Here is a 72,089-nt window from a genome sequence, read left to right on the forward strand (position 1 = left end):
AGTATTTTTCAAAATGGGCAGCTATGTTTTCAATATTCCCCTATGCTACAAAGAGTTCAGGTGAATCACCACTTACTTGGCTTGCCAAGATACACAGGCTTTGCCACAGATTATACACCTCCATCATCAAATGTCCTCAAAAGTACTTGTTTATATAACATTGATGACCCCTAAATTCTGCCTGATCAAATGTCTTAATGAAGATCCTAAGTAAAACACTTTGAAAGCGAGTATTTCATCATTTGAGTAACCAGGATTTTCATTTCCTCCTTCTCCAAGTCCTTAATAAATAAAAAGTGGTGCCTCACATAAAATGTAAGATTATGACATCAACTCTATATTTCCTCTTTGCTGGCTGAGACTCACATTGTATTTCTGTTCCACTGTTCAGCCATCATTTTTCTTATCTCAATCATTATGCAATATCCAATGACTAAAACAGTAAGCCTGACTTTGAAGAACATGTCCAAGTCATGAACTTTATCAATACAAAGAGAACTCTGTTTAGAAAAAGTTGTGAATCTTTATTTAGTCAAGGACAAAGGAAAAAATTGGCTTTTTTTTTTTTTTAGAGACAGGGTTTCTCTATAACTTTGGAGTCTATCATGGAACTCACTCTGTAGACCAGACTGACCTTGAACTCACAGAGATCTTCCTGTAGAGACCTGCACTGCCACCACCCAGCCAAGAATTCTTATTCCTTCTATATATACCTCTTTCTCCCTCTCTAGCCTATGAATTTGAAAGAGAGCAAAGAGGGATATATTGGAGGGTTTGGAGGGAGGGGTGGAAAGGAAAGGAGAAAAATGATATAATTATATTTTAATTCCATGAAATAAAATCATGTCCTTTTGGTTGTTTTTGTTTCATCGTTATCATCACACACGCACACACACACACACACACAAAACCAGGTGTATAAACACAACGTGCTCCATCTGCTTAGTGATGCTTGTACATTTATGATTTCAGGGCTGAGCATTTGATATTAAATAACCAGTTAGGGTGACTCATCCCTAAGGAAAACTATTCATCCTATTTTGAGCATTTCTAGTCCTCTGTTCTTTTGCCAGCCCTCCCGTCTTAGTTAGGGTGATATAAAGAGACACCATGACCATGCCAACTCTCACAAAAACCAATATTTAACTGAGAGGGTGAATTACAGTTTCAGAGGCCGAGTCTACTGTAAGCCTTATGGGAAATATGTCAGTGTGCAGGCAGATGTGGTTCTAGCTACATCTTGACCAGAAGGCCGCAGGAAGTCAACTGACTGTCACATTGAGTTAAACTTGAGACTACTTGAAAGCCCATACCCACAGAGACACACTTCCTCCAATAAGACTACACCTCCTAATAGTGCTCTTCTGAGATAATTCCCTGAGTCTCAAGTGCAAGAATCATCTTGAGGCTGTATACGCCAAGATCTCTCATTCTCTGTACTTTTACCAGTTATGATTTCTGGAATTGTCTTGTCTGTTGCAAAAAGAACTTTCTTTGATGAGAGGTGAGAATATACTTACTCATACATATAAGGATAAGAATTTAGAGTACAGTTAGGAATTATGCCTGCTTAGTAAAGTGCCTGTTCTCCCAATGAGAAAATTGTAAGAGCAGACACAAGAAGAAAAAGTTGACACACTTCACTAAAAGGAGCAACAATTCAGTCCTGAGAGTTGACTTCCAAACAAAACAACAAAATAGTTCTAAAAGAAAACATATAAAGTCATGGAAATGGAATTATAAATTGTCTTCAGACAGATAAAGCCCAAGAGGATTTATTAATAGGGGGTGATTCTGTGGAATTTTATTATTGAAATGCATTTTTCAGGGAGCATGTTGCTGGGGCACGGGACTGCAGCTAGAAATACACCAATTAGGAGAAAGTTGCAAAATTCTCGGTGCAAGATGGGAAAAATCCTCAGCAAGGGTGTAGAGTTTGTTTTGAGTTCTTTATACAGTATAATTTAAAAGCATACAACTCCTCCCCGTGATACATAAGCACTGGAAGATGACAGCAGAGCCCCAGAACAAAGCATTAGCCCAGAGGAGTTAAAATTCCCTCAATACTCACCACAAGGTGTTCAGTCATGCCTTCAGTAAAAACTCATTTAATACAGGTGTTGCTCTACAGAGACATTCAGAACTTGAAGTTCACAGAAATACTAATGATTACCCTGGCTCAAATGCTACTTTCTGTATGCATATTTCTATACTTTATGCATATTTTCTCAATTCTATAGCAACAAGAGCTTCTACATCAAGCTCACTGGTGAGCCCCATTCCACTTTGTCAAACCCTAAAGAAGCTGCTGGCTGGCCACTCACAATAATAATGTGATCCAGAAACAAGATGCAGAGCCAAAAGAAACTATTTGGGAAATAATCCAAAATTGGTGCCACCATCTGCCTCTCTATTAATGCCTCATTACCTACCCATTCTGTTTTTTAAAAGTTGGGAAACTATCACAAGACTGTTGAAAGACAACCTACGGTGCTGTCTTTCTATCCCTCTTGTCCAGGTGATACCATTATCTACTGTTCCTTGGTTTCTGACAACCCATAATAGAAAACCATTAACTTGGACTCCATAACAGAAAGCAAGGCAGTTTCTCAAGTCACAACACCTGCTTCCAAATGGACTTAAGCCTTGAGTCACCTGGGACTTCAGTCTCTTCCTCCTTCTCCTCCAGTTTGAACAGCTTTCGCCTGTCTTTATCAATGAACCTTGCTTTCCTGAACTCCTTCTGACAACTCTCCTCGGTACATTTACAAAATGATGTTCAACACAGCAGAGGCCAGAGAGAACCCATCCTGCTCCTGCTTAGTTTGGCAATCATGAACAGGAAAGTTACTATTTTTAGTTTGGATTTCTGTGATGAACTCTATCTCAAAACAAATAGAAAGAAAGAAAACAAAACAAATAGAAAAACTCCTGCCATTTCAGAGATAAATCACAGGAATCTGTAAAACAAAACTGATATGATTTGTTTGTTTGTTTTCACTCAGGGAAGATAGAAGCTAAAATATGGCTTTTGGCTGAATGTTTCCAGTCTTTTGGAGTGAGTTGATGATGTTTGTCTGGAAGAATGGAGACTATTATAGAAAGCAGCAGAGGAGAAAAGTGAATTGAAGTTTTAAATAGACAGTGACTTCAATTTCTAACAGTAAAGTACGTGAGAATTTATGAATGATCACGAGCAAAGCATCAGGGCAGAGCACTTGGATCAACAATGACATCTACTCCAGTTGCTGGGTCACTGTGACAACGAACACTGATGACTTCAGTAGAGGATAATATCTAGTCACCACAAAAAGAAAAAAGTTCCTGTCATGAATAAAACACCCGAATAATGTTTCAGACTTTAGCCAGATCACATAAACTGTTAAGATAAAATGTTGTAAGGCTTTTTTATTTTTTATTTTTTGAAGGAACTTTAGAAAGACAAAATGTGAGATTTGGCACAAGCCTGTGGTTAAATGAGTTTCACCTTTGAATAGGACTGCTGAAAATGACTCCATGACTTTGAGGATTTGAATAAAGAAAAACTAGAGCAAAGGTCAAACTAAGTCTGCAGGTGTAGCAGGTGTAGTGGGTCTTAAAGAAGATGGGAGAAGATTAACATAAGCTCCACTGTCTGGGAGATGGCATAAAAGATTATGCGGGGGGGGGGGGGGACCTCATATCAATAATGTCTGCACTGTCAGTCAATGATTTAACATGGCTATAAATGGGAACACCTTGAGTTTAAGTATAAATATAAATATGTCAAACATTAAATTTCTCCATAAATATAAAAATGACCGTGCAAACATGCATCATGTCCAAAGGCATTTCCCCGGGGATCGCTTTGTTAGGTGAAACTAACAAGGTAATAGCACAAGGAGGCGATCCTTTGCCAACACTTACTTTTGAGCATCATGCATAGGGCTTTTGCACAGGGATTCTTTCACTGATGCTTGAAACTTCTGAGGTCAGCATTCATCAACGAGTGAGCAAGGCCCTAAGAGGTTCCATTAGACATAGAGCAGAGAATGGAAAATAAGGCAAATGCTCCAAACCCTGCGCTGCTGAGCGTTCTACCATCTTCCCTACAGCGTGTAGATTATCAGTTTCCTGTGACATGAACAGCAGTGGTGACAAAGGCAAGACTATTGCAAACACACAAGGAAGAGTGTTAATTGTGTTTATATTTGATTCAAATAATAGGGAACGCAAAATGTTATTTTTTTAAAAAAGAAATTAACTCCAAGTTGGTTTTATCTAACATGAAGGAAATTCTTGGCAGTTCTGGGCTGGAGTTCCAACCTCACACTAGTTGTCAAGCACTCTCCTGTCTTGTTGGTCCACCAGCTTCACTGTGTGTCCCGTGTTTGGGCTCTAGCCCGGAACTACTAGTAGAAGAGAAAAAGGTCAAATGGCAGATGGCATCCGGACTGATTTCTAAGAAGCTTCCCAGAAATTACTGTCCAGTGACTGCACTTCATCTTTTGGTGGGAAAAGCGACAGGAACATCTAGTCATGCAGTGATGCAGGGAGATGTCATTACCTGAACAACTGTGTTTGTTTCTTAGGAAACAGGAGAAAATAGAGTTGGCTTTGGTTTGAGGCTTTAAAAGTGGTGGTAAGGGGAGTACAGAAGAGGCTTTTAATATTCGGATTCTTGTTGAATGACAGGAGAGTATTTAATATCCTTAGAGTAATGGGATAGAATGCAAGAGGAGAAACACACTAAGGGTAGAGCATGGAGGGAAATGGATGAATGTGACTCACAACCCAACTGTTGAACAATGAATTAAACAAACCATTACAATAATGAGATTTTAAAGTCATTGCTACTATAGAAATATGGGAATAGCTCTAAATCCCTTTGAATCATACAAATATGAGACATGTGAAATAGTCAAATGAATTTAGGAGTATACTCTAAAAATGCAAGTTATCCAAAGCAACAATAAACACTCCAACCATTATTCTTTGGGCTTTAATGGTGACTGCACATAAAATAATATTTTACTTCTTTCCAGATATTTAGAAAAATGCTAGGAAAAGACATAGATGATGGTGAGTATCTAGAGAAGTCAGGCCCTAGAATCTAGAGAAGTCAGGCCCTAGAATCTAGAGAAGTCAGGCCCTAGAATAAGCCACAGGAGTAAGTAAAACAGCCTGAAAGCCAGTTGTAGACTCAAGGTGAAGATTTTTTCCAAAGAACAAGAGGGGTCACACGGGCACAGGGTGAGTCACCTGACCGAATGATTTGTTCCCAAGAGCCCATGTGTCTTTCTCCCCAACTCACCTGGAAGGATCAAGCAGACTAAGACAGTCTGACCTTTGCCAGACATACAAATCTCATCATCTGTTGAAAGAAACCAGAAAGATGCTGAGTCACCTTCATTAAGATTTTCAGAGGAGAGGACAGAGGTGTTCTCAGCTCCCTTTCCTGACTGTGTGCCTTAGCAGCTGTCACAAAGCAGTTTCTCTCTCTCCGGAGTGCTCTGTTCCTACCAGTTTACACCTACTTAAGAAACCAGAGAGTCTGCCATCATAGAACCCTGATGTAGTAACTGATGGAAACAGAAGCAAACACCCACAGCTAAACACTGAGCCGAACTCCTGGAATCCAGAAAATGGGGACAAGACCAGGCTACAGAAACCCACAGAGACAGCTGACCTGAACAAGGGAGGAGCTAATGGACCCCCAGACTGATAGCTGGGAAACCAACACCGGACCAACTCAGACCCATTGAATGTGGGTTTCAGTTAGAAGGCCTGGGCAATTTAACAACCTCTGACAGTGGAACAAGGATGTATCCCTGGTGCATGGAAGGACTTTGAGAGTACATTCCCCATGGTGGGATACTCCCTTAACCTAGAAACATGGGGAGGGCCTAGTCCCTACTCGAAATGACTTGACAGATTTTGTTGATCCCTCTCGGAAGGCATCACCCTCCCTGTGGAGTAGGGGGGGAGGAATTGGCTGGGAGGGGGCTCAGGGGTGTATGGAAGGGAGGGAAAGAGAGGGAACTGGGATTGATATATAAAATAAGAAAAAATAATAAAAAGAAGAAGAAGAAAAAGAAGAAGAAAGAAAGGAAGGAAGAAACCAGGGAGTATTGTACCAGCATTTGTATTTCCAGCCTGAAATGGAAGAGGATGGAAATTTCCCCAGATACTGCCCACTCAGACACATCCACCATCTCCACACGGAAGTCCTGCAGACTATGTTGTCTTCAAATACCTGAAGTTTCAGGCAACTTTAAGCCATGCAAGGTGTTCTCTGATTAAGTAATTCAGTTATAGGTCACGCCATTTATTCACCCAATGTATGCAAGCGATTTTCCATACAAAAAATATACCTTGTACATATTACTCTTATATTTTGTCAACAAACATATAGAAGAATACACACATAGATTTCACTGTGTATGTTTTATGTAATTGAAATAATTCTCTCTTGATAAACATTTCTGTTGTTCCCTCTTGCAATGACTTATAAATCACTCTGAAATTAACCAGTTACATACAAACACATCTTTGTATGGAATGCAATGCTGAGCAACAAATAAGCCACTTTTTTATTTTTTAATTTATTTATTTATTATTTGTTTGTTTGTTTTAGTTTTTGGGACAATGTTTCTCTGTGTAACAGTCCTGGCTGTCCTGGAATTCTCTTTGTAGACAAAGCTGGCCTCAAACTCACTGAGATCCACCTGCCTCTGCCTCCCAAGTGCTGGTATTAAAGGTGTGCATCAACACTGCCCATTTTAAATTCCATGCCAAATGCCTGATGCACATCTCTGTTCCATTCATAAGTATGTCCTACACATTTTGTTATATACTTAAACTCTAGGTAGAAACTGCTACTTCAATATTCTTTCCATCCACATCAATAGCTCAGCTATTGAGTGCACTGATCTGTTTGGTCTCCAGAGCAATTTACCGTAGGCTGAGTAGCAGAAACTGATTTCTTGGACTTGAAAATGTCAGATGCTCAGGGATGCAGTGGGATCAGTCTGGAGGGGGCTCATTCTCTGCTCCATAGGTGTCATGAAGTGAAATTATGACTTAACTGAAGTAATACTAACACTGCTGAGATATCCTTTTTATCTGTGGGTTCTGTGCTTTTAAATGATGAGAGGCTGCTGGTTTACCAAAATTGAAGTCTCCTAGTGTCATAGTTTTCAGTTTCACAGAGTTTCTAGAATCTCCCCAGTTGCTAACCTGTGATTTTTCCATGATCTTGCATGTTGCTCAGTGGACCAGTTCATGTACTCTGCGTCTCCAACAGTCAAGGGTCTTGAGTGTTTGAAGTTAGCACTGCCATCATGGATATTTTATTATGGATCAGATTTTTTACTACACTTTCTAACAAGTTGATTCTGGATAAGGAAATTTTTAAAAAATGACTCTTAGATGAATACAGAATTCTTTAAAAGAAATGATTACTAAGTTAGTAATGGTCACAGTAATGATGTGATCAAGCCGTAATGTATCCATGAGAAAACCAGAAAGATATCCATGACCATGCTTTATTATTTGATTTTATTTATTAGAAATAAGGTCATTTCATACAATACATTCTGATTACTATTTGCCTTCCCTATTTTCCTCCCAGATTCTCCTTACCTCCTTACCCTTCCAGCTCCACAATTTTTTCTCTCACTTAAGAAGACAAATAGGAAAGAAGAGACAGGCAAGGATAAAATAAAATGAACAAACAAAAAATAAAAAGGAGCATGAGATATACATACACACAGACACACGAAACACATAAAGACCCAGAATTTGAAAGGATAATGTACAATTATCCTTTATAATATATATATTATATATAACATATATATAATATATATTATAATATGTATTATACATTTATATATACAAACATACCTCTGAGTTTATTTTGCATTGCCCATATACCACTGGGCATGGGCCTGCTCTTAAGTATGGTTTATATGAGGAGTGATAGCCCCAGTTGTGGAACTCTGTATTCATTCCCATCTACTGCAGGAAGAAACTTCTCTGATGATGGCCGAGCAAGACACTGATCTGTGGGTCAAGCAGAATGTCCTTATGAGTCAATTTATTGCTACATTCCTTTAGTTTTCCCCTAGGTCCATGGTCTATGTGGTCTCAGATTCTTGGCCATCCAGGTGGTGTACAGCATGGCTTCCATCTCATGGAGAGGTCCTTAACTCCAATCAGACAGTGGTTGATTACTTGGTCCCTAACTCCAATCAGGCAGTGGTTGGTCACTCCTATAATATGTGTGCCACTACCGCACCATTGTATCATGAAGGCACATCACCATTGCAGATTGCAGGGTTTGTAAGTAGGTTGGTGTTTACTTTTCTCCTCTGGTAATCTACACAATATCTTCCAGTGTCATGGACACTAATCATTGTGAAGGCATTGGGCAGGCACTAGCTCAACTTCTCTATGTTCAATTAGATACATAAGTGTTTTCATGACCATGCTTTGAACAGTATGCTATCCAGGGAAACAATTACTCATACAGCAGTAAACTCTCGGGAGTATTACTCATCAATGCATGTGCTATTGATTTCCTCACAAAAATGTTTCTGTAGTGTTGTCCTGTTTTTCTTTATTTCTTTTTCTGTTCTTTTTTAAATGAATCTATTTATTTTATTTTTGCCACAGCTTTCTCCCATTCTCCTCTCCCAGTTCTTCCTCCTATCCCCCTCCAACCCCCCCATCCTCTCTTCTTTTATCTCCACTCAGGAAATGGCAGGTCTCCTGTGACTTTCAATAAAACATGGCTTATTAAGTTGCAGTAAGAATAAGAACTTCCCCATGTATTAAAGCTGGACAAAGAGACCCAGTATGAGAAGTAGGGTTCCAGAAGCTAGTAAATGAGTCACGGACAGCCCCCATTCTTTCTGTTAGGAGTCCCACAAGAAGACCACACTAGACAACTGTCACATATGTGCCGATTGCCTAGGTCAGTCCCATGCAGGCTCCCTGGTTGTCAGTTCAGTCTCTGTGAGTCCTTATGAACCCATAGGGTAAGTTGATTGTGTGAGTCTTCCCATGATGTTCTTGACCCCTCTGACTCTTTCTCCTCCTCCACAGGACTCTCAAACTAGACCTAATCTTGTTTTATTTCAATTGCATGATAAACACCATGACCAAAACTTGGGGAAAGAATTTATTTGGTAATTGTGTCCTGTTGACCACTGAGTGAAGACAAGGCAAGAACTCCATGGGAGCAGAGTCAGGAGCTGTGGAGGAAAGATGCTTACTATCTTGCTTCCCACAACTGTCTCAGCTAGCTTTCTTATAGATCCCAGGACTGCCTGCCCAAGGATGGTACCACACATAGTAGGCTAGGCATTTCACATAAATCATTTATCCAAAAATACCCCAACCACATGCTGTTAGAACAATATGGTGAAGGCAAGTCTTCAATTAAAGTTCCCCTTTTCAAAGTAACTGTTATTTGTGTAGACCTGCCAAAAAAAAAAAAAAAAAAATCATCACAAGTGTTTTCAGTTCCCCTCCCTTAATTTTTGCAATTATCATAATGCTTAAGCTAACACCATCCACAAGGTAATTAATTTCCAAGTTTCTTAGAGTTGGTTGCAGTATGGACTCACTGAGAAAATAAAGAAAATGTTTATGTGGTTCAATACCTTTCCTGGTATTTTATTTGGGAACTGTCATGCTTTGTTGAGATTTAAAACTTGAAAGATTCTTGGAAAATCTCAGCATAGATCCCTTAACTCTCAACCTTAACTGTGCATTTTATCATTTTCCCTCATTTTATAGCTGTCATTATTAAGTTTCATGGAATAATATTATTCTTGGTATCTTAGTATTTATTAGTAACAAGTTTAATCCATATTAGTAAAGAATTTATTAATATACTAATATATATATATATATATATATATATATATATATATATATCAAAAACCCAGGGACAGATATTGGGGTTCAAGCTGAAGATCAAAAAGAAAAACAGCCAAGCCACCAGAGGGCTTTTACCTCTACCAAGGCTGGGGCAATCTCCTAAATGGGGCTGGAGACTAATTGCCAGAATACAGTATGAGACACTGAGGTCATGTCTTATATACCTCCCTAGTGCTGGGATTAAAGGAATAATGTCTGCTTCTCTTTTAAACAGATTCACTCTCATGTACCCCTGGGTGGCCTTGAACTCACAGAGATCCATCTGTCTCTGTCTCCTAAGTCCTGGGATTAAAGGTGTGTGCCACCACTGCTGAGCTTCTATGGCTTTGGCTAGCCTTGCATTCTAATCTCCAAGCAAGTTTTATTAAATCATAAACAGTACATCATTATAATATATATTTCGTATATAATAAAATTATAATCTCATTAACGTTTTTCCTATCTAGACTTAATTCTGTTGTGGTAGGGATTTTAAAAATCCTCATATGTGTGTCAAATAATTGGTCCCCAGCTGGTAGCATGGTTTGGAGATGGTTTGGAGATGATTAAAACATAATTTTATCTCATCAACAAATAGTTGCATGAGTTGCATGAGCTGTTGGTAGGTGTATAAATTAATCCCTTGGCAGGTATAATTAATTAATGTAATAAGTTAATTAGATGTATGAATTAATTGTTGCTGTGGTAAAATATTCTGACAAGAGCAACTTAAGGAAGTTTGGTTTATGGCTCCAGAGGGGTAAAATCCATCATTGCAGGGAAGGCACAGCCAAGAAAAAGCATGAACATGAGAGAAGAAAGCTGCCTGATCACATTTCACCCACATACAAGAAGCAGAAAGAAGGAACATAAATTGGGGTGAAGCAATAACTCCTCAAGACCATCCCCAATGACTTAACTTCCTCAAGGAGGCTCCACCTCTGAAAAATTCCATCACCTCCCCATCAGCATCACCAACAGTAGACCAAAGTTCAAATGCAAAAATCTGTGGAGGACATTCCTCATTGAAACCACAACAGGAAGTGTGGTCCCTGGGGACATGATTTTGAAGGGTGTATTTTATCCCTGGCCTCATTCCTCTTACTCTGCATCATGAAGAAACATGCTGTCACATACGCAATACTTTCTTTGCTATCATGATGATCTGAGCTTCCTCAAGCCCAAAGCAACAGATCTAGACTGATAAAGATTGAAACATCTGAATCATGAGTCAAAATAAATGTATTCCTGGAAGCTAACATTCCCAAAAAGAAAAAGAAAAGTCACCTCCAAGTTATACATTCAAGGATGTGTAATTAGAATTACTTGACTGTGGAAAGTTAGAATGTTGTAGATGCAGAGCCAAAGCTGTTCTTAGTCTTGCTTGTTAGTTATTCATTGCTCTGTATGTGATTAAACATCCTTTTGACTGTTGAGAACAGCATTCAGAATCTATTCTTCTTAGGATAGCTCTAACTTTAACAAATCTGAAAGTCAATATAGTCCCCAGATAACACCTAACTCTTTTCCTTTCTTTACTGTAACCTACCTGTCTATACTCCTCTTTTGGTAATACACCGATTTATGGCTTTTGTTGTCATGTTACAAAAAGTATCTGCTTACACACTGAAACGCATTATTAGCTGTAATCTGAGTCCATGTTTCTAGGTCATGGCCACTGATATTTGGCTCAATATGAACTTTCTCTTACTCCCGTTGAGATGAGAACTGTGTTTGCGTTGACAACTCCTTTAGGTTAATCTCCCCAGGTATTTTGTCACAGCCAACAGCAAGCTACCTAACACAAGTTCTTTCCTGGGTACTTCCGAGATGCTGTGCCATGGGAAAGACAGTTAAAGGAAAACCCACAGAAAGGGGGAAAATGTAACAGGAAGGAAGGGTAAAAGGCTTAGGGAAAACTTAATTTTTAAATGAATGAAAGATATTTCCCTGCCCATTTCTTAGTCATGTGGGTGCTTTTCTCTTTTTTCCTAGAGAGAAAAAAAAGTGTTATTACCATGTGTGCAGTCCCTTAATTGCCCTCCTACAATATTGACGGTGACAGAGTGCAATTACTCACACATTTCTCAGAAGCCCTGAAGGCTTAACTTCTGTGGAGGAAGGTTCCTTTCCAACACACCTTGCACCATCTTTCCTGAGTATAGTCCTGTTATTGACATCCCTTGCCAGCACACGAAAGGGCATTTTTGGTGATTTGACTAATGTATATTTGGACTCTGAGTTCTCCTGCCAAAAGTGCATTTGATAAAGTAACCCTCTCGGTTCATTGCAGCCTGTCACTGGGAATGGATTGCCTCACTGCTGTGAAATGCATGCCCAATGCATCAGCCCCAGAGTAACATCAGCAATGCTATAGAGCCATCACAGAAGTATGAGAAAACATGACAAGGAATGGCTGGCTGAGGAATGACCTGCAAGGAAGACACCTGTCATGAGGAACATGATTCTGGAAAGCCTGATTAGAGGTGGTTTCAGAGCCTTCGGAAGCAGTAGTGAATCTTTCTCTGACTCCACACTCTCATTCAAATCATGTACATAACCACCACTACCTACCATGCCCCACATCCTGGTACCCAACATAAAGAGGGTCAGTGCCTTGCCATCTTCAATACCAGTTTTCTTTCTCCTTCTGATTATTAGGATGTTGATTCTTTAATGTCCTGGAAAATGGCGGTCTCTTAAAAATTCTCTATGTAGGGTTGAGATATTGTGGGTTCCCCGCCCCATGTTAGCATGTTTATTGGTGTTATCCTTGTTCAGCTCATGTCTAGGTAGTCATGTCATTATTTGGTGAGTAGTCATGTCATGACTTGGTGAGTGTACCTTCTGACATGACTGAGAAACCCAGTCTCGGCAGACTGCCTGCTCCTCTGACTGTTATTATCCACTCCTGTTCTCCTGAGCCTTCAATGTGGGAATGTTTTGTAGATGCATACACTAGCACTAGGCTCTACAACTCTGTACTTTTATTAGTTGTATTTTCCTGTAATAGTGCCCATCTGTTGCAAAGAGAGTGTGGTGTGAGGTTGGGTTGTAAAAACAAAATATTAAGTAAACAAAAACAAAAATGAGTTGACATACTCATGCTTGTGTAGCATGTACCAGATTCACTGAGCGGTTTATCCAACCCACTATACAGTATATTTTTAAAAGAACAGATTTTAGGATTGAAAATATAACAAATATTTATTGTGAAAATATAAAAAAATGGAAACACAGATCAAAAATCTATTAATCTATCCATCCATCCATCCATGTATCACCTATTATCTACCTGTCTGTCTGTCTATCTGTCTATCTATCTATCTAATAATGATTTTTCATAGATGGATAAATGGGTAGACAGATAGATACTCAGACATCAGTGAGTTCTCAATTTAATTTGTAACATCGGTCTATTCTCCCTTTCTTCCACTTTGGAGATAACTAGTGTTTTTATTATTATAATTATCCCAATTTTATAAGGAGAAGGATGAATCTTAAAAGGCTTTCTGCCCAGTGCACATACCTAGCTAGCACACAGGCTCAGATCAGAGATAATATAGATGAACTTGGAATCACCGATCAAGGCTGTTCACCTTAGGATGGAGAGCTAGCTCCATAGTTAAAGCATGAACAGACAGAGTTCAGTTTCCAGTACCCATGTAAATTGCTGGTAACTCCAGCTCCAGGGAATCAGATGCCTGTGGCATCTGAGGACCCCCTCAGTTATATGACCACACACATACACATAATTTAAAGTAAATCTTTTTAAAGGATTACTTACCAGGCACCTGTTCAGATTGTTGTAAGCACACATAGCACTTAAATAAAGCCCCCAGTGCTACAAGGACTCCGTAGTTCTACAAACTCAGTACTTGGATAAAAGAAGCAAATTGCTTTTATCCTAATCCTTCCTAGAAAATTCTAAGGTCCCCATACTAATTGAATCCTAAATTGTGCTGAGAAACCAGAAATATTCATATTAGTTGTGGAAGCTAAGCTCTAAATGTGATCTAAACTTGTTTGACATAAGAAAGCTGAAATTTGCATAGATAGAAAAATAGCTAGAGAAATTATACATCACAAGAGGCCTTGAGGAAAGACGAGGATATGGCTCCTGCTCTGGTATCATGAACTAATGCATTTTAAATTATTTTTATTTTTCAACTGTAGATTATCCCTGGGGATGCACCTGATCATTTAAATTGACCCTCCATCTTCAAGTAGCCCAAGTCATAACACAGACATGAAAAAGCCATTCCTGTGCAGTGATAGCTGATGAATTCCTTAGTGTTAACTGTTACTGTAGCACTGCATCTGATTATATTGAAGTCATTCCCAGGAACAACAGGTTAGATAAGTATTCAATCAATCCAGCCTATGTAGGAAGCAGGTTGCTAAGACAACCAATATAAAACATCCTAAAATTATGCATTTTACTATGAAAGTTTAAAAAATTGCATATATTGCCTCAACATTAGTCTTCATAACTACATTGTTTTATGTAGTACAAATTAGCCTAATCATATATTCAATATTGAATTTACAGAGGTCTTAATATATGTTGAAACTGGCAAGAAAAATGATTTTGGTGATATCCCAGGGAGTAGTTTAGGACTTATTTGTTCCTATAATTGAATAAATTATTCAAAGTTGTTCTGAATATTTCATTTGATGATACTTGTGAAGGTAAACACAATTCAGACACATTAATGTTTGAGCACAAATAATTCTCAGCAAGTGGCTGTCTCTTCTTGATCCAAACAAAGCCCCTCAATATATTGGAGGATTTAAGTTGATTTTGCTGCCATTCAATGAATGATTTCCAGGAAGTCTTTCAACATCTTCTCATCTAAAACTTATACAGAAAAGTCAATTAATCAAGGGTGTGTGATACAGTTAGTGTTACCTGCCAATTTGAAAGAACCTAGAATCCCCTGGGAGGAAGGTGACATGCCTATGGAGGATTCCCTTGATCCTTTTAACTGACATGAAAACACCCATCTTAATTATGGTTGGAATATTTCCTGGGCAGGGAATTCTGACTATAGGAAATACAGAACTCATATTGACTACCAGAAAGGACACATTTATCCCCCTCTGTGACCAACTGCTTCAAGCTCCAACTCTTTGCCTTCGTGATGTACCTTAAACTGAGCAGAATCAACTCTTCCTCCCTTAATTTGCCTTTGCCAGTATTTTATTATAGCAACAGGGGAAGTCCTTGTGAAAAGATTTTCTGGTACAAGAACATCTCTTCGATTACAGGGGTGTAATAGTTTTCTAAAGGTGATTCCCAAAGAAGTTACTATAAAACATTCTGATAATGGCCCTAACCCAGTCTTACTCCCAAAAGGAAAAATGTTCCTCTATAAAAGCTAATTGTGGGGGGAAAAAAAATGTGGTCAGTACATACAACACTAAAGACTGAAAACTGGCAATCTGTTGTTCTTTCAAACTTCTTCATTACATCTCATTGTAACTCAAAGATGGTTTTAATGTCTCAAGGGTCTGATCCCTGATGTTCTAGTGGGATTGTCTGTCAGGCAGCACAGAGACATCATCACTCAAGGACTTTAATCTTCAAGTCCCATCAGGTTTCAAGAGCAAATGTCACAATAGGCAGGCAGCTTAAGAGCTCACGTTCTAAGAAGTCAAGTAAATTCTGTGAATGCTTAATCAGACCCCAGATGATTTCAATGCTCTAGTCTAGAAACCAAAGCATATAGAAGTATAGAAGAAAAAATAAAGGTCATCCATGGAGATAGCTCAGCCAGGTTAGTGTTTACTGTGCAAGACAGAACCTGGAGTTGATCCCCAGAACCCTTGTGGTTTGTTTTGTTTTGTTTTAACACTGAATCCCAGTACTGAGCAGGCAAAAACAAGGGCACCTCTGTGGATCACTGGCCAACTAGCCGGGCTTGACTAATCAACCAATTCCAAGACAAGTGGGAAACTCTCACAACAAATAACCAACAAAATCCAAACCAAAGGACACCTGGCCACAGGCCTGGCCTGCCACCAGGAGCCTCTACAGTGAGCAAGCACGTGGTGGGGACATGGAGGGAAAGAGAAGTGGGCCAGTTGTGACATGAAGAGAGGTGGGCTTGGGGACTCGGTGGCAGTAAGAAAATGAGGCTGATGTAAGTGCCCTGTGCTGTGATGATGAACTGTTGCAAGCAAAGGGCACACAAATGCCCATAGTCTGGACTGCAACCTGAGACTATGTTGATGTCAGAGGGCCATGCTGCCTCTGGGTCATATTGATTTGAGTGGCCTGTGGTGCCACCTGAGGCCATGGTGATATCCATGTCCTACTACAGCCAGTGTCTGTGTTGTTGTTGTACCTGTCCTGTGTTACCACCAAGGGCCAAGTAGATTTCTGTGGTTTGGACTGCCACCTGAAGCCAAGTAGATGTCTGAGGGCAAGGTTGAGCTGAGCCTATCTCACTGGCCCTGGGAGAACTGCCTGCGTCACTGATGCTGCCACAGTGAGAGAGCTGATCCCAGTGTTGGGGGTACAGGAAAGCTGGCACTACCCCTCTTAGGGGGAGTCCCAGTGGAGGCCTGAACTTACAAACCTAGCTGCCACCCAGGCCCACATCCAGGGCTTTGAGTTATCCCACCCCAACATCTACCCATCTATGATCTGCTAGAGTGTGTGACGGGACTGGTCCTGCAGAACCATAGCCACCAGATCTCCATGACTCAGGACAACAGCAGGGTGTCTGAGAGGAGTTTTGGTGAAGGTACAGTAATGATGGTATAGTATAGTATAGTATAGTATAGTACAGTATTAGTTTAAGGCATGTTACATTTGTTTATGCTGTGGAATGGAATATATGTTTAAGGATGCAAACATGTACTACATTCTTTTATGTTGTATTTGTTTAAATCTGTGATATTGTGTTGCCTGTTTAAAACACATGACTGGTCTAAATAAGAGCTGAATGGCCAATAGCAAGACAGGAAAAAAGATACGTAGGGCTGGCAGGAAGAAAGAATAAATAGGAAGAGAAATCTGGGAAGTGGTCAAGGGGCAAGGAAAAAAGGGTCCAGTCCAGTCACACAGCCAGACAAGGAGTAAGATGGAAAGAAAAGATATATGGAAATAGAGAAAGGTAAAAGCCCAGAAGCAAAAGGTAGACAGACAATTTAAGTAAAGAAAGAAAAAGAGAAAGGAAGGAAGGAAGGAGAAAAGCAAGCTGGCAAGAAACAAGCCAAGTTAAGGCCAGTCATTTATAAGTAATAAGTCTCAGTGTGTTAGTGGGCCCTCCCAATACTATATAGAAAAAAAAAAAAACAACTACAGTGTATCAAGAGCCAGAGACCTTGAATCATTGCAATTAGCATTTACAATTAAAGTTCTTTGGGCACAAGAATGTACTGTGTGACACACTGAAGTTCCCAGTACCACAACAATGAACAAATAAGTAATGAAGAGGTGGGAAAGATGGAGAAGTGAGGTGTTTTCTTCTATGGTTTTAAAGTTTCTTTTGGTAGGGAGGCTACAGGGTGGAGGACAGATACACAGGAAGTAGGAAATGGGTAAGATTGTGTGGCATGATGCCAATTCCCAAAGAATCAATATTTTTAGTAAAAAACATAAAAAGATGTATTGTATTGAAAAATAAAACCTGAAATTGACCACTAATATCCACAATGCTCCCCAACATGTATACACACACACAAAAAGAAACAAGGACATTATCTTTTATCTAATTCTATCACACCTACATGAGGCTAGCTCATTGAAGGCCTTGTTCTTATTCCAGGCCAAGGTTGCTCTTAGCCATTCCACAGTTTCCTTGCTGTCTTGGTCACTGTTCTATTGCTGTAAATAGAACTCTGACCATAGAAATGCTTAAAAATATAACACATTTAATTGGGGCTGGCTTACAGTTCAGAGGCTTACTTCATAGCATCATGTCAGGGGACATCGTGCTGGAGAAGTAGCTGAGAGTTCTATGTCCATATCTACAGGCAGCAGGAAGAGAAAGTGACACTAGTCTGGATCAGGCTTTGGAAACCATAAAGCCCAGCCCCAACACACTTCCTCCAACAAGGCCACATCTATTCCAAAAGGCATGCTTTCTAATGCTTCTCAAGTAGTGCTACTTCCTGAGAATAAATATAGGAGCCTATGAGAATCATTCTTATTCAAACCATGACATTTTACTATGTGCCCCCAAAAGACTAGTAATTATATCATAAGCAAAAAAATGAACTCAGTCTAACTTCAAAAGTTTCTATAGGCTATCACAATCTAAATACTGTTAAAAGTTCAAAGTCTGTAATGAGATACATGGCAATCTCTTAACTATAATACCCCGGAAAATCTAAATTAAAAGGCACTCACATACCTCCAACATACAATAGCTCAGAATATACATTACCATTCCAAATGGGAGGAAATAGAGAATAGGGAAGAAATTATGTACCAAATGAGACCTAAAACCAGCAGGACAAACTCCAAACTCAGCATCTCCATGTCTTATGTCAAAGCACTCCAACTACATTCAGCTTTTCTGACTGTGACACACTTCTCTCTCTTTGGCTAGTTACATATCTGGTCTAAAGTTCTCCTTGGCAGTTAGGTATCCCACAACTCTGGCTTTACCCACAGTTTCACACAATCACCTCTCTGAGCGTCCATGCAAGGACACCCCTGACCTACAGCTGGCCTCAGCAGCTTCCCTTAGCCATGGAAGTAGTTTCCACAACCTCTTCCTTGTATCATTGACTCTGAAGCCAGAACCATGTGACTGAAACAGTCAAGTTCTTCTTGACTGGGGCTGGGGCAATGGTTTCTTAAGCTCCTCTGTAATTCCTTTATTAAGCTGGAAGCTTAGCTGGGAGGTTAGTTTTTTGTTGTTGTTTTGTTTTGTTTTGTTCCTGAGATTGCCACTCCCTTTATTCCATTTAGCATCAGGATTTTCTTTAAACATTTATCTCTCTGAACACAGAACTTAGTGTCATTAAAAATTCCCAGTGCTCCTTTTCTCCTCAAACTGTGTGTTTTGTATTTTTCCTTCCTCAGCTTGCTCCTTTTCATTGTAGATCTGCATAAGCATGGTCAGTAATAACCACGTGACACAGTCCATACAAGGGGATCCTGGAGTCTCCTCTGTCAACAGTTAGTCCACATTTCTTCAATTTAGCCTCGGGCAGATTTTTCAGACAAGTAAAAGACCAGCCACACTCTTTGCCAAAATACCACTAGAATGGTCTCTAGACCACTTACTAATATTCTTCCCCTCTGAAAATTCTTGAGCTAGGCCCCTACAGTACCATTATCCTACTAGGATAACCCATTAAGCACCACTTAAAACATCCAACCACTCTGTCCTTCCTATTGTTCCTCTAGAGGGGCAGAAAACTTTTCCAATCTCCCTCTTCTCTTCTGTCCTCTCTCTGTCTCTGTGTCTCTTTATCTCTTTTCTCTTTACTTCTCTTATTTTCTTACCTCCCCCTCAAAAAAAACCTATCAATATGAAAAAAAACCCATCCAACCAGTTTTCTAGTCCAAAATCCCAATGCCTTCAGTATTCCTCCAATAAACACCATGATCAGGCCTGTCACAGCAATACCTTCTGTCTTAATCACTATCCCATGCCAATGAAAAGACAATATAACCACAGCAACTCTTATAAAAGAAAACATTCAATTGGAGCTTGACTTACAGTTTCAGAGGTTTACTTCATTATCATCATTTTGGGTAGCATGGTTGCATGCAGGCAGGTACTGAAACAGTAGCTGAGGTCAATATCCTCATCTTCAGGTAGAGAGAGATCCTGGGTCTGGTGTGGACTTTTGAAACCTCAAAGCCTACCCCCATTGATACACTTCCTCCAACAAGACCACACCTCATAAGCCCTCTCAAGGAATACCTCTCCCTGATGACTAAGCATTCAAGTATATAAACATATAAAGGCCATTCTTATTCAAGCCACCACAACCTATGTAGTAACAAGTAGTTGCTTTGGGAAGATGTGCAAAGAGACAGAAACAAGTGTGTTTACTAGAAAAGATTCAGATAGACTCTACCACTATCAGCCCCCATGGAGCCTTATGCTGTGTATGTACTCAGCCCTCTAAAACGTCTAGGTCTCTAACAATGGGTATGTAAATAGCAAATTATTGAAGTTTATATCATTTTGTAATTGTAACATTACAAGATTATCAATATGATAAAATATTATTTTTTATTATGAAGGTGCACTGGATGAGTTAGAAGGACTTAAACATCAAGAAAATACCATATGAAAGACGGAATAAGGACAAAGACCAGCCCATTCCAGAATTCTCCATCAATCATATAAAGTTTTAGGCTACTTCAAAATCTTTATAAATGCTGCCTTAGAGCATGAATCCAGGGAATATAACCATTGTTACTTGTTCCTATATTGAATGTTGAATAATTGTGAAATCAATTGCTACCTTGAAGATAAAGCAAACAGCATATTTATATTCTCTAGGTTGACAGGTCTCTCTTTAAAGCTTCAGGGAATTGTTCTATCTTGTTCTGACCTGTACTTTGGATCAGAGATATAGTACAGTAATATTTCACCCATTCTCTTTTTGTGCCATTCTTAAGAACTAAAACCTATATTTTAAACATGAAAATGAGAACAGAGGAAGCTGTGGGTATTTGAAATATAATTGAATAAACATTTTCAATATATTTAAATAAAGTCATGAAACTAGAAAGAGACCATAATTTTCAATCTGCTAAATAAGAAAGGAAAGAAAAATAGACATAGAATGACAGACTTAACCCTGTTATCTACAGGATAATAGACGTTTGCTGACTTCTGAAGTGGTACAAAAATGCCCATAGTAGCAATTGGACAAAATTAAATATATCACAGCAAAGCACACCAAAAAGGTATACACTTCCATAAGGTTTCTACCTATTTCTAGTTTTTTTCTCAATGATCACAGTAAGTTACAATTTTTATTATTCTGATTTTTGAAGGGTAGAATTTGTTAAATAATAGTGATGCTGTTTTCATCTTTTTTCCTTTTTTCTACATATTTTACTTCCATTTCTCACTGTTTTCTGTTTAAGATCATAAAAATCAGAAAAAGTGTATATGTACCCATATTTACAAATATGCACACATATTTAAATGCCCTCAACTAAAACATATTGTTTCATAGAGTGCTGTCACCCTACTACATGAAGATTAAACAAATGATTTATGAAAATCACACAATGGGATTTTATTCAGCAGTAAGGAAAAAATTCAGGAAAATTGATAGAAATGAAAACAGTATGAAACCCAAACACAGAAGAACAAATACCACATGTCCTTGATCACATGTGTATCCCAGCTTCTAGTAAATTCAATTTATATATTGTAAAACTGCTTTGACTCCAAAATTTAAGGTTAAGGACAGGAGGGATCATCAAAATCTGTCAAGTCATTTGGAGTAGGGTCTAGGCCCTCCCTCCTGACTCTAGGTTAAGGGAGTATCCCTCTATGGGGAATATGCTCCCAAAGCCTTTTTGTGCACCAGGTATATCCTGGTTCCACTGTCAGAGGTCCCTTAGTCTGCTTAGGCCTTCTAACTGAGACCCACGTCCAGGGGGCCTGAGTCAATATGTTGGTTTCCCACCTATCAGTCTGGGGGAGTCCATGAGCTTCCCCTTGTGTCAGGTTTAGGGTTTTTCTTAACAGTGATACATAACTGCTCCTGGAAATACCACCCATGTCAGAAATGAAGATGGACATCAAAGGAAACATGTGTTTGAGTTTGCTTTCAATATGGCAAGACTAGCCATTTGGGCAAGATACTATTCTTGTCTGGACTGCTTGACTTTATGTTGTATAAACTGGACATGCAGGACCCACAAAAAAGTGACTGCTGAAACAAGATGGACAATGCTATAGATTCCTGCTTCATGGAAGAGTCTGCAGGACATAGAGAAAAGTGACTGACAAACTGCCAATACAGATGAACAGTTTAAAGTTTCCTGCTTTGCTGAGTTGTCTGCCAGACACACTATGGACAATAGGCTAAAGATAAAACATTACAGAAGAACTTCAGGTGACTGACTAGGCAGTGAGTTGTTTCTGTCATTTCTAGAGTTTATATATTATCCTTCTGTGGTCTTTGAGGGAGCTGAAGACAGATAGTTATGGTTATAGTTTTCCTTAGTTTGGATTAAAAATAAGTTTCATATAGGACTTTAGACTCACAAAGATAGGATATATGATAGAATATTTTCTTTAAATCTTGCTAAATATTATTGGACTAAATATTGTTAACTGTGGTTCTTATTTGATAAATGTTTTGTATGTATTTTACTATGTTAAAATTAAAACCCTTCTTTTTATTTAGACAGAAAAGAGGAGATGATGGGAGATGTCATTCTGTAAATATGTTTCTCATATTGGTTAATGAATAAAGCCCTGTTGGCCAATAGAAAAGCAAGATAGGTGGGACTAGGAGACCAGAAGGATTCGGGGAGAGGTAGGAGGAGATTCAACATTTAGAACCAAGAGAGCAGAGGTCCGGATCATCTCTCCAGTAAGATAAGACCACATGGAAACACTTAACTTGATAGAAATAGGTTAATACTTAAGACAGAGCTAGCAAATAAGAAATGCTAGTAACAGGACAACAACTTTATATCTTAATACAGCGTCTCTGTATGTTATTTGGGACTGTTGCGACTCTGGGACCAGGCAGGTGGGAAAACTATTAATAACAATAGTGGATGATTTTCTCATTCCTATTTCATGTCATCCTTTTCTAACCTTTTCAATCAAGCTATACACAGATAGTTTAGATAAATTTAAAAAGGGCCAACATAATTATGTGGACATTTGCCACTACCAAGCAGTGCTGTGTGAACCTTATAGAGTTTCCTTTTTCCTCCAGTTTTTAACCATGCTCCTTTATGACTTGACTTCTTTCTTTCAGCTCTCTTACCCACTCTCCTAATACACATTTCGAATCCTCTTCAATCACACAAATGTATCTATTTTTATTGATTATCTCTTTCCCTTAAAAAGCTACCCCCTGGAAGACTCTGAGTTATTATTCCAGTCAAGCCATTGGCTCACCAGGGTTAGCACACAGTTACCTACCTGAGACCTTAATTTAATGAACGGTTTTCTTAATTTTTTTCTCTTCCTTTTACTTACTTCATTCCTTCATTTAAAAAAAAAAAAAAAAAGCTCGCCCCCAAATAGTTTTCTATTGGAAAAGAATAGTTTGGGCTTTACAGGTGTGAGAAGTAATGTACTGACAGATTCCCAATAGAACAGACCAAGGCAAGGATAACTGTGTAGCCACACAACAGAGAGAATGCATTTTCTTTAGGAGAGATGAAAGAAAGGAAACTGAATGAAAGAGTATGGAGTCCTTCTGGAGGGCTCTGTTCTAATTATGGTGGGTGAGTGTTGCTCTCCTTGCACAGTAAGTACTACAGCAGATGGTTGGAACCGCAGCTGAACATAAAAGAGAAGCCTCAAAAGTTGCATGCTGTACTTTAAGTTGGGGGAGGGGTGGTCAAGGAGGAAGGGGGAAGTGCTGGGGAAAACAGAGAGAGACTCGGAAATACAATGGATGTTGGTCACGTTACACAGGCAATTTTCAATTCAACAAAAGAAGAATCCTGAGGTCTACCTACCATGGGGTGACTCCAAAAACCATCTTGTCTCTGTACTCCACAGAGCATTAACAAAAGCCACTTTAGTAAGACATCTACTAACTAGCTCTAAAGCCTAAAGATTTTCTACAGTCCACTCTGATTGCCCAAGCAAGGAGTCTTTCTCCAATTCCTGATAAACAGAATACCTTTCTCTAGAGGCAAAAACTCTGAGTTAGAAGCACCCACTGCCCCACGGTGTGGAAATCTGGGGTGATCTGAACTATAGGCCAGAGTAAGACTTTCTAGCCCCTCAAAAAAGAATAGCAGTGACAAGTGTTTAAAAGTCCAGAATCTAATGCACTCTAGTGGCAAGGCTAGGAACTGGAAGGTATCTAAAGTATAATATTCATGACGCAAAGTCTATGAGCTACATCTTTTAACTGAAAGGTAATCACCAAGATCTGCTCTACCTCGCATATACCCAATTCCGTACCCTTCTTGGAATTATTTAATAACCCACTGATTCCAATTTGTATTGCCCAATGTGGGATCATTTATTGCACCCTGGTCAACTTACCAGGAGTCAGCCACACCTCAAAGAAAACTGACTCTCCCTCCTTCCAAAGCTATCTGATCAACTGTGAAAAGAGTAAGTGACAGAGAAGTGACTAGCCACAAACAGGACATCAATGCCACATTCCCTCCTCAAGGCTTAGAGACCAACAAGAAAGAAAGCCAGAGGTCAGAGAAGAGCAGAGTGAAATGGAATCTTCTGAACATGAGAGGACTTCTGCACCTAAGACCTCACAAGAATGTTGACCTACACAGGACTAAGCCAACGAGCAAATATACCATGGAGTATAATAGATTTTCTGCTCCCCGCCCCATAATAGGTATCTCCACTGATGTAGTAAGGCAGATCAAGCTGGATTGAAAAAATATGGCAACAGGTTTATTTGAGCAAAGCAACTACCTGGCAGGTTCTCCAGTCCCAGAGATCAAGGCTGGTGAAGCCACATGCCTGAACTAAAGCAGGGAGATTATATAGGTTGTAGGCAAGGAGTACTGATATGTCTGCCACAAGCTGGGATTGTGCCTAAGTATGCTCACAAGCTGAGCACCTTAGGCAGGGACTTGGTCGGCTGGCAACTTTAGGGGAGGAAGCTGCAGTAGCTGCCAGGAATGCAGAGCTGAGATTTTTGGTGCCTTTCCTTTGTTCCGACTCTCTCTGAGTAGGCAAAGTTTACAGAGAGAGAGACAGAAATTAGGCTTTCTGGATCATGCAGGGGCAAGCCAGAGCTTCTAGCTGAACATGAATCCCTAACTGAGCCATAAAAGTTTTTAGTTGTTCGTTTGTTTGTTGAATGTTTAGCTTTTTGTGTAGCGGCAGACCCTGTCCTGGAACTAGCTCTTGTAGAATAGGCTAGCCTCAAACTCACAGAGATCCACCTGCCTCTACCTCCCAAGTGCTGGAATTAAAGGTATGTGCCACTACCACCTGGCTGCCATAAGAGTTTTTAAGATTTTCACTAATCCTATATCCGACAAAGGGCTTATCTCCAAAATATACAAAGAACTCAAGAAACTAGTCAACAAAACACCAAATAACCCTATTAAAAAATGGGGTACAGAACTGAAGAAAGAATTCTCAATGGAGGAAATCAAAAAGGCTGAAAGACACTTAAGAAAATGCTCCACATCCTTAGCTATCAGGGAAATGCAAATCAAAACAACTTTGAGATACCATCTTACCCCTGCCAGAATGGCTAAAATTAGAAACACCAGTGAGGACTTATGTTGGAGAGGATGTGGAGAAAGTGGAACACTCCTCCACTGCTGGTGGGAGTGCAAACTCATACAGCCACTTTGGAGATCAGTATGGCGGTTCCTCAGGAAAATGGGAATTAGTTTACCACAGGACCCGGCAATCCCCCTCTTAGGCATATACCCAAAGGATTCACATCAATGCAACAAAGACATCTGTTCAACTATGTTCATAGCAGCACTATTTGTAATAGCAAGAACCTGGAAGCAACCTAGATGCCCTTCAATTGAAGAATGGTTAATGAAGATGTGGCACATCTACACAATGGAATACTACTCTGCAGAAAAAAATAATGGTATCTTGAAATTCGCAGGCAAGTGGATGGCACTTGAAGAAACCATCCTGAATGAGGTAACCCAGTCACAAAAAGAGGAACACAGTATGTACTCACTCATATATGGATTTTAGACCTAGATCAAATGATCACCAGCCTATAATTCACATCACCAGAGGAACTAGGATACAAGTTGTATTCTAAGAGATTCATATAAAGTCCCTCACAGAACTGGGAAGGGACAAGTCCCCCAGACCTCAGGTATAGTGGGGGAGGACAGCTAATGGAGAGAGAAGTAGGAGAAAATGAGAGGGAGGAGAGGAAGGCATGTGCGACCAGGAGGATTGAGCCTGGTTAGGAATGGAAAATAGGAAAGAGAGAGAGAGACAGAGAGAGAGAACATAAAAGAGGGAGGCAATATTGGTTTGAAGATAAAGTTGAACACAAAGAAAGGTCGAGGGAAGTACAAGACTGCTCCCAACTAACAATCTCAGCTTCCGTGGAAAGGCTATCATAAATGCCCTTCCCGGAGAGTGAGATCAACAACTAACTTCTCCATGGAGTCCTCAACTAATGCCTGTTGAAAACAGGAGCAAACACCCATACATAAACACTGAGTCAAACTAGAACCCAGAAGCAGATGGAGAGGACAAGACCATGCGGTAGAAGTACATAGAGACAGCTTACCTGAACAAGGAGGAGCTAAGGGCCACTAGACTGATAGCTGGGAAGCCAACAGGGGTCTGACTCGGACCCCCCTGAATATGGGTCTCAGCCAGAAGGTCTGAGCAGCCTAAGAGACCTCAGACAGTGGAGCCAGGATGTATCCCTAGTGCACAAAAGGACTTTGCAAACATATCCCCCATGGAGGGATAACTGCCTTATTCTAGAGATAGGAGAGAAGCCCTAGTCCCTACTTCACAGGACCTGTCAGATCTACATGACCCCAACTGGATGGCATTCCCCTACATATTGTATTGTGGTGGGGGGTTAGGAGGGGAGGGTGTTTAGAGTGCATGGGAGAGGGTAGAGAGGGCAAAAGGGAGGGAAAGAGGGAGGGAGGGCTTGGGGGGAGGGAGGGAGGGAGGGAGAGGGAACTGGGATCGACATGTAAAATAATAAAAAAAAAAAAAAAAAAAAAAACGCTTTGACTCCAAAATTTAAGTTGAAGAACAAGTTACTGGGGAAAAGTATTTCTATTTTTGTTTCCACAGAAAATGAAAAGATGTGGATTCCTTCCAGACTAATGTGGTTTGATCACACCAGACCGCCTGAAACAGAGTACAAGCTGATCCTACATTCCAAACAGCTGGACAAAACAGCCCTACAGACTACAGCTAGGATATCTGAATCTTCTTCGAATCCCCCAAGACAGCGCCCCTTACCAGCAGGAAGTAGTTTGGAAAGAACGAAGCCCAAATTCCCAAATATTGTGTATAAATGTTTGTTTTCATTTAATTGGACTTTGTTATATAAAATTAAATAAAAAATATTCTATATGCATAAAAAAAAAAGCCAAGGGGGGGGGGAAAGAGTTTTTTTAAATAAAGTACAGCAAGGTAAGAATCAAAAAGAAAAGAATAGAATCATTAGTACTTGAAGTTCATCATTTGTCTCCAGCAAAATCTCACACCATGTTAACTGCCAGGCTTCTTGAAGGATTTAAGTGGGATGTTCCCTTTGTATTTCTGAATGACTTGATATACCCTGCAGCATGGGATTTTATAACTGCCAAAATCTGATGCATTCTAATTCTCAGTCTTTTACCTTCAACCTCTTTTGTTTCCAAGGAAGTTTTATTATTTTATTCTCATCATTAGGGCTGAGAATCCCAGTTGAGCTCCTTGGCAGATTTTCCTTTTAAATGATTACTGCAAACACTTGTGTGGGCCCTTTGGGGACTTCCTGGAGCTCCGGAATTTGCCTTCTGTTATTAAAGCTATTCCATCTACTTCTTCTCCTCTCTTTTCCTGAGCCTCTCTCTGCTTAGCATGTTAGACTACTTCACGTCATTCTCGTGGATGTTTTATCTTTCCTTCTTTTCTTGGCACTCTGCTGTGTATTAGCTGGGTTTAACCTACATTCTACCCCTTCTGAAATTTCTGTTTTAATTTTCAGATTTCCTTACTTTGAAGTGAGTTGTCCATTGTCTTATTTAAGTTACATTCTCCTATCTTTGGGGTTTTTGGTTGGTTATCAATGCTCCTATTCCACTGGATTCATGTTTATTTATCTCTGTTTGTTTACTTATCTGTGTTGCACTCTTGGAGTGTTTCCCCCATACATCAGGATCACAGGCTGTCTGTGGATTGAACCCCTTCAGGGTTGAAGGTTGAACATGGCTTCATTTTAGGAGAATAAGGTAGGGTAGAGTGCGGCCTGTTTTTATTAATGTGTCTCTCTTCATGAGATTTCTCTTGAAAGCCATACATTTATGGAGAGGAACTCTCCTGACTTCTGGGTACACGATGTTGTGGAGGAGGAAGGGATGTCAGGTACTGGTAATGATTTCCAGCCTAAAAGTACATGTTTGTGATTTAGGAAAGGCTCATTTCCCTCAGAGAATCTTACTTTACATCCATCTGTTGGAAAATTGTCATAATGACCTGATTTGCTAAAATAAGGCATTTTACAGCCATTTACTATGGAGAGTATGCGGCACTATGCTTCTTGTACCCAACAGTGCACCTTGGGATCGATACACATGGCTCCTTCACTGTTCCAACACCCAGTGATTCCTCTGAAAAATCTCAGGCCCTGCACATCAGCAGTCCAGATTTCCTCGGACAGTAATTTTGCTCTCCTAATTAGGGAGCTGCAATTCTAATTGCCCAGGAAAGAGGGGGGAATAAGAAAGATCGACATTTGCTTTCTGGTTTTCACCAAGGCCCTATTTTCATCTGTGCTCTTCACGGTTTCTACACCCCAAGGTTCTTACTCATCAAATGGAGGAAAACAATTTTATGTCCTTAAATAGAGTTTGGAGCCACCATGGCACACATAATGAATTCTGGGCCACTAAGGCTACATAATGAGAAAACATCTCAGTAAACAAACAAATAAACAAGAAATAAATAGATAGATGATTGATAGATAGATAGATAGATGATTGATAGATAGATATAGATAGGTAGATAGATAGATAGATAGATAGATAGATGGATGATAAATAGATCTGCCTGCATAATGCCTTTCTTCTGTTCTATTTCCTTTTATTCTTGTGAGTTTGTATTCTCTTTCTATTACACATGAAAGAGATATACACATATGCTCAATCTCCCTTCTTTTTCTCCAGTTCTTTTTTCCTTTTTTTAATGTTTGATTTCATTTTACATTTCAGCCACAGTTCTCCCTCCCACCCTCCTCCCACTCCACTCACTTCCCCCCTAGTCCTTCCCCAGTCCACTCCTCCTCACTGGTAAGGGCTCCCATGAGGAGTCAACATAGTCAGGCACAATAGGTTGGGGCAGGAGCAGGTCCCTTCCACATTCATTAAGACTGAGCACGGCATCCTACCATAGGGAATGGAATCCAACAAGCTAGCTCATGTAACAAGTTTGCATTGCCAGGGATCCCTCTGATTGTCCAAGCTTCACAAATGTCTCCCACATATGGAGGGCCTAGTTTAGTTCCCTGGAATCTTCACAGTTGAAAAGCTTCTGTAAGGCAAAGGACACTGTCAATAGACAATGGGAAAAGAGCTTCACCAATCCCACATCTGACAGAGGGCTGATCCCCAAAAATCTATAAAGAACTCAAGACACTAGAAATCAAAATGCAAAATAACCCAGTTGAAAAAATGGGGTACAGAGAATTCTCACCAGAAGAATCTCAAATGGACAAAAGACCTGGTCTGTGAGGGTCATTCTCATTCAAACCACCACACATGCTAATAGCATAGGGCTGAATGAATGAGGGGCTGAGTTCAATCTCCAGAATTCCCACAAAATAACTAGGAATGTTGGTGCCCCTGGGACTCACTAGTCAGCAAGCCTTGCCTTATCAATGGACTCTAGGCTAACAGAAACCCTGTTGATGGAAGATGTCATTTTGTAAATATGTTTATCTTATTGGTTAATGAATAAAGCCCTGTTGGCAAATAAGAAGGCAAGATAGGCAGGACTAGGAGATAAGGAGGAAAGAGGATGTAGTAGGGAGGAGACTCAAGATGGAGGACAGAGAGAGCAGAATGCCAGCCCCTCTCTCTGGTAAGATGAGACCATGTGGAAATACTTAAATAAATAGAAATGGGATAATATTTAAGACAGAGCTAGCCAATAGGAAACACTAGTACCAGGCCAACAGCATTTATATCTAATATAGCCTCTCTATGTATTATTCGGGGCTGGTGCGGCTGTGGGCCAAGGCAGGTGCAAAAACCTACTCATAGCATAATGGCGCCCAACGTGGCTAATAAGAAATTCCACTTAAAACCTAACAAAAGCTTAAAAAATGGTTTTAGAAACAAAAGAACAGAGACAAGCAAGGCTTCTTGGTAGCATTTTTCTCAGTTGGGCTCTTGTTTCACTAGAGATAAGCAGAGATTTGCACAGCTCCTTTAAGGGAGATTTCCTGACTCAGCCATTAAAGGCTAGGCTCACAATCATAAATATAAGAGTTACACCTGAGGAGGAATTACACCTGAGGCTACTCTCTGTTCTCCGCATGCATGCACAAACACATGAGCCTGCATAAGCACAGACAAACAAACACAAAAACACAAGAAAGAAAACCCTTAATAGCATAAATAAAATATTTCCTCAAAATCTCATTCACCTAAGTGAGAAGAATCAGGCTGAGTAATTTTCAAAGAAAAGGTTAAAATACGTGTTTCCAGTTAAACTGTTATGCTCGAGGATACTCACTTGTCCAGAACACTTGACTAACTGAATAAAGATATACAAGGTTAGTCAAAATTTTATAGTTTGCATTTTTTAAAAAGAAATATAACTGAACATTGAAAGAAAATTATTATAACTGACATAAAGTAAGAAGAAACAATTTGAGATTTATTAATCATCTCATAATGATTTTTTAAGTGTTCAATTCTAACACCAACATGAATCTTAACTATAATGATCCCTCCTGTGACAAGTAGTATCATCGAATGATATAACCTCCTGACTCCCTGCTGATTTGTTTGTTACTGAATAAGGTAGTCTATTGTATCTTCTCATTTTTGAGCAGTTCATAAAGCAGAAGCCTTATGAATACTACACTAACATTTGGCCAGAACAATTCCCAAAACACAGTAGGTGTTCAAAACATGTTTTGATGAATAATGGATTCCAGAACATCTAGTTTAGAGAATTAACCAATGTTTTTCAAAACTCCACAGATGCATAGGTCCTCAAGTCAATTCATGTTTAATCTCAACAGAATTAGTGGAAATAACACAATTATAAGCCAGTGAGAATAAGGAAAGAGGAAAAGACTTGAAACTAACGCAATGCTTGTTAGCACTTCTCAAAATGAGAAACTGTATCATCTACACAAAGCCAGTTACGTAAACCTCCTACTATGGGAAATGTGATTGCTTCCTTGAATGGTCACAAAGGCAAGTTTAAGGGCAAAGTGAATCTGGGGGGAAGGGGTATAGTGTCATTGTAGAGTGCTTATTGATCTGACATAAAAACTCAATTCCTGGTACAAAAATAACAAACAAGTAAACAAATACACAAAAGAATCAGTGACCACCAATCTGCACTTGCAAGCCTTGGAGCCTGACAGAAAAACCTTCCTTTCCCTACACATAAAGATACTGTGGCATAAGAGGTTATAACCCCAGCTCACAGGGCTACAAATTGCTATTGAATTCTAACCCAAGAAGTTTTGTTCCCACTACTCCAAGAATATCAACTCAAGTGACTGGCTGTAGAACTTCAAGGTATCCCAGAGCAAAGTGGGAGACACTCAGAAATATATGTGGGATAAAATGAAAATGGCTTTTACTTCAGTTTGCTACTAACTCCCACAAAAGTGCTAGCTAATAGCAAAGTTTGAAACATATGGCAAACTGTAGGACATGCTGAGTCAATGGTTCAGTGCATCATGAAGAAGATGAGTAAGACTATGCTTGATCAGTTGGGTCAAACGCGGTTTGTTTCCCTTGGCTTTTGACTATTTCCTGCTAGGCTCCCAGAAACAGGTGATTGTGATTGTGACCTGAAGAAGTATGCCTCTTTTATGCTTGAAATGCATACAGCAAAGAGAGATCGTTGCTGCTGTTCTAAGAAGAAAAAAGTCAAGTAATACATAGCCATGAGTCCATTAGAGAAGTAAGTTTGTTAAGCACCAAGTATAAGCAAGAAGCAGGACTTGTTTCACCTTTGGTGGTGTAATGGTTAATCTCCATTGTCAGGTGCCAGGGTTGGGAGGTGCCTAGTGAATTGGTAAAGCACATCTCTAGGTGTATCTGTTAGGAAAATGGCTAAGAGGATTGTATGTGGAAGAGTAACTGAGGGGTTAGCACCCGCCCTGAATGTGAGTAGCCCCACCTAACAGGTTGGGCCCTGGATGGAATAAATGTGCAAGAGAAATCCACTCTGTGTGTGTAAGCTCCTTTCTTCCTTAGCAAATATTACCGCTGCCATTGCTAGCAGACACCAGCAGCTCTCCAGAGAATTCCTTAGTCTTCAGCACTACACCATTAGCTCTTTCTACTGAGACCTCCAGCCTCTTAGGGTTACCAAGTTCACCACCTCCTCAGCATGCAAAGGGACACTGTTGAACAACTCAGCATCCAATTGTGTAAACTAATGCAATTAGTTTCTTTTTCTAGCACATACAGAGAAATAAATAGACACATACAGAAACGCATATATACATATATGTATGTACACACACACACACAGTAGAGAATGATAATACAAGCAGATCATGAAAGGGTCAGCAAGCAAAGAAGTATGTGAGTAAATCAACCCAAAAGGTAATAAGTACTGAACAACCTTCTAGGGATGAGCAGGGAGAAGTTTAGAATCCCTAGCTAACTTATACTAAAAAAAAAAAATTAGAATTCATTTACAAGTTCTTCTCTATAGGTCTCTTATGAACACTAAACAAAATTCAGGGTCTAGTAGGAGACCTGAAACAGGCACCCCTTCTTAAGAAAGCCCTGGTTTCACTGACTTCACTCACAGAAGCTCAAGCTGAGAGGACATTGGATATTGCCACCTTCAGTTACCAAGGAACAGCTACAAGGAAAAGTCTGAGAGATGCATGTGATTGTCCTAAAGGGAAAATGTGAAGGGTCTATGGAGAAAAATGGTACATTTCAAAGCTTTAGTATGGTAATCCACAAGAACCATAGTGTTCTTCAAATATTCAGGCACCAAAGCTAAAGGAACCTCCATCAGTCTTTTAAGAACTCCAAATGTCTATGGCTTCTCTTGGACCTCAATTACTTGTGGTTATTTGTCGAAGGACAGTATGCAGAAGTCCAAATGCAAAGCAAGCACTTCTTGACATTTAAACATAAACACACTAAATAAATTTCAGTCTCCTATGTATGATTCCTTCTCTTCTTAAAGAAGCACTGAGTTACCAACCTTAAAAATAGTCGCACAGACATGACATTCTCACAGAAGACCATGTTTAATCCAGACCCCTTACTATGTGGTATCCTAAAGGTGGAAACCTTGACACTAGAGAGGATAAATTTCTTTTATTGACTCTAAATCCAGGATCTCATTGTGAAGGGGGAAGAAGCCATGATTTGCTTTTTCTGTGAAAATTCTAGGAACTTGGAGTTTCTCTATATAGACATGTCTCCAAAAATATGGTTGTAGCCAAGAATTAGCCCACAACTCTAATTCCAGCACTTGTGAGACAGAAACAACAAAATCTTGAATTTCATGGCAGCCTCATCTACACAGAAAACTAGTTTAAAACAAACAAAAATGATTTTAAAATGATAAATTAGTATTTCGTATAAGTTGAGTTTAGACAATAAATATGCATTGCTATTCATAATGGAAATTCATATACAGAACAATGAATGCCAAAAACTAAAAACAAAAATGTTTTGATTAAAATATATCATTTTCCCCTTACTCCCTTTAAAATGCATGAACTCCTTCTCTAATTATTATTTTACATAAACATAAATACACACACATTAAATATATAAATACAACTTGCTCAGTCTGTTTAATGTTACTTTTATTTATAAACTTTCTGAGCTAACTATGTGGAACTAATTAGGGGGTTTCATCCCTAGAAAAGACTACTTCTATAGTTGCTGTCTATGAGTGGCAACCAGTAAGATTTCCCCTTTCCATGCTACTATGTCTTCTGGTGTTGTACTTGCTCAGGTCTTGTTGAGGCAGCCATATTGATAAGGTGCCATCGGTCAAGTTTCCCTGTAGTTCCTTCTCTGCCATCTCACAGGTTTCCTGGTCCCTCCAGTTCTTACTGTCTTTCCTCCCTGAGCCTTGGGTGGGGGAATTATGTTGTAGATGCATCAGTTGGGACCCAGCATCCCAGGATCCATTGTTCTCTGCATTTTGAACAGCTGTGGTTCTCTGTGATGACCTCTGACTATTGCAAGGGGAAGCAGAAACTTAGAAATGCTGAGAAATAGTAAGTGAGTCATGCTTGCTCTCAGTTTTCAGAATTATGCAGTGCTCTCAATATAAGTCAACATCCAATTCAATGAATGACCTGCAGCTAACTAGGGACCCTAGGTTACCAGGAAACACTTAGAAAATTTGAGGAGCTGTGTAAATGTTAAGGGTATTATTGTCAAAAGTGCTTTTGTTTCATCAGGGCAATCAGCTCTTTGTTCCCATCTGTTTTGAATTTATTTTCTTCCACCATGAACAATTCATTTCCACTTGTAATCTTATTTCATTTATTTTGCAACTCAGAACTAACCCTCTCCAGGGCCAGAGGAGGGTATGCTGTCTCTGCACTCTGCACTATAGGGAAGTATGCTGACAGTCTGCCAAGCATTGAATTATGCTTTTTTTAAAAAAAAAATGCATAAAACATATGATTCATTTGAAAGGGAGAGATTCCACATAAATGGCATTTTCTGCCAAGATATAGTAAAGACCACCTTTCTCTTCTGGAGGAAACTATCTGAGAGGCCACATAAACAAGAAAAGATAAAATGATAAACCAGGCAAAACTAAGTTACAAAGTTTGAATACAAAAAAAATGTATTCTACATCACACACACACACACACACACACACACACACACACACACACACACGCTACCAAATTATGTGGCTGTGTAAGGTAGCTTGCTGTCCTGTCCATCAATGTAGTAAAGATCTCACTACCTACTCCCCCACATCCTTATTCGTTACTTCTGCTTTACCCAACCAGCACCTGGATGCAAAAAGCTGTCATTTCTGATTTTCTCAGAAGAATCCCCCTTGTTGCCCTCAAACGAATCAGACTTTCACCAGTGATTGTTCTACTGCAGAGACCGAGGGCAAAGGCTGAAAAGAGGGGTTTGCAGAGCACAGAGAAGAACCAATTTAGAAAGGCATCATGGGGCTCCTCACTGCTCCCTAAATCCTGTCCAACTACACTGCTGCCTGCCATCTCCAATCGTGAAAACCAAAATGTCCTTTCTTGCCACATACCTGATGCTAAGAGATGCTTCATACTGAAATATCCACTGGATATTGGGTTCTATCCCAAGGAACTTACTCACTCCCCTCAAGAGATACTACAAATTGTATAGCCATTCTCTGGCTTTCTGGCTTTCTTTTGAACATGGACTATATTGGGCATAGATTCTATGTTGTATCTGGCTAAATAGAAACTGAAACACTACACTGGAGTTTCAACAAAAGCTTCTATTTCTGCTTTGAATGCCCCCTTCATCCCTTTCTCTCTCATCCTACTTTCCAATCAGTGACATTTCCTAGTAGGATAGGAATGCCACTGTGGAATAAAGCCCAGGAGGCTTAGATAAAGAGCAAGAGAAGCTGAGAGCTACTCCACATTAGCCCTTGACTTCTCAAGAGTCTTACTTTAAGGACATGCTTTCCAGCTGTGATCTTAAAAGAAGATTGCTGTAATGTCGGTCTTAGGGAACCACTGAGAAGAACTACTCTCTAAAATAAGGGCTAGTATTGTTATCAAATTGTCATCCGAGCATTCTGCTTGGCAGCATGAATCACTTTTATTTTGTAGTTACCAAAGTAGTTGATAAATTATCCATAAGTCCATTATTTCCCCTTACCCACCATCCTATTTAACCTGTACAATGCATCCTCAATTAGCCCAAGGAAAACACACACACACACACACACACACACACACACACACACACACACACACATACACACACACTCATTCATGCATATGTATGTGCAGAGAGACAGAAAACAAGACAGACAGGAAGAGCCTAGTATGTGATATGTACCCATTACAAGTCCATAGCCAATAGGGTCTACAGAATTTACCTTGCCTTCTTTCATTGTTCTGTTGGTGTCTTCGTGTCCTCCCTAACCATATATCCAGTCACGAGCAAGTCTCTAATTACTAGCCCCCATCAGTTTTCTCACACATAGTACTACTACATCCATGGAATTGCATTAAAAAGTGAGACTTAGCATATATGAATAATTTATGGATCCTCCCACCAAACGGTAAGTATGGGACATTGATATGGTGGTTTGAATGAAAATGGCCCCTATAGACTCAGAGAGAGAGGATATGACCTTGTTGGAGCAGGTGTGGCCTTTCTGGAAGAAGTTTGTCACAGGGGATGGGATTTTCGGTTTCAGAAGCTCAAGTCAGGACCCGTATCTTACTTTCTTCCTTGATGCCTGTGGAGCCAGATGTAGGATTCTCAGCTACCTTCCCAGAACCATGTCTGCCTGCATGCAGCCATGCTTTCTGCTGTGATGGCAATAGACTGAAACACTGAACTTCAAGCCAGCCCCAATTAAATATAAAATGTTGCTGTGGTCATGGTGTCTCTTCACAGCAGCAAAACCCTAACTAAAGTAATTGTTATTGCTGTGGTCTACGAAAAATGATTCATCCCAGACCAAATTATAGCCTGAAGGAAGGCTATGGAAGAATCTATTCCACAAACCCTTCCCAAATGCACAGAATCAAAAGAAAATCAGAGCCATCCAAGCTCCTACCCCACTGTCAATGATAAAGACTGCAGACAAAGAACCAGTGCACAGCATAGCACTCTGTTAACATCTACCATCCAGTGCACAGCATAGCACTGTGTTGATATCTACCATCCAGTGCACAGCATAGCACTGTGTTGACATCTACCATCCAGTGCACAGCATAGCACTGTGTTGACATCTACCATCCAGTGCACAGCATAGCACTGTGTTGACATCTACCATCCAGTGCACAGCATAGCACTGTGTTGACATCTACCATCCAGTGCACAGCATAGCACTGTGTTGACATCTACCATCCAGTGCACAGCATAGCACTGTGTTGGCATCTACCATCCAGTGCACAGCATAGCACTGTGTTGACATCTACCATCCAGTGCACAACATAGCACTGTGTTGACATCTATCATCCAGTGCATAGCATAGCACTGTGTTGACATCTACCATCCAGTGCACAGCATAGCACTGTGTTGACATCTACCATCCAGCTTTAAATCAGTGGGTGACACAAGATCCAGAAAGATACTGATTCCAGATAAATTTCTCTAAGTTGCCCAGCTTGCCTAATTTAAGCCACTCACTTCCCAGTGGGAGTCCTTGAGATCTAGGTATCCATATAGTACAAAACCAAAATAATTTGTGTTAACTCAAGCATTCTAAAAGTTGATTGACAATTCCTGAGTTCATATCTCTGATATGCACATTTTTCTGTTCATACTTATAAAGAATGAACTACATGAGACATGGAGAAAACATAGATTTTAACTAATTGGTTCTCCTTTCTATGAAACTGAAGATAATTCTCAAAGACAATTATTTAGCCTAATGCTGGCTGAATTTTCCTGAGTCAGAATTGTTGTGTAAGACATGACTCAATACACTGAGTTTACTTTTGATTTTTCATGTGGATGTGACTAATTGTGACAGCAAGCTAAGCAGAGATACTGGCTCTGCTTAGTTTATTAGCTCAAACCAATACTTGTCCAAATGTGGGGAGCAGAAGAATCCCTGAGCGAATGAAGTCCTGAATGCATGTATGCTGTTGACATGAGCATAGCCATGTCAAGGACCCGAGCTTTAACCACATGTGAGAATGGCAAAGCCTTTTCCCACTCCTAGCCCTACCCCTGGTGAACCTCAAAGAGATGGCAAAGCCTTTCTCTGGATCATAGCTGGATATGGATAATGTGTGCCCCCCTCCAAAAGTCCACCATAACTTTCACCACCTGAATATTTACAGCCTGAAAAAGTGATCTCCCTGCAGAGACTGCTCCTCCTGAGATTAGCTAAATCCGTTTCCTTCATCCAGCTATGTACTATAAAGCCTGCCTCCTTGTCTATGCTAATAATTCTGCCTCCCTGTTCAAGTCTGTGTAGTAAACACACTGAGCTTCTGAGGTGCTAAGGCTTCTCCATCTAAGAACCCAGACCACCTGGTCCCAGATTTTCTATTCATTCATCTATGTGTTATTTCTTCTTTTCATTGCTGGAGTCAAGTTTGTCCCTGGATATAGGCAAGAACATGACACTCATAAACTTCTCTGTATCAGGGAAAATGGTATTTACTTGAGGCTCTTGTCTGGAACCCAGCAGTATGCTGGCCCCGCCCCCTGATGATGGGCGGGACGCTCATGGCCATGTCATCTCTATATCACTACTTACCTGGCTGCTCACGGATTATCTGGCTGCTCACAGGCTCACGGATTACCTGGCTGCATAGAGGACTCAGTCACACGTGCTCAAACTAGTTTCCCTTTTAAAGCAAGCGCGCCAAGCGCCTCTCTCTTGCTCTTGCTCTCTCTCTCTCTCTCTCTCTCTCTCTCTTTCCTCCTCTCCTGCTTTTGGTTGGCCACCAGCTACCCCCCCACCCCTTTCTCTCCCCTTTACCAATGAACTCCACGTGGGTGCTGAGTCTCATGTTTGTGTTTCATAGGCAATAACTAAAGCAAAAGAACAGTTCTTGCATCCCCTAGAATAGATGAACAATTCTGAGAAGTCTAGAGAAGAACAAGAAAACTAAGAGTCTGTGGCTATTGCCTTTTCCTGATCCAACTAGTTCTGGAGCCCTGATGATTCATGAACGCTCATGCACAAGTGGACCTAATCCTGTAATGATGAAGAGCAATCGATCAATCAATGCTTCAACTACTATTCACCCATGCCTACTAGAAAAGCCACAGATCCTCTTGGATCCCTTTGTTGAATGAGAAGCCTCATTCCTATCTTCCTAGGAATAAGAATGGTGACAAATCCAGCCCAGCCATGGAGCTGTCCTCTGGCCTAGTCACCAAGAAGTAACTGAATGAACATTCATAGGAAAACATCATTCTTGTTTTTTTTGTATTCTCTGGGAATATTCTGGCACTTTTATAGGTTGTTGTTGTCATTTACCAAATTTAATTCATTTCTCCTTTTATGTTTTATTTTTAATTTTTAAAAAGCAATTGGCAAAATTCAGAATACATCTGTGTAGCTGATCTTACCGAATAGCCACTGCATTTTCAAAAGAAACTCTGTCAAATACAAAGAAATACTGAAGGCTTCTAAGCCCTGTGGGTGCCTATTAACTCCTCTTATCAAGACTTTTGATTTTCAACTATTGCTTAGGGCTTATTCTGTCTCCAGGTTTAGAAATAACAGTGAAAAATCAACAACATCTTCCTGGAGGATTGGCTGAAGTGTGGAGGAGGACGGTCTATCTGCAGTCCCATGACCCATCCAGAATGTAATTTCATGCCTATGTGGCTTTAAACATAAGGTCTAGTTTTATTCAGGCAGCAGGCCCTGCTACATGGAGCAATGATTTGAAGGGTGACTGCAGTGAACCAGCAGTTCAGCCTGGGACTCTGGAAGCTCAGATTTAGAGAACTACTCCTGTCACCTCCCAGGCACATCCATGAGCCTGGGAAGAGTGAGTAGGAGCAAAGGCAGGCAGTTAGCTCTGGAGTCACTGAGCAGCAGAGAGGCTGTCCTAGAGAAAACAAGCAGAGTGAATGCATCCATGTCAGCTCAGTATGGCAGCAGGGCTGGAGATAACTGTGCCTGGCCAAAGATATAACTGTGGTTACCAGGCAGAGACATCACAGTGCTTTAGCAACATTAATCAATGGCTTGGGGAACAAAGATCTAGAATCATAACTGTAAAGAGCCTGGTAGTTTGACAGGAGATGCTGGCAGCAAATGAGGTGAACTGAACAGCTCATCTCTTATAGTATGGGAAAAGAGCTTTATTTCCTGAGGAGCTTTGAAGAGTTGCAACAACAGAAAGGCCAAGGGCTTTGCTCTCTGCCCAGAGCCAGGTGAGATGTGTGCCAGGAGGCACCTGGACCTGACTGACGCCAAGGAAGGAATTAAAGGAGCCATCTCTAAATCCAAAAATAACCTCTTGCATGTAAGGTGAAAGGCATTGAACAACTGCCTTTTTTTTCTGAACGCTTGCTTTCTTGTTCATGCCAGTGCCTGTGATCTCAGCAGAATGCTTTGAAAGACAGAATTCACACATGGAGTCAAGGAAGCTCCAAGGAAGGTTATCAATGCACACAAGCCAAGTCAATAAACTATGGGGGGTAAGACCTACAGTGGGAAGATCTCTCTCTCTCTCTCTCTCTGTTTCTGTCTCTCTGTATATCTCTCTTGACCTCTGTGTGTGACTGTGAGTTTATAGTTTTTTTCCTCTTATTAAAGCAATGAACTGATAAACTTTTATATGAAAAACAAAAACAGTCAACTCCCTTGATTGTAGATAAAACTAATTTTGAAATTCTTTGGGTTTCCAAATGGCAAATTCTGGAACCCATATATTCACTGCCCCTCAAACTACTTCCATGCTATCTTTGGCATTTTTCAATGAATTTTCTAGAAACTCCTCTTTTGAACTACTTCTGTTATTTGGAATAATTCTGTTGCTTCTGGGGACATCTGCTCCAAAGTCTTTGCTGGTTATCACTATTCCCAAAATATGAATTTAGAACGCATCTCTTTACCTTCTTCTCATAGTGTCTTGAAAGTCAATGGTTTACTTCTCTACTATCAGACTTGGAAAGGCAAGGACCAGTTCTTCTCAGGGACAGTTTTATTCTCCCACAAGTACTACTTCATAATATACATACTATCAAATCCCCAGACTCAGACAAGCAAAATATCACAGAGGTTTAAGAAACAGGTTCAACATCCTTAGCCATCAAGAAAATGAAAATCAAAGCTACCTTGAAATGTCATCTTACACCTGTCAGAGTGACTGAGGTCAATAAATCAAGTGACATCTCATGATGGTAAGGATGTGGAATAAGGGAAACAGCTGTCCTCTGCTGGTGGGAAGTACATTTGTATGGTCACTATGAAAATCAATGTGGCAGAAATCAGGAAACTGAAAATTGATGCACCTAAGATCTGGCTATACCTCTCTTGAGTATATGCCAAAACTCTGTATCCTTCTGCAGAGATGCTTGCTCAACCATGGTCATTGCTGCTCTGTTCCTAAGAGCCAAAAACTGAAAACAGCCTAGATGTCCACCAAAGGGTAAATGGATAGTTAAAAATCAGGTATATTTACACAGTAGAATATTATTTAGCTGTTTTAAAAATATCATGAAATTTGCAGGCAAATTGATGAAACAAGAAAAAATTATCCTGAGTGAGGTAACTGAGATCCCCAAAAGACAAAAATATGCTATGTAGTTTCTATATATGGATATTAGCTCTTAAGCCTTCAGTAGTCATGCTATAATCCATGTAACCACAGAGGTTAGGTAAAGGGTAAAGAACAAAGTGCAAGGGAAGGAAATCCTGCAGTATAGGAAATGGAATGTATAGTTATGCACAGGTAGGGGGAAAGACTGGATTAGGAGGTTGAGGGAAGATAGGAATAAGGGGAAAAATAAAGAGAGGTGGACAGCTAACACTGAAAACCCACTACAGAGATAGATGGATGGATGGATAGATAGATAGATAGATAGATAGATAGATAGATAGATAGATAGACAGACAGACAGATATGAAAGAAATCTAAATGGAATCACCAAATATTGGGATAGACAAAGTCCCAACTAAACTGTTCTTGCCACCAATTGAAAACTGCAAATGCCAGGATTAGATTATACATAATTGATCTGTTAACCAAAGGGACCCCATAGAAACCCCCAAACAACCCAGGGTATTGCCACGGCTGTTGGTGGTTCACTACAAACTGATGGTATTGCTGAAGTAAATAGTTACATATTTCATTAAACATGGAGAAATCGAGCTGGAGCCTAACTAAAGCCTTCACCCCTATTGACCACAATGTCCGTGGTACTAGAAGGTATTTTCCATGCTACCAGAGGAGAAAGATAAATACCAAGCCACCTCCAAACCCTGATATCTACCATGGTGACCTCTTTGCAATAAAAGATGTGCTAGTGCAATACTGGCAAAAACGTTATGAGAGTAATCAACCACTATCTCATAGGAATTTGCCTGCACACTGTGAGATGGGCCTCATGCCTAACTCTTCTTGGGTGACCAAAAACTTGGAGCTAGAGAAAAACCAAACCAGGTGCTTATTCTGCTAAAAAGGAATGCAGCCATTAAATGGCTCCTAAGGATGGACATTCTGCTACACTCAGATCAGTCTTACTCGTCTATCATCAGAGATACTTCCTCCTGCATAGGTGGGATAAATAAATACAGAGACCCACAAATGAACAATGTCAAAGAGTGAGAGATCTTTGAACACCCAGTCCTAAATGGGCTTTCTTCATGAAACCCCTCCCCTCAGGGCTGAGGGGACTATGTGGAAGAAGAGGTGGAAAGATCGAAAGACACAGTGGGGATGGAGGACATACGACCCCCAGACACTGTGGCAGCACACACAGGGCCAGCATAGGTTCAAGCCAGATGGGGTCCCAGCACTGAGATGGGACCTGGACACAAACGCCCATCACTAATCCAAAACTATGTCTAATGGGCAACTGCTTAAAAGAAAAACTTAGCTTTCTCCTATAGAGTCTCACTGGATGTATAAACTAAAATGAAGGGAGACCCCCCCCACACCCAGCAGTAGGTGGCCAGCACAAAATAAACTCAATGGCATTAAGAAAGTTTTGTCTCATAATGTTTTGTTTGGGCATTCTCACCTCATAGGTCTTTGGCTTATGCATTATGATTTCCAGTTTTGTGTTTTCACGGTGTGTGTGTGTGTGTGTGTGTGTGAGAGAGAGAGAGAGAGAGAGAGAGAGAGAGAGAGAGAGAGAGAGAGAGAGAGAGAGCACGCACTTGTCATACCTGTTCTCCTTTTGCTTTAATTCTGGAGTTTTCTTTGATTTGGTGGTGGTGGTTTGTTTTATTATTGGCCTGTTTGTTTCTAAAGAGAAAGAAGGCATGGAGTTAGATGTGTGGGGATGTGGGGTAGGATACTGCCAGAGATGAGGGAGGTGAAACTATGATCAGAATATAACACATGAAAATAATTATTTCCAACAAAGAATAAATATTTTCAAAAAATGTCGGGAGGGAGGAAGGGAAGAAGGAAAGAAGGGAGGGAGGGAGGGAAGGAGGGAGAAACTAAGTAAGCGTGACCTAGGAGTTCATGATCCTAATCTCTCCTTTCTCTAGTTGAATGGATCAGAATACCTTATTTACAAACAGGCAATAACACAAGAACATGGACATTCATGAGGTGGATTCTCGAGGTTCTTGTGGAAATTTGATGAGTTAATATGACAGAATGTAAGAGCATGCAGCCAGGTACATAGAAGTGCTCGATGTTGCTGCCCTTTATTGTTGATAATGCCTCTGAAATGTGTGTATGGTTTCAGTCTTTGGAATGAGGAACCTGAGCCTGGATATGAAGACACATGAAAAGTAAATGCAAAGCTACATTTTAAACTCTGAAAAGTCATTCTCCACAGCCTACATTCTTGCTATGACACATGCTGACTCACAGTTCAGTAATATAAGTAAGCATTTGTTTTTCACCTTGATAATCTAATGGACATAATTAAAGTTGAACCCACTTCAAGATCTTAAGGCCTTCCAAAAGAGAAATGAGTGTTGTGGTCCTTTTTTTCCAGGAAGTAGCTTTTATTTTTTTTTAATTAACCCAGACTATAAATCATTCCTTTATTGTTTGTGCTGAAGAACTTTATTGTGTAATAAGTCTTTGTCATTCAAAGTTACACTGTAATATCTTTTTCCTTATTCTTTTATTTTAAAGTGTTTTGTTTCTGAAGACAGGGCCTCTGTAGATTTAAGCTAGCCCTATAACTTTCAAAGTAGCCAGGTTAACCCCAAATTGTTTCAAATTCTTACCTTAATCTTCCCAGTCCTGGGATCACAGGTAGGTGCCACTATGCCCAGCTTGGAATAACTTTATTTTTATAGTATCATTGAGCTCTGCACAAGAACCGAAGGGGGAAATAACACATTGTCAACTTCTTGTTGTCCCTTCTCTCTGCTAACTCATCTCTCTCACTAACTTATCTTTAATGTTTGCCCTTGGCTCATACACCATATGTGCCGTTCCCCCACAGTACCATCACAGGGGAAGCTATGGGAAATGCTTCTGCCCAATAGCAACAATAAGAAGGGCATTGCCACTTCTCAGCAATACCGGCCACGATGAGCCTGTCTATCCGTCAGCATCGTGTGCCCGAGAGACAGCAGTGATATTCTTCCTCGGAGGGGAAGGTCACTCCCACCCTCTCCCATCATAGCATTCGTGTTCATTCCATTTCTGACCACGTGGGTGCACAAAGTATTCAAGTGCTGACAAGACATTCCTCTCTCGCTTCCCTCTTCCCTGTGTTCCTCTAAGCTGCCACCACCTGCATTGTGGTCTATAGCCATCTTCACTTCATTTGCTTGTGGGTGAATATGTCTACACAGAGTCCATCACAAATAATCTTTCTATATTCTAACTCTAGTTTCCTGATATTCCCGTTGAGGCTTTCCTAATGCTATCTTTTAAAATATTTATTGCATATATTTAATGTGTCCATTAGGTCTTTAGAGTTGTCCAACCTACATATCTGATATTTCTATTTTGATCTTTGGTAGTATTTTAAGACCACATTAGCTCAAAATTCCCTACTTTCTAGCATGTGCAAAAATGTTTGCTTTTAAATAAGCAAACATTTCTTCTACATATGTAATTTTAAAGTGTAAGCCTCCTATTTTCTGTAGAAAAGTCTGAGCTTAAACAATATCCTTTACTAGATTCTTTCTTGAAGTTTGTTTTTATTGTTCTAAGTCAAAGTTAGCTGAGAAAAAGTCCTTCAAGACAATGCATTCCATTATATTCTTATGAATAAATATTCCAAATATCCCTCTGAGTCATTCTCTTTATCTTATTTAGGATATGCATTACATACCTCACTTTGACTGTCTGTTATTTTTCTCTAACTTTTAAAATATTTTGTTTGTTTCTATTACCTCATTTGTATTGTTTCTAGGCTTCCTATCAATGTCAAGTTTATGTCCCCTAGACAAAAGTTTATTTTTCAATTTTGCATGTTTTATATATTATTTATTTCCCTTTTCTGAACTCTGCCAAGTCACAATTCACCTATTATTATTCACCTCTACAAAAGCTCTGCTGCTTCAACTTTGTGATCTTAGCATATTAAGGTGTTTGATTCATTCATTTTTTTTTTTTTTTTTTTTTTTTTTTTGTGAAGGAATAGTTCTTTACCATTTTTACCTGCAATGTATAATTGGTACTAGTACATTTCTGGATATTCCTTTACTTTTACTTTTATTGTTTCTGGAAATGACTCTGTGTGTGTGTGTGTGTGTGTGTGTGTGTGTGTGTGTGTGTGTGTGTGTGCGCGCGTGCGTGCGTGTGTGTGTTGCCTTTGTCCTTGTTTTAAATTTCATCTGAAATTTGCAACCATAAATGAAGTCAATTTTCTTCTTTCTTTTTTTTATTTAAATAAAAAAAAAACAATCTTATTTTACATACCAATCCCAGTTCTCTCTCCCTCCAGTTCTCCCATTCCCCTCACCAATTCCCCCTCTCCCCTCCCCATGGGGGATCATCAAAGTCTATCACATCATTTGGAGCAGAACCTAGGCCCTACTCCATGTATGTAGGCTGAAAGAGTGTCCCTTCATAGGGAATGGGCTCCCAAAGCCCATTCATGCCCTAGGGAAAATACTGGTTCCACTGCCAGAGGCCCCATAGACTACCCAGCCCCTCACCCCTCCCTCGCTGACATCCACATCCAGGGGGCTGGTTCAGTCTTGTGTTCATTCCCCAGCTGTCAGAGTGGGATCCATGAGCTCCCACTTGCTCAGGTCAGCTGTTTCTGTGGGTTTCCCCAGCATGGTCTTGACCACTTTGCTCATCACTCCTCCCTCTCTATAACTGGATTCCAAGAGTTTGGCTCAGTGTTTAGCTGTGAATCTCTGCTTCTGTTTCCATCAGCTACTGGATGAAGGCTTTAGGATGGCATTTAAGGTAGTCATCAACCTCATTATAGGAAAGAGCATTTAAGGTATCCTCTCCACTATTGCTTAGGTAATTAGTTGAGGTCATCCTTGTGGACTCCTGGAGATTTCCCTAGGGCCAGATTTCTCATTAAGCCCATAATGGCTACCGCTATTAAGGTATGTAGTCGCTATTATGTAGTGAGATATTCACTCTGTCCTTACCTATTACACTGACCACACCCATTGGGGTGGGAACAGGAGCAGATGTGACCTGGGGGAACTAGGTCTGGGGAAGGAGCCCTGGAGCAAGCTCTTGCTTGCTAAACAGAGACAGAGAACATCCAGAGGCATCCTTGGGACAAGGAACATGCTGGCATTCATCTGTCTCTGTTGTAAGTTATTTCTCCCTGAATAAACATCTATTCAGCCTGTTTTTCCTGATCCTTATTATTCTATGATAAAAGTATCTCTTTCCTTGCTCTCCTCTGTTCTTCCCCCAACTTGATCTTCCTGATCCCTCATGTTCTCCTCCCCCTCTCCCCTCTCCTCTTTCCTACCTCCTGCCCCCCACCCCATGCTCCCAATCTACTCAGGAGATCTTGTCCCCTTCTTGGGGGTCCATGTCTCTCTTAGGTTCTTCCTTGTTCCCTAGCTTCTCTGGGGTGTGGATTATAGGCTGGTGCTCCTTTGCTCTATGTCTAATATTCACTTATGAATGAGTACATACCATGTTTTTCTTTGTGTGTCTGTGTCTGTGTCGGGATGGTTTCTCCTAATTCCATCCATTTGCCTCCAAATAGGCAGAACAAAATCTTGAGAGAAAATGTCTATGACAAGCCAGTTTCCAGTTGGCAAAGGCCTGGGTTTTGCTACTCTAAGCAGTGTCCCCTAATTTAATTTTTGAGGTTTTCTTATATGCTTACTGTATTCATGTCATTACTATGCCCTCCTCCTACTCCATCCTCCATCTCAAATTATTGCTGGCTGAGTGCATTTGATGTTTCTCCTAAGTGTATGTGTTTAAGGATGATATATTGAAACTCATCCAAATACATAACAAAAGAGGGGATGGAGAGATTGTAAAAGCCAGAGGCCCTGGTGTCTATTTTGAGATAAAGAAGCTGCATTCATGAAATCTCAAAACTGTGGTTGCCTTAATGGGACCTACATAATGAAAACATCAGTTGACATGCAAATGCAGATAGAGGAGATCTCACAAGGCCCCACTCTTAAAATGCTCCATGAGAGAAAAATATCCCACTGTTTTCTCTAAATTGTCTTCAGGGAGATCTGTTTTCTAATTCCTGTCACTCCTAGGTTTGACTGCCACCATAGCTATAGTGTTTTACATACTTTGTTACTCACAATTCACAATATCCTAACCCTTCGAAGACACACATTACACCATTGTTATTTATTTATTTATTTATTTATTTATTTATTGTTGCTAAGAAGCGAGTCAAAAGGAGGAGCAGAATATGTCACATCTATTCACCATCTTCAGGATCCTCTAAAGGAAAATTAGTTTTGCAACTAAAATGGCATTTTTGAAGAGAAATTAAAAAGAAGGGGCAAAAAATTAAAAAAAAATAAAGAAATTCAGTTTTCCAATGCTAAATGTTTACTTCAGAAAAAATTCAGTGCTCTAGCCTTTCTTAGAATCTGCTTTGATTTTCACGCTGGCTGTCATTTCCATCAAGAAACTCAAGGCTACTTTCCTAGTTGAAACAACTTGGTGTGGAGCAGGTCATTTTGCTTCGAGCCCATCAAATTATTTTTGTGACAAATGCTATAAATCAATAGCAATTGGCATAATTTCAAGTGGTCTTGTAATAACAGTGAGACAATGACTTGCTGTGGCCTATGATTAAATACTTTTTTAATGAAGTTATAAAGTAAGAATGCAGAAGGGTTCAGTAAAGGAAAAAACCAACCTGCATGGACACTAGCATTTTTATTTGTTTGCAAGCAGCAGACAGATAGTGAGGAAAGAAAATCTTCACGTGAAAATCATCACAAAATCAGCTGTCACATCTGACATTAAAGTTAATTGTGGACAAACTGAAACTTCTGACAGCTTCTCTGCAGCCAATAATTTAAGATAAGTGCTCTGCTTTGAGAAATCAAGCACGTCAGCTAAAGGTCTTCTGCGAGGGCTGGAAAATGCCCCCTTTGTGAAACAGAATGTGAAAATCAAAAGATACTTTCCTCCATCAAAAACTGAAAAATCAAATGATAGCAACTAAGTGCCCTCACTCTGCAAAAATAAGGGCATCGTCTGCAGAACTTGCAAAGCAAGTAATGAGATGTCAGCCTTCCAAAGATCTGTTGTTCATCAGCCATTCTGAGGGTGTAGAAGGATGTAAGTTAGAAGTCTGGATGAACAAAATGGCTGCAGAGCTGCAGAGTGCTTCAATATTCCTCTCCCTGTGCTGGTTTGGATGAGAATGGCTACCATAGGCTCATATATTTAAGTGTTCGGAGGCTGGGTGCTGGAGATCCAAACTTTTATCTGTGTGGAAACGTTTATGGAGGATTAGGAGATATAGCCTTGTTAGAGAAGGTATGTCCCCAAGGAAAGGGCTTTGAGATTTCAAAAACCCATACACAAACAATTCTCTGTCCCTGTCTCTGTCTCTGTCTCTCTCCGCATCCTACTTCATAATAAGAATATAAGCTCTCAGGTAATGTTGCAGTGCCAAGCCTGCACTATTTGCTTTCATGCTTCCTCCATGATGTTCATGGATTCAGAGACTATTTTCTATAAATTGCCTTGGTCATGGTGTCTCGATATAGCAAGAGTAACTAAGATACACACTCCAACAGAAAAGGGAAGACAGCAAACGAAGAGGCTATGCGTAAACTGCTAAGAAAGCTTAACCTTGACCATAAAATATATGTAGATCCAGGAATGGCATCAGAACTGTATCCAGAATAATGATAAGCAAGAAGCTGAAGCTCATGGCAAAAACAATGACAATAAACATTTTAAAAACCTTTATTAACAATGCACCAATCTTCACAGGACAAACAAGAATCCATTGTTGTCTCCGCTTAATGAAACCTATGAAAGGTGTTGCTCATAGAGAAAGGGGGCCTGGATCTGTATTTAAAAGAGCTGTTTGCTTAAGACATCCTCCTAAGTGCTTCAAGAAAACTCAAAGGAGAGAGACAGAGGTGTGGAAAGATGGCTCAGTCAATAAAACGCCTTCTGTGCAAACATGAAACCCTACATCTGGATCCCCAGGACCCAGGTAGAAATTTGGAATAGTAGCCATCTCTCGAGATCCCAGCATGGGAGAAGCAGGGCTGGCTGAGCCATCTAGCCAAAATTGGTGATCTCCAGATTCAGCAGGGGACTCAGTCTCAAAAAGTGAGGTAGAGAAACAATTGAGAAAGATACCCAACATTAACCTCTTGGCTCGACAAGCATGTGCACCCTAACTCATACATGTATGCACGTGTGCGCACACACACACACACATACAGAGAGAGAGAGAGAGAGAGGAAGAAAGAGAGAGAGAGAGAGAGAGAGAGAGAGAAGATTGTGATTAACATAAAGTGCTTTGTTGGACATCCAGTGTCTGAGGACCAATTATAAAAGAACTATGATTATAAGACTCCAGGAGACATCCTGTGAAAATCACCTAGAAAGGGTTACAGTGTGGATCTTTGTCTTGCTTTACTGTTGCTTTTGTTGGCAAAATTAGTCAAGCATCCCTGTGACGACTGTAAGGCCAGTGGACATCTCTTTACCTAGAAGTACATGAGACACACTGTGTCAGAAGCTGGCTGAGAATTCAGTTGCAGAAGTCCATAACCACAGTTGTTTCCTACATGCACAGTGTATTTCGTCTATTCAGTATGCCAGATATATCACTGTTTTAGAAATATTATCATAGATATGACTCAAGAAATAATGTTTGTGGGGCCCTTCAGAAAGAGTGGAAATGATAACCAGTAAAACCTGGATTGTAAAGGAATGAAGCCAAAATGAGTTGGAATGGGGGAGCCTTGGTGTATTAGCTTCTTTTGTGCTGCTGTCATAAAAATATACCATGGCCAGAAGGAACCTCAAAAGGAAGGACTTATCTAAGCTAACAATTCGAGAGGGATAGGAGTCCTTGATAGCAACCATAGTGGCAGGAGCAGAAAGCTGAGAGACCACATCTATGGCTGCAAGCATGAAGCAGAAAGAGAAACTGGAAATGGGGAAATAAATAAAATCTCAAGTCTGCCTCTAGTGATGTACCTCCTTCAGCAAGGCCACACCTTCTAAACCTCCCCAAACAGTGCCACCAATTGGGGACCAACTATTCAAATACCTGAACCCATGCAGAACATATCTTATTCAAACCATTACTGCTGGGTTTGGATTCAGGCCAACTCTGTCCCTTATTAGCATTATTGCATTTAACCTTCCAGGAACCTTGTCCACTACCACTCCATCTAGATTTCAACCTGAGTACAATTTTTTTTCTCTCATGAACAGCAAACATGAAAGGGTTTGTAAACGCCATAAATGTCAGTTTTGTTCACTTGAAATTGGCTTTGGAACCACGTGATACAGAAGAACAAAAGCTGAATTGCAATTATCAACATAGATTCTGCTCCCAACCCTTCTTTAAGTCCCTGTAATAAGAGTGCCTACCTCCATTCCCTCATTGTCTGCTATATATCCAGAAGTATGTGGGGGCTTTCACCTTACCTAAAACTATTTGATCTCAAGGCATTAACTCCCTCCTCAAACTCTTTTTGTCTATAAACTCTGCCTTTTTCGCATCACACTAACCATGTTCATCATGGGCTGCATCACTTCTAGCAGCTTCAGAATTTTCCTTTATAAATTAAGATTGCAGATCACCTAGAAATTATTATTAGTCTTTCTTGCCCAAGCATGGACAATTGCAACTTGTTTTCTAATTTTAGTACATTTTAAGCGAAAAGAAGCCTAATACAATTTAAATCCATATAACTTGGAAACATGATGTTCTGCTAGTGTGTTTGGGTGGATTTTTCATTCCTATCAGTGACAACTTCAACCTAGACTGATAGAAGATGTCATTCTGTAAATAAGTTTCTCTTATTGGTTAATGAATAAAACACTGTTGGCTTATTCATTAACCAATAAGAGAAACATATTTACAGAATGACATCTCCCATCACTAGACAATGGTTTTCTTTTCCTCAAATTGATCGCATGAGCCTCACTATTCGTTTTCTCTTCCATACTCACTACTGGTCATTTTCTTGCCACCCCAGAAGACCTCAAGTGAGAAAAATCAAGGACATTTTAAACCAGAAAATTATGTGGCTGGAATGCAAGTTTTTAAGGCTGTCTGACTCCCAGAGAAATTCAGTCAATCTCCATCTTGAAGCTGACCCCATTTTCAATCTTCTGAATTTAAAATTAATGCAGCATCACTCTTTGCTGCATGACTGAAGATTGCAAACTCTGAAATGTGATCATATGCAAAATGTTACAGGGCAAAAGATCAAGGGCATGTGTAAGACAATTTGACACATACTGAGGCCAAGTCAGAAAGGCCAAAGCAGAAAATAAATTGCAACCAGCAAGGGCATGAAGGAGCAGCAGGGCATGGCTTTATAAATGCATTAGCACAGAGAAAGAACAGTTTAGGCTACGTCATTGTTGTGGTAGGAAGGGAAAGATAATAAGAAGTAAAAGCAGAAGAATGGATACTAAATGTCTCTATCATTGTGACATGTATATCAAGTGCTCAGAGAGGTTGGGTTAATTTCTGGGCAAATAAAAAGCAAAACAATGACTCAATGATCTGAAGCTGAATTCTGACTGTACTCGGAAGAGAAATGGAAGTCCGTCTCATTAGAAAGGACTTTACCAACAGCCTACTGGGCAGTGCTGGAGGTCTCAAAATTATGGCAAACTCAGTCTATGCAAAATTCATCATGTTTTCAACCAAAATAATCCTTCTCCCAAAATATAGGCTGTTGCTCCCCGTGACACTGACATTCATCTTCTCAGATCTTCAAGCCCTGAAGCTGTGGTGGTATCCTCACCTCATCATCTTCTTACCCTCCTTGTTTATCATCACTGACGTGGGTTTTCTCTCTACCACTCACTGAAATCCTATTCCCTTCTCTGTGTCTGCTGGACCTTTCAATCTCTCATCTTACGGTTTAACTCCAGGACCCTCAAAAATTACTTCTCAAGATCAATCCAATTTACTAGGCATATTTTTATTGCTGTAGTTCTTGTCCAAAATCAGAGTTCACGATTTTCTATCATTTTTTTTCCATTGTCCGCCATGATAGTGAAGTATTATCTATGTGATAGCTGCCCTCAGTAACCCATCTTTTCACTAATCAACACAGTTTCTCCAAATTTCCCCATCCCCTTCTCTATAAAAAGAGTAACTCTGTCATCTAATACCCGAACTGACATAAACACTGAATATGAGATGCTTGGATCCAGGCCTGGCATTTCTAACTCAGCTGTAAGTACAAGTGTCTGGGTTCTTATTTTCATCTGCCTCTGAACACCTTGAATTCTGAGACCAAAGTTAAAAAGAGAGATTAGACAGAAACAGCATAGTACTGCTGAGCTTGGGCCATTATGTTTTTTCTTACATGTTAAATATATTTCAGTTATAGAACACAAACCTAGACTCTCAGGGACTGAACAAAGGTTCATTTCTCTCTCATGTCAATCACTACATGAATCCTGGCACACAGAACGGTAGGGAATAGTGCACACGTACACTGTAAGACTGAGACCCTGAAGCCCCTTAAATCTTGAAGCCCCGCCTTTTGTTTTGCTTTGTTTCTGAGACTGTAATTTAATTATAATATTTCTCCATTCCCTGTCCTCCCTCCAACCCCCCCCATAGCTCTCCCCATTATCCTTCAAAACCAGGGCCTCTTTTTTTCATTAATTGTTATTACATGCATATATGTGATTGTACATATTCCTAAATATACCTAATATTGAGAACATAAAATGTGACTTGTATGTTTTCAAGACTGACTTTTTGGAACTAGACAACCAATTCTTGCTCTCTTCCCTGGGGAGGACCATGTCTCCTGTTCCCAGCTTTACTCAATTGCCTGTAGTTCTTTATGTAGGGTTTATGTACGGGGACCCTGCAGGTGTCACAACAGGCAGAGAAACTAACTCCAAAGAAATGAGACTGAAAACTCAGTTCGGATTGACTGTGTCAACCTTAGTCAAACTTTGGGAGTCTGATACTAGGCAGGTTATTGCCAGCATATTTAAGCACAGTACAGTTCAGAGGGAGGTTTCCTGAGATAACACAATGCCTGGTGTACAAACAGGCATAGTTACACTGAAACAACTCAAAGCGCATGTCAGTTCTTCCAAGAAGACGGGTTCTAGAGACAGGCTGCCTGTATTAGCACAGGGGCCTAAGAAAAGAATTAACCTGCTCTTAGTCATACATATAGTACAGAGGTCAGAGGTCATCCCGGCCATTAGCCACCTCCATTCCAAGTTTTGAGTGTGTGATATGGCCTGGCCCAAAAGCAACACAAATCACTAGGCTATTAGTTACCTCCAATTAACAGCTTTCTGGATGGAAAAACGGGCTACCCATCCTTCTCTTTAAAAGGGCAATCCCATGTGCTCGGCAGTCCTGGTTTCTCTGGTGATGTGTGGGCACAAGAACCCCCCTGCTTCCAATAAGTTGAGGCCTGTGGACTTTTCTTCACCCAGTTTTTCATATTCTGTAGTGTCATCCTTGTCCACCTCATGTTTGCATGGTCATGTTGGTATAACTTTACAAGTATAGTTTCAGCTTTTACTAGGAGCTGACATTTATGAACCGTATCGATGAGGAGCACGGCCCAATAACCCTACAGCCGCAGTAGAGGCACACATACCTTGACAGTAACCAACAGCTCTCTAATAGACTTAAGTCATGCTCGGCAAGAGGGAAAACATGCCTGGTACAGGTAACCTAGCTAACTACTCAGTGCTAGTGAAACTGTGGTTATTCGAAGAGAATCTACTAATTTACTAAAATTGCATAATCCTCAACAACAATCTAGAAACATTTGTCCTTGGGCCCACAGATAAGTATAGTCTTTACCCCTCATAAAGAAAACTTCTCTTTTTCAGCAGGTGATGACCACTACATAAAATCACAACAAAACAAACTGTTGAGTTGTGGTGTGCTGCCTTTTTTTAAATCCAGTGCTGAGACAGAATCCAGGGTCTCCCACATGCTAAGCGTGTGCTATATTGCTTGAACTACATTTGCAGCCAAAAAACTTCAAGTGCAACTGATTTCTACATAGGCTTCTGGGGCTGCTGATAAAAAGGAGAGAGAAGAAATGACAGCCAAGCATAGGAACTCCATACTGGGCCAGGCTGAATGTGGGGTGTATAACTTATATTCATAGTCAATGCACAGAACCTGATCAAATGGCCCCAAACTAAACCCAACAGATCTAGAGAATGTAGTTCAGCTATGTGTCTTGGAAAGAGAAGAAGGGCAAAGAGATGTTTAAGGCCATATGTTCCAACCCATTATTTAAATCTTTATTCGTCTCCATTTTTCTAGAACATATTTTTAGGTCATCCTCAATTTTACAGGTATTTATTCTTAATTTGAAATCACTAATTACTGTCAAGGAGCCAATCTCTTGAATTATTTCTCCTAATCAGTCATGTTGCCTTATAGATTATTTTTTCCTCTGTTTGATTTTAACTGGTTTAGTTTATTGGCATTTCTCAGCACTGTTGGCCAGTGGGTTCTATCCCTTTCTCTCCAAGCCTCACACAATAGAATGCAGATCTCCAATGACTGATTTATACAGGCATTACCACAATGACCTCTGGAATCTGAATTAAATCCTATAATACACCACTATGAGCTATGTGCCTTTAGTATCGTGTCAAACCTCCCTAAACTTCATAGTTTTGGTCTCTAAACAGTGATAGTAATATCTACTTTCAGAGTTGATTTAAGAAGTAAAATCTTTCTTGATCATGAAGAATAACAGTGAGTTGAATTAAAAGGTCATTTTTGGCACTGTTAAACTAGAAACTAGAAACGTAAAGGAAAGAATAAACAGTGTTGTTACATTATTTTAGGATGATGGAGAAGATGTGTTTAGAAATTAGATGATAATTCAGGATGACACCACTATGCTTCACATTCCCCTACAGTATTTACCACCTTCCCCTTTATAACAGGGCATTAAAATGAGATTCTCCAGCTTTGTTTTAGAAGAGCTCAAAAAGAATGATAAAGTGGCAATTATTACCTCATATTCTGACGCGTGGAGTTAGCCTACATGTAAACAGGATTTAGAACTACTTACACCAGCATAACCACTAATCACAAAGAAAAAAGAGGAGGGAGAGGGATTATTCACTGGTGGGGAAGAGAAAAGAAATCAGAAAGACAGTTTGAGGATTTTTTTTTTTTTTTTTTTTTTTTTTTTTTTTTAGGACTGTGTGTTTCCAAGTTTTCCATCCTGATACGAGAGAAGGTTGTTTGTCCCAACTGGAAGACATAAAAGCACTCCATCTGGAAAACCTGCTCCATTCTTTGGGACCTCAAAACTATGGTGCATGGATCCGACTCAGTTTTACAGCTTGAAGGCTGAGGAACTTGGCAAAGCTCAGTAGATTAGCAATGAGAGAAGAACAGATGGTTGGTACACATCTAAAGAAATCAGCTAGAGAAGACACCATTCTAGGAAGAGAATTCTATCTTTCAATTCCATGTTGGGGAATCTTCAAGGATAGAAATAATATGAGCATTTCGCATCTGTGCACCCAGAGGCAGCTGATGGAGCTTTATGCCTATCACTGAAGACTTTCCCATGATCCTTTTTCTTGCATGGTCCAACACTGAAGGGACAGAACCAGGCTCTAGGATGTGATGACTGAAACAGGGAGGCAGAGGAGAGAAAGATTGACAATGCTTTCCTCTTCAACTGTGGACCTCCTAACCTGAAACAGGACTGACTTACAGTGAGGCTTTCAGCCTGGTTAAAGGCCCAATTTTGATGTTAGCATCACTGAAATAAGACTGGTGTTATGACTGATGCATGTAAAAAAATGTGATGCAAATTCAATCCAGGATAGAAAAGCCTAAGCCCAGAGAACATACTTATGAGCACTTGGAGAAAGATGATCCAACATCACACTGGGTCTAGCCTGCTCTCTTCATCTGGCCATTGTGCCTATGCTAATCAATCAATATAGTAACCACATATTCAAACATTCCTAATTACAACACACATTCAGCAAATATCCATAGAGTGTTCTATTTGTCATGTTGCTTTGATTGAAAAAATATCCTGTAAAACAAGTGCTCTGTGGATGAGGGATCTAACAGCTTGGTATGGAGCCTGAACTCCTAGGACCACAGCTGTTGTTGCCTCTGTCTGCTTTAGTGGGTAACAATGCTAAATCACTTTCCTAGGCAGGTGTTTTGGACCAGGGAATCTCTTCTGCAAGATTCAAAGTTCAGAATTTTTACTTTTACAAATGTTTGTCTTCTCATGTGAGGCTTTGTCTTCTGGGAACCTTTCCTATTGTCCTGATGGATGAGGTTTCTCTTTAACGATTACAGATATTTTGCGGTCTGCATTTTCTTCATCTGCAACTTCAAACTTTCTCACACAGTTTTCTTCTTTAAATCTGTCTTGTCCTTTTGTTCTCCCACTGTAGATCTGTGTAAGAGCGGTGAGAAGTAGCCATGCCATGCTGTGATACTATGCTGCCCTGTAATTTTCTCCACCAAAGGAATTAGTCCATTTCTCCTAAGTTCAGCCCCACTCAAGTCCCCAGAATATGGACAGAAGTTTTTGAAAGAGTCTTTCCTCCTGTCTAAAACTTCATGAGCCAGACTCCCATAATCCACTTCTTTTGGTATGCTAGCCACGAGAATGGCTGATTAAGCTCTGCTTGCAACATTCTGGGTCCTTTCTGGCTTGAAAGTTACAGGTTCTTCCCACAAGTGACTTCCATAACCTATAAACCACATGGTCAATATTTGCCACAGCAATCATCCCTCTCTCGGCGGCAGTTTCATTATTATTATATTTTTTTAGTTCCTCGTCTCCTTGCTGTTCTACAATAACTTGAAGACGGCACCTTAAGTCAGAAGGAGTTCATTTAGACTCAGAGAGGACACAGACCATTGTGGTGGGGAAGCCATGGTAGAGGAGCTTGATGCGGCTGGTCACAGTGCGTCTGCAGTGAGGAAGCAGGAGAGAGGAGAGCTAGAGCTCGGCTTGTCTACTCCTTTTTATCCAGTCTAGAATCACAGCTCCTGGGATGGCGCCACCCACATGAAGTAGATCTTTTCATGTCAATTAATCTGGACTAGAGAGTCCCTCACAGCCATGCCCAGAGGCTAATTTAATCCAGATATTCCCTCAGAACAAGGACCCAGAGGCTAATTGAGTCTAGATAATCCCTTACAGGTATGGCCGGAGGCTAATAGAGGCAGTTCTGCAAGGTGTACCCAGAAAGAAGCTTGTCTCTCAAGTGAGTCTGCATCCTGACAATCAGTATTAAACATCACCAGACTCTACCCTATTGTACCTGAAACATTTCATCCATTGAAGAAATAGATGTAAGTACAATTCCCATTACAGTGTTATGGCTTCTCTGTGACAGTTAGGGTGGATTCAGCTAAATTTTACAGAATTCCCCTTTTCAGATGTTTCTGCTTACATCAGAAGAGGTCTTTGGCAAGAAAGAGGACAGACGAACAAGGTCATCTTTATATAGCTTACCAATGTCATTGCTGGCCCTGTGGGCATAAAGTAGCAGCTAAAGCTACCTTCCCGGTTCTCCCTCATCTTCATTCATGTTTAGGCCAGATGAAGTCCTAGCCCAGGTCTATGGGTTCAGCTCTTTGATAAAGGGTTTTAGAGACTATAGAATAGTATTGTCTGCAAGACGAGAGGCAAAACAGAAAAGGAAATAAAGTAGGGCATGGGAGGGAAGAGGAGAAGATAAATGAACAGAAAAATGTTTCACACCATCATTATAGGATTCCCATTTGTGCTTGTGGGTTCCAGCCAGCCTTCATCTTCCCACAGCTTACTCATCTTCCTCTCCTGACAGAAACTGTTTAGTATCAGCTTTTTGGGGGCGGAGGGATGCTAGAAGCCAGACAGATTGATGCTTGTATATAATGGATGGATGGATGGATGATAGATGAGAAAAGTGATGATGATATAGATAGATGTAGCATAACAAAATCCAGAAACTAGTATTGGGATTCAAGCTTCAAGTTGAAGATCAGAAAAGCAAAGCATCTGGATGCTAGTTCTTACTACCTTAGAATGAAATACCACCAAAACTCAGACTGTAACCTCTCCTCCGCATGGCTGGAGAAGCCTGAGACTTCAGTGACTTCCTGTTCTCAATGTGGTTGAGATACTGATACTGAATAATGAAGACTCAGCTCTGAGACCCTGGCTCCTTTCTGTTATCCCCTCTAGTCCTGGGATTAAAGGCCTGTCACCTCTGGTGCTGAGATCACCTTTGTGTATGCTGTTTCTCTCTAGGACTGGATCAATCTTGTGTACATCTGGGTGGCCTCGAACACCAGAGGCCAGAGATCTGTCCACCTCTTAATCCTAAATCCTAGGATTAAAGGTGTGTACCACCACCTCCTAGCTTCTTGGCTGCTGGGATTAAAGGTGTGTATCATCACTGCCTGATCTCGATAGCTTGAGGCTGACTTTGCTTTCTGAATCCTTGGGCAAGCTGTAATAACTCATAAATGATATATCCCCCAAAACAGATGATTGATTGATAGATGTAGCTTCTGCTTAAACCTAAGCAAAATAAGAATCATGGAAAGTATCAGCAGGGGTCAAGATTAAGTCTCTTATGGAAGTCTAGTGAGTCTCTCAATGAGCCACTGTTTGGACAGAAGAATCAATTTTACAGGAATCTTCATCTCCAGAGGAACAATCCATTGGCTACAGTTTTAGGATACATCTTGGAACAGGCTCTAACAACCAGAAGAGTGTGGTTCTAAACGCCAGGCTGTCCATACGCATGCGCGTGCAGCCACACTCGGGCACACTCCCTTAACTCACTTGAGTGGCCTTGGCATCTCTGCCCAATCACGAGCAAGGCACCATGAGGACACATTCTCTCAGCTTTCTTTGCTGCAGTCCACTTGCAAGAGTGACTTCCGGAGAGCATTTTATCCCTGCTGCTTCCTCGCGGGGAGGGGGGAAGGGGGTGAGAAGGAGGAATATGGGGGAGGGGGTGTAGAACCAAAGAAGAACTGGACATATGCAAGCTGCCCGAGGCTTCCCTAATTCCTTTCCATTTCACCACAAAGTAGCTGAAAGTTTCCCCTTTTAGAGAATTAGTGTGTGTGGATTTGCTTACATGTGCAGGGCTTTTGCTTTTGAAAATTTCAAAGATCCAATACTATCCCCAGGAATCAAAGACAACAAAAAGGAAATCCTTCCATTTCTGCCATCTACTTGACAAAAGAATTAGAATTTCTTCCAAATGAAGTACATTCATACATTAAACAGATTTTTAAATAACTAAGTTTTAACGGAGCCAACCAAAGCCAATCTATATCTTACATGTGGTGGATATTAATTAATAAAGTTAATTAAAGCAATTTAAAACGTCCCTTTCCTGATTTCATTAGCACTGGCTTTCCAACTAATAAAGAACACTTCTTTGGAATTATGAATTGATATGGAAATCACAAATTGCAGAGGCATTTGTGGAGGAGAGTAATTTATTCATTAATTACTAAAATTCACTGACCATAAATTTATCACAGAAATAAAACTCTGGCACTTATGCCCAGATGCACTCATAAATAACTAAATAATTAAACTCACAGCCAAAGAACAAATGCTGTTCAATGGGCACAATGAAATCCAAATAAGAGTACCACAGGACAAAAATAGAACATGCAATAGGCATTATGTTAATCTGCGTGTGACCTGTCAAAGCTTTTTGTCAAAGAAATACTAGCAGTTCCCAGAAACTCTACTTTGCTCCTCAAAACTTAGTTCCTGATCAGTGTCCTTCAATAGTGACGAAATATTAGAAACTTCCCGAGGCACCGCCTGTCCCAGTCAACACTATTGGTGGCGGCTGCGGTTTTATACTCTCACAGTTCAGACCTCTCCAGCCTGTGCCTCCGCATGAGCCCCAGATATTCTGAAGCTAGAAGGTTTCAGAGGAGAGAACCAGATGATTGACGATGCTTCACTAATGGCCACACTCAAACCCCGCCTTAAATATATTCACTCCCTTAACTTTTTAAGTTTTCTGTAGCTTCAAGCAATACAATTGGTAGTCAGGGTTGAGATTACATTGCTCAAAGTCACCCAAGACCAGAAGATACGCATTTATATTCCTGACTCTGAAACTCATACTTTTGCCATGTGAGTTTGGCCTATGGATAGAAGCTTAAGACTCTGGCTGGCCAGAGTCCTCTGCAGTATCCCACTCAAAAACGAATTCCAACTGATCTGGTGGCTTCCCCCTGATAAGCCGCCCAGACTCAGAGTCACAGCACCCTCTTCTGCATCAACTACAGCTCAGCAACTTCTGTCTTTGGAAAGTCGGTGTATTAAAGTCAACCTGGAGATGTCTGCTGTGTCAGACACCTTTTGACTTGGAGTGGTGACATTTACCATGTTCTTTGAGTTTGGATGAAACCATTAGGAAAATGAGTGGAGAACCCCATGGATGACAAACTAGGTAGACGTTAGGAGAGTGAGAAGTACCATAATCATGGTCATTTCTGCCTCTTCCTGCCTCGCCAATCTTTAAAATAAAGAATAATCAAACTTAAGGTCCTAGAACTTGAACTTCATGCATTTACCCTCCCATGTACTAGCTAAATCACCTTGGTCATGACCCCCACCCCTACAGAGCCCCCATTTCTTCATTTGCAAGAGTAACTATAAGTTAACTTACGTAACTTAAGTCACATGGTTGGAAGCTCAAACGAGTATGTGTGCCTGGAAGGAAGCCAACAAAGAGAATTCTGCCCTCAGATACCCTTCACCTTACCAGCTGAGCAGATCTGTAAGATGGGAATTTACCTTAGGGAGATAATTCACGAACCAGTTAGCAACAGCCCCACAATTCCCCTCTGCCTTATGGCAAGCAGTTCCATTCAGTAGCACTGTGTGCCTGAACCCGGAAGCATTAAGCTTTTATCTCTTATGTTTGAATGTCTTCTATGAACCATTAAAAATTATACAGATATTTTAAATATTATGCATTTCTTTAATGACAAAAATCCTATCTTAAGACCCTTAGATCCTGGTAGTATATGGCAGCATGCCACACAGATACTGAGCTCTCATAGAAGCTTCTAGATAGAAAACCAAACTAATGATGAGGCACTCCCCATAGGACACTTCTTAATCTGAGTAAACTGCAAAGCACTGATCCCCAGGGCCTGAGACACTAGATGGTCCCCCTTGGCTTTCCGGAGAGCACTCTGATTCTCTTAAAGAAGCGTCTTCCTGCATGACCTGAATTGAGAACCCGCATTTGTATTCCACAGCAAGGGCTCAGGTCACAGGCGTTTTACAAAGAAATCAAATAAGTAAATCAATAGTACAGAACTGTTTGCCCTAGGGCCCATCTGCTACCCTGTGTCTCATTATGATACTTAATATTGCCATGATTCCAGCTCCTCTCTTGTGATTTCAAGGAATAAACAGTATTCTGAGTGTATGAAAAGTCATTATATATTCATCTAAGCAACTTTCAAAGGATTCTTTACACACCACTGAATATTGGGTATTGCATGGCCCTGGGGTGTTCGGGCAGAATCCAAATCATGAATTACAGGTCAGGCTAGCCATGGAAGAGAGAAAACAAGAGCTTTTCCCCCTCTCACTATTCTACACATTCCCTCACTGGCTAGGTGCCCTTATTTTTATCCACTAGCAAAATAATCAAGCATATGTAAGAAAATGTCCTGGTTTTGGTTTATTGTTATCAATTTATATAAATGATTAAAAAAAAACACAAGTTAGCATCAGCTCTACTTGTCTGTCAAACTGGACAGTTTTCTCAAGTGGTTGAAATAACACCTTTCAGCCATAACATTCATATCCCCCCATATTAACTGCATTCTCTCTGTTCCTGTAAGTATAATAATGATGATGATGATGATGATGATGGCGGCATGTTGTAGTCTTTACACCACAAACAAATGGAAACAAAATAATGGCCCCCAAGTCCTAATCCCTGGTTCCCTCATACTCTTCCAGTAGATCTACATCATCCTGCTGAGCCACACAAGACCATGGACCCAGGTTAAGAAGATGGGTTCTGTCATATGTAGTTGGTTATTTGATACAGACATAAGTAAGAAAAGGACAAGTTTCAACTGACAGAATACTGATGGCACATCATTGGGAGGGGTCAATAAATCATCCACTATTCTCATTCTCATTCTATAAAGTGGCAATACCCTATATGAAGGTCAGGAACCCACTGGACATTTGGAGAGCATATTACAAAGAGGGGTAGGAGAATCCATGTTTTAAAACATGTCACCTCAAACACTGTCGACAGTATGTCACACTCATAACTATTACTGCCTTTAATTTTATACAACTTTCATAAGTGCTCTGATTTATGAAATTCCAATATGAAGCATTATTAAGTCCATTATGATTTCAGGATTATACATCATAATTATGTGATAAAAGATTAAACAGCGTTACGTAGGAGTTAGTGGAAAATAACTGAGGCTTTATGCATTTAAGAAGTCAGGAAATTAGGACAAGTGAAATGGGTCTGCAAATAAAGGAACTTGCCTCCAAGCCTGAGGAGCTGAGCCAGATCCCTAAAGCCAGCTCCCCCAGGTTGTCCTCTGACCTCTGACCTCTGACCCATGACACATATTCTTGTGCACATGCAAACATATGGAAAATTAATCAAGTAGTTCATTAATTCATTAAAACTAAGAAGCCCAGAACGACTGCCGTAAGTGGTATAATCCAGTCTGTGTCACAATGAAGAGTGTGTTGGCTTTGTGGGACCCAGCTTCTGTCTGAACGATAGATACCTGTCCAGGAAATGTTGCCGTCCTTTGCTTCACTTCCTGTCCCGTTATTTCCATTCATACTTTCACGTGTCCATGTTTTGAAAGGGTTTGTTTTCAAAACAACACAAGTTAAGTACTTGGCCTTTAAAAAAATAAAAATGTGCTTCCTAGTAGTATGTTTAAGTCTCAGGCTGGGGAGAAGGCTCAGTTAGTAAAATGCTTGCTTTGTAATCTGCAGACCTGAATTTGGATTGCCAGAACTTATTTAAAAAATAAAATAAAACCTGACAGCATTATCATGTGCCTGAAATTCTAGTTTCAACACTTCCCTCCACCCTCCTTACAATATACAACAAAATAAGGCACAACTCCACCCAAGATCACTTACTTGGAAGAAGGGCTCCTAGCAGGAGCATGGGTGACTCCAAGGCCGCTACCTGGAACAGTCTTTACCCAGAGTGGCTGAAGATTTCCCTATAGCTGTATAGATGGAGTCCTCTCCAACCCTTCAGCTAACCTTCCCTGGCATATATACTCTAGCTCCTCTCCACAGGATTCCTGGAGATCATGTGTAATTAGGGAAGAATTGCATATAAATGCCTGGCAAAGTAAGTGATAAACAACAGACCTTATCTCTAACAAGGTGGAAAGCAACCCGAGGTTGTCCTCTGACATCTGCATGAGTGCCATGACTACACACACAACCCTGCAGTCATGAACAAGAGCAAGCATGTACATGTGTGTATGCACACACACACACACATACACCTGCATTCATGAAGAAGAGCAAGCATACACATGTGTGTACACACACACACACCCACACACACACTCAAACCTGCATTCATGAACAAGAACAAACATGCACATGTGTGTACACATACACACACACACACACACACACACACACACACACACAATTTAGATAATTGACCTTGTAACCAAGGAAACAATATTAGATTCCAAATGGGAAATGGAGGAGACATCCCATAAGAAGATCAGAGTAATTGAGAGGTGTTCCATAAGTGACTGAATTCAGCCTCAAAAAAAATTACCCAAATCACCTAGACAGCTATTTAATGCAACTTCTCATCCCCTGGGACTAAAGATTCATTTGGTCTTAAGCAGCCTAGGAAGTGTGCACTTTAATTCAAAACACAATTCCAACGATCATTCATGTTTAGATGTCACTGACCCGACCTTCTCTTCTGGGATTATCTGGTGCTGCAGGAATTCTGCCTAGCTCAGCTGACCAATCCTGAGGGATGGCTTGACCCAAGGGGTGGATTTAGCGAGGAAGATACTGGACCAGAATACCCGAATAAAAGGCCCGGGTGAGGCTAAAGTAGCTTTGGGATTGGAGAGGGCTTTGCCGAGGCCAAGCTCCCCCCTCCGGACCTTCCTATTGCCACTGGGAACTGGAGGCACCGCTGCTAAACTGAAACATTGCAGCCTCATTCTGCATTGTGCCTGGACTTTGTTGATGGGCATCTGTTAATAAACTTGACTTGATCACAGAGCTCCCTCCCTCTTTCATTCATTTTTCAAGGTTTCTGTGAGGAATACCAGCGGCAGCAACAAACCCTGACTTCCCTGCTGCCTGAATTCCAGCCAACAGCAAATGTTATCACCTCTATTGTTAGCCAGTGATCCCATAGAACAGCGCATACTCAGACCAAAACCACACAGCAGTTCGCTGGCACCTGCTGTCTCCGTGCATTATTTATGAACACCGAGCCTTTGGATGTCCACTGTACTAGTCAGCTAGTTGTTCAATATTTTCAATATTAACCCTGGTGAATTAATTTGTTAACCAATGAGTGACTGGGACCATTTTGAGAGGTGGGCTTACTATCTACCCAACAGCAACTGTAACAGAATTTGTGTATTCCCAAGGCCGAGAGCTCCCCACGGTGACTATGGAACACTGACAGGAACAAGAGATGGTATGAGGAGGGAGATGGTGAGGAGAGAGATGGAGTGAGGAGATCAAACCAGCGCAGAGATCCTCAGCTGCACTTTGCCTTAACATGACCCTCCTGCTGTCATTGTAATTCAAAGTTGCTTTTTTATTTTGTTCTTTAAACTGGTTTTCAAATTACAAATTTCTGCTCAGGAGCTTGCCAGAATCTCTCCCGATGCTTTGATCTTCTGAGGTACTTCGGTCTCTTCCCCAAGTTACCACAGGAATTTGAGCACTGAGCATATGAAAGTTGCCAGAATTTAGTGGAGATGTCAAGACTGCAGGGAGTGTTCCTCTGTGGAGTAACGTGTTTGCTTCCTTTTGTCCATTATATAATTTTGGCTTCTTTGTCAAAAATCAGGTATCAAGAGATGTGTGGATTTACATCTAGGCATTCAGTTTGATTCCATTGATCCACATGTCTGTTTTTATGACAATATCAAACTCTTTTTATTACCATAGCTCCTGGAGTTTTTATTGTACAGGATTGTGGAGTTATGTTTTTGTTTTTTCCATATGAAATTGAGCAGTATTCTTTCAAGCTCTGTAAAGAATTGTGTTGGGATTTTGATGGGGATTGCATTGAATCTGTAGATTGTTTCTGGTAAGGCCAGCATGGTTTACAAGATCTACTTCCAGGACAGCCTCCAAAGCCACAGAAAAACCATGTCTTGAAAATAAAAAAAAATTAAAAAAAGATGGTCATTTTTTACTACATTAATCCTACTGATCCATGAGCACAGTAAATTTTTGTTTATTTGTTTTCTGATATCTTCTCCAATTTCTTTCTTCAAATACTTGAAGTTCTTATCATACAGGACTTGCACTTGCTTGGTTAGGATTACACCAAGATATTTGATATTATTTATGGATATTTTTGAATGGCGTTGGCTCCATGATTTCTTTCTCAGCCTGTTTATCTTTTGTATATATGAGGCCTGCTGATTTTATGAGTAAATCTTGTATCCAGTCACTTGAGTAAAGTTATTTATCATCTATAGAAGTTCACTGGTAGAATTTTTGAGATCACTCATGTACACTATATCATCTGCAAATACTGATGCTTTGACATCTTCCTTTCAAATTTGTTTCCCTTTAATCTCCTTTATAGTTGTCTTATTTCTGTAGCTAGAAATTCAAGTACTATATTGAATAGATATGGAGAAAATGGACAGTCTTGTCTTGTTCCTAATTGTAGTGGACTTGCTGTGGGTTTCTAGCCATTTAATTTGATGTTGGCTATAAGCTTGCTGTATATTGCTTTTATTGTGTTTAGCATCTTCAGCAAATGGTACTGGTATAACTGGATATTGCCGTAGAGGAATACAAATGGATATATATATATATATATATATATATATATATATATATATATCACCCTGCACAAAACTAAGTCCAAGTGGATAAAAGACTTCAACATAAATCCATTTAGAAGAGATATCTGAACATAATATAAAAGAAAGTTGGAAACAGCCTTGAATACATTGGCACTGGAGACAACTTCCTGAATAGAACAGCAATAGCACAGATTAACACCATCATTAACAACTAATAAATGGGACCTCACAAAACTGAAACGTTTCTGTAAGAACACCATTCAAAGGACAAAATTTCAGCCTATAGAATGGAAAAATATCTTCCCCTACCCCACATCTGACAAAGGGCTGATTTCAAAAATATATAAAGAACTCAAAAAACTAAACATCAAAAAACCAAATAATCCAATTTAAAAAGGAGGTACTCATCTAAACATAATTCACAACAGAAGAATATCAAGTGGCTGAGAAACACTTAAAGAAATGTTCAACATCCTTAGCCATCAGGGAAATTCAAATCAAAACAACTCTGACATGCCATCTTAGACCTGTCAGAATGGCCAAGATCAAAAATACTGAGGACAGCCTATGTTGGAGAGGATGTGGAATCAGGGGAATACTCCTCCACTGCTAGTGGAAGTGCAAATTTATACAGCCATTTTAGAAATCAGTATGATGGTTTCTAAGAAAATTAGGACTCACTCTACCTCAAGACCCAGTGATACCACTATTAGGCACTTACCCAAAGGACACTCAATCATAACACAAGGAAATTTGTTCAACAATGTTCATAGCAGCATTATTTGTAATAGCCAAAACCTGGAAAACAACCTAGATGCCCCTCAACTGAAGGATGGAGAGGATGTGGAGCAAAGGAACAATCCTCCATTGCTGGTGAAAGTGCAAACTTGTACAGCCACTTTGGAAATCATCATGGTGGTTTCTCAAAAAAAATGGGAATTGATCTACCTCAAGACACAGCTATACAACTCTTGGGCATATACCCAAAGGTTGCTCAGTCATATTACAAGGACATTTGCTCAACTATTTCTGTAGCAGTTTCATTTATAATAGAACCTGAAAACAACCTCGGTGTTCCTCAATCAAAGAATGGATAAAGAAAGTGTGGTGCAGTCATACAATGGAGTCAACAGTTAAAAACAATGACATCGTGACATTTGCCAGCAAATGGGTGTAACTAGGGAAAAAAATCATCCTGAGTGAGGTAACCCATACTCAGAAAGACAAACATGGTATGGACTCACTTATAATGGATATTAGCTGTAAAGTAAAGAGTAACTATGCTACAAACCACAGACCCAAAGAGGCTAGGTAATAAGAAAGGCTCAGTGGGAGGATGGTCTCACCACCCTGGGAAGGGGAAGCAGAAGAGATTTCATGAGTGGACTGGGAGCTGGTGGTGATGGGATTAGGTTGGGGGGATGGAGGGGAGAGATGAAAAAGATGAGGGGAAAGGGTTGGGCATCTCAGAGTCAGGTAGGAATCTGGTCCAAGGAAAACTACAAGGATGATCCCAGCTAGGAATTCTTGCAATGGTGTATACATAGGCTGAACTGTGACTAATCAAGACTTCCGCTGGAGGGACTGGAGCACCAACCCAGCCTTATAACCATCAACAGTCACTCCTCCCTGTGGGGTGTGCTGGGAAAGATTGAGGGAGTTGCCAACCGATGATTGCTCTAGCCTGAGATCCATGCAATGAGAGTTCCAGACCCAGAGTCTGGATGAAGCAGAGACCTAGGATAGATACAAACACCACTGGAGAAAAAAAAAAGTCAGATGTCTAAATGATATTCTGCTATACTCATATGTTGGTACCTAGCCCATTTGTCAGAGAGGCTTCATCTACCAACTGATTCACATAAACAATCCACAGCCAAACATTAGGCTCAGACCAGAGAACCCTGCTTAAGAGAGGGAGGATGGATTGTATGAGCCAGAGGGGTCAAGGACATCACAGGAAAACTTACAGAATCAACTAACCTGGACTCATCGGAATTCACAGGGTCTGAAACAACAACCATGGAACCTGTATGGGACTGACCTGGGCCCTCTGCATATATGTGACAGTTGTGTAGCTTGGTCCTCTTGTGGGACCCCTAACAATGGGAGCAGGGCCTGCCTCTGACTCTTTTGCTGTTTTCAGGACCCTATTCCTCCCACTGAATCACCTTAATACAAAGGGAGGTGCTTAGTCTTATTGAACTTGCTATCCTATGTGTTGTTGATATTCATGGGCAGCCTGCTCTTTTCTGAACAGAAATGGAGGAGGAGTGAATGGGGAGGGAGGGCAGAGGGAGGTGTGGCGAGGGAGGAGAGGAGGGAAAGGAAACTGTGATTGGGGTGTAAAGTAAATAAACAACCTTAAATTTGAAAAAAGGATGTCCACCAGCTGCCCGATTGCACTAGCCCTATCACGTCCCCTTTTGTGCACCGCTACTCTGATACGAACAGGATCAAGCAAGCAAAAATCCCAGCATGAATGGGAAAGGGATGCAGGAAGCTCCTCCCCTGTCTGAGGAGTTGGTGGCTGCTGGAAGAGGGCTAGTCAGTTTTCTTGTGGATGTAGACCCCGGAATGCTACCCATGTTCCAGTGTGTGGTCCTATAGCCATGAATATACAGCAACACTAAGTGAATTCAATGGGTTTTAAAGTAATGAACACATGAAGTAGTGAAGGAAAGGTAATGAGAGGAACAGGGAGGAACTGAAAAGGAGAGAAAGTGGATTTGATCAAAATGCTTTATATGCATGTATGAAATTATAAAAAAAAAAAATAAAATAGTAGTAACTGCTAAATGGTAAGAGAGAAAGGTCCTTCAAATAAAAGACAATTTTAGGAAACATATTGGTACAACTGGCTTAAAGGAGGTTCATACAAGGTCCTACCTACGATGAGATTGGAAAAGGACAGGTGATGGAGGAGGAAAGGCCAGCAGGAGGGTCCATGGTGCATTTCACAGCATTTGCAGCAACAAGAGGAACAGGCAAGAGCAGGGAGTGTTCACCAGAGCAGTACACGACCAGGGGATAAAGTACATGAGCTTCTGTGCTGGGGTGGTAGGCTATGGTGAGAACATGCGAATCCAATATTATCCCCCAAATAATTTCATGGTTTAATTTTAATTTTTAATATAATCAAGATTTCCAACCCTTTATGTAATTGGAATCACTCATGCACGAAGCGAAACATTTCCATGACATCACCTTCCTTCTGTGACTACCGTGATGGAAAGACCATGTGTGTGGTCCTAGTGGTGGGCGGGTTCCTCAGTGACTACGGGAACTAGCAAGAAAGGACTGCAGGGCCCTGGTTAGAGAGAATCAGATCTGTGCTCCAGCCCTAGCTCTGCCCAGTTGCCAGCTTGGTGGCCTTGACTTCACCTCAGCCTCAAGATCTCCCCAGGTTAGCTTAGACAACACCCAGTGTGCAGAGTTTGATGTAGGTATTAAAGGTAACGTGTGGCAGGCACCGTGCCTTTGTACACAATAAGCACTCAATAAATGCTAAGCATTATAGTAGTATGTAATATAGTCACTGGAACACAAACGTGAAAATTATTGTAGAATGTAGAGCATTCAAATATTCTATTAGAAATATTATTTCATTTTTTAGATTTTGTGATATAATTTTTCATTGGCTCTGGTGTATGAAGCGTAAATACCTCGGTAGTTGTATTTGCCTGCCCTCTAGTGGTGGGATGAGTCCACTTCAGCATAGGGTTGGGCAAAGAGCTTCTAAAGGACTCATTTATTGATTAGAAGAGATAAAGTGAGGCTATAGTGTCTAAAGGGAAGGGTTGGAATCACACACTCAGAACCCTTCCCTTCATCGTGTTTTTCACCAGCCAGCACTGGGATACACGGAGAAGAAAGTTTAAATAGAACATTTTACTGGATAGAACTCACGCCTTCTGGCCCTTCACCTCTCTTCAACAGTGAAGCATTATCACTTTGCCATGGACAGCTGTAAACCATCAGAGCTTCCCAGAACTGTGCAGAGCTAGGAAAATACTGATGCTGAGATGCAAAGGTAAGCTTGTGATCAGAGGAGGCTGAACTCTACTTTGTGGGGCTGGAGGCAAGGCTCGGGGGTTAAGAACACTTCCTGATCTCCCATAAGACCCTAGTCTGAATCCCAGCACCCACATTAAGTGGATCACAACTGCCTGGAACACCCATTCCAAGGAATCTTCATCCTTCAGGGACACACATGTACAACCCAGTCAAGACAGAAACACACACATACATAGAAATAAATAATAAATATTTTTAGGAGGAAGGAAGGAAAAAGAGAAATAAAAAGAGAGAGGAGGAAGGAAGGGAGGGTGAGAGGGAGGAAGGAAGGAAGGAAAGAAGGAAAGAGGAAAGGAAGGAGTCATGATTCAGGCGTCACCAAGCACACACACATATGTGCACACATACACACATATGTGCACACACACACACAAACATATGTGTATGCACACACACATACATGCATGGGCACTGGGAATGGGCTACAGAAATCAGCTCATTTGAACCTACTAGGTGCCTTACTTGTTGAAAGACCTTTAATCTCCAGAGACTAGATTTTTATCTATAAAAACCTGGTTAGAAAATGCGTTATTTGAAAATAATATTAATGACAACAAATAAAACTGCATTTAACTACTTAATAGCAAAACTTAAGGAACAGGAGAGATTCATAGACTGCTACTATACTTTGTCTATTGACTGTTAGCCCAAAGGTTCACATGTTGAAGACCTGGTACCCAGACTCGTGCTGTTGGGAGTAGTGAAGTCAAGAGGCAGAGCCTAGCGGGAGGGTTCCCATCATCGGAGGCTTGTCTGTGAAGGAGAAGGCAGAACACGGGCAGACGCAGAAGGTGAGTGGAATAATGGTGGAGAGAAATGCTGGTCATAGGGAGCAAAGTGTCAGGCACGCAGGACAAGCTGTCATGAATCAACCGCAGTGTGGTGATTACAATAATTATGGCCTGCTCGAAAAAATTTTTAGAATGACTTTAATGTTTTAACCAGAAATTAGTGGATCTTGCAGATGAATCTATTAATTAGCCTGATTTAACCATTCTGCACTGGACATGGGCAGCAATGCATTACATTGCACTACAGATATATACAATTACAGCCTCAAAAATAAAAAGATAAAAACATAAATGTATAGTGGTCAAAAATAGTTTGGAAGACTAAAGCAGTTATCACAAATTCAATATCATGTACCATGCACTGTTCAACCAAAACTCCAGTCACTCTTCAAAACCACTTCATGAGCTGTAATATGATGACCCTTTTAAGGAGGGGAAACACTTTTTGGGGGGCTGCTTCTGGTGATACAAACAGATCATGTAAATAACTGTGGGTAAAGAAAGCCAACCAGCTCTAATGCTGCTGAGGGCATCACACTGGTAGACAATGGATCAAATGCTGTTACAGGATGGATCCTTCCCCTGATGTCGGCTAAACGTCTGACTGAGGGAGCTCTCAGTGCAGAGAAGGCAGTGGTGATGTCCATAAAGCCGTCTCCTACCAGGGAATATGTCTTCTGTATTCTGCATACTTTATAAACGAGGTTTATGTGTTTTTGAAAAGATGGGGGGTGGGGTCTGAGAAATAA

Source organism: Phodopus roborovskii, unplaced genomic scaffold, assembly GCF_943737965.1.
Source record: "Phodopus roborovskii unplaced genomic scaffold, PHOROB, whole genome shotgun sequence".
In the NCBI taxonomy this organism is placed as follows: Eukaryota; Metazoa; Chordata; class Mammalia; order Rodentia; family Cricetidae; genus Phodopus; species Phodopus roborovskii.